This window comes from Polypterus senegalus, chromosome 2 (assembly GCF_016835505.1).
Source record: "Polypterus senegalus isolate Bchr_013 chromosome 2, ASM1683550v1, whole genome shotgun sequence".
NCBI classification, from domain to species: Eukaryota; Metazoa; Chordata; class Cladistia; order Polypteriformes; family Polypteridae; genus Polypterus; species Polypterus senegalus.
In genome coordinates this window covers 217,400,878-217,472,966 of record NC_053155.1, presented here as the reverse complement: position 1 = coordinate 217,472,966, position 72,089 = coordinate 217,400,878, and positions in this window count along the sequence as shown.

The following is a 72,089-nucleotide window of genomic DNA, read 5'->3' as shown; positions in this document are numbered from 1 at the left end:
TTGTTTTATTTATCACTTCATGTTTTGACTGAAAATCTATCCATCCATCATCCAACCCGCTATATCCAAACACAGGGTCATGGGGGTCTGCTGGAGCCAATCCCAGCCAACACAGGGTGCAAGGCAGGAACAAACCCCGGGCAGGGCGCAAGCCCACCGCAGGGCACACACACACACACCAAGCACACACTAGGGACAACTTAGAATGGCTAATGCACCTAACCTACATGTCTTTGGACTGTGGGAGGAAACCGGAGCACCCGGAGGAAACCCACGCAGACATTGGGAGAACATGCAAACTCCATGCTGGGAGGTCCGGCGAACCTGGGTCTCCTTACTGCAAGGCAGCATTGCTACCACTGCACCACTGTGCCGCCCATACTTCAAATCTTGTTTTGAGAAATTTTTAAGCTTAGATATATAATGTTCCATTTTGGCAGTCAGAACAAAAGATAAAAATAAACGGACTGCTTCAGTGCACTTGACTTTCTAATATTACTAACTTATTGGTGCCCAGAGCCTCTGTGTAGAAGAACAGCAGCAATGAGCACCTGTTGGGCTCGCAATCACCCCCTTCAGTGCTGCATGGTACTGCCTGCCTCACCTTGTGCCTTTTTACTGCAGTTTTATGTCCGATCAATGAGACTAAATGTCACACACATTCATTAAAGATATTAGCCAGACTGCGGAAAGTCAGAGCGTATAATAAATGGGTCTGTAGGAGCCAATCTTAGAAAGTTAAGTTGTTAAGTTAAATTCATATTAGTGTTTGCTTATTCATAGCCATAGACAATGGTATAGCCTTTTTTCCCCTGTAAGTTAGTATGAGATAGACACAATGTGTAAATTGAGTCAGTTGTTGTTTAGAATAGGTCCCAGTGCACAGGGACTTAAAAGACCCATTTTCAACATAGAAATAGGATAGACATACCGTTTTCTGACTGTTTTTAAATGGTTCAGAAACATTTAGAAGTCGATTACAAATGAAACCAGATTTATAAGCCTTGAACAGAATTTTTCTTAACAAGAACTATTATCTTTTTTTGCTATATCAATTTTCTATTTTTTGTGTGAACTGTTTTACCTTAAATTTTTACTAAAGCTTTTAAAAATAGGATATTAATAATTAATAATAGATATTTTGTCTGTGGAATCATTTTGATGTGTCAAGCTTTTGCTGAATCCCATTTAAAAGCTGGAGCTGCTGAATTTTGGTAATTTTGGGTAAATGCAGCTACACTTTTTTGTGCAAACATTATATTGGCAACATACAGAGAGTCAGCAACAGGCCCACGCCAATTGCATGCATCAACCTAGTGTGTGAGGGACAGTGCAGTCTGAGGTGAGGTAAGACTCGTCGCTGCCGCACCTCACGTTTCTCACCTGTATTTGAACAGGAAATGCGCCAAAGCAGCGAATTTGACTATAAAAATGACCAAAATTATTGGAATCGTACAGAAAACAAATTTATAGCCCAGACCAGTGGACAAATTTATTTTAAGTTATCATTATTAGTTTTTTTTACTTTTCATGATGACAGGGTGGTTCTGCCTCACCTGTCTCCCCTGACCGCACGTCCCTGACATATATTACATATGTCACATTACATACATTACATACTAGAATATTACTAAAAATATGTTTTGCAGGAATACTGTATATTAACTTTACTTATTTTGGCACACACAGTCATACTTGAAAGTTTGTAAACCGTTCAGTGGGGTCATTTTTTTGCATATTATAAAGATACAGTATATTCAGAAAGTATTCAGACAACTTCACTTCCTACACAGTTTGTGTTGTATATTTAATTTAAAATGGATAAATTTGCCATTTTTCCCCTCCAACCTACACTCCGTAATCCACAATGACAAAGTCAAACATGTTTTTAGAAGGATTGTAAATTTATTAACAATCAAAAACTGATATCTCAGTATTAAGACCATTTTTGTGGCACTCCAAATTGTGTTCAGGTGCAGCCTGTTTGATTTAATTACCCTTGAGATATATCTAGAATTTGATTGGGGTCCACATTGTGGCAAATTTCAATCATTGGACATTGTTTACAAAGGCACACACCTGTTTAGCTGAGGTCCCATTATTCATACAGCATATCAGGACAAAGACCAAGTGATGAAGACCAAAAAACTCTTTCTGGACCTCTGCAATCAAACTGTGGTGAGGTATAGATCAGATGAAGGATTTAATGCCATTTCTAAAGCTTTAAGTGTTCCCAGGAGAACAGCTGCCTCAATAATTGTGAAATGGAAGAAGTGGAACCACCAGGATTCTTCCAGGTTCACCCATCCAGCCAAATTAGGTAACTGGGCAAAAAGAGCCTTGGACAAGAAGGTGTCCAAAAACCCAACAGATCTTCAGGAGTCCTCTGCTGAAATGGGAGAACCTGTCAGAAGGAGGACTATGTCAGCAGCACTCTATCAATCAGGTGTTTATGGCAGCATCCACTCTAGTAAATGGCATATGACAGCCCACTTTGAATTTGCCAAACAACATTCTGTTCTGAGAAGACAAAAATGTATCTTCTTTGGCAGTATTCTAAGCATTATGTCTGATGAAGACCAGACACTTCTCATCACCGGTATAATACCATCTCTACAGTGAAGCATGGTGGAGGCAGATTAGCCAGAACTGAGGGAAGGATGAGTACAGCCAAATACAAATTGGTCCCAGAAGAAAACCAGTACCAGAATGCACATGACTGCAGACAGTTCACCTTTCAACATGACAATGGCTCAAAGCACATAGCCAATACATTATTGGAAAGGTTTTGGCACAAGTTTCTAACTGTCTTTCAGTGGGCTAGCCAATGGCCAGTCTTAAACCCTATAAACATCTTTGTGGAGAGACCTGAAGATGTCAGTTTACAAACACTCCCCATCCAATCTAAAAGAGCTTGAGAGGATCTTCAAGTAAGAATGGGACAAACTGGCCAAATCTAGGTGTAGAAAGCTTATAAAGACTTGCAATTTGAAGTCTTCTTGTATAATCGCTGTCAAGGAGGCTTCTATAAAGTACTCATTTAAGAGTCTTAATATGGATGAGAGATTTCAGTTTTTGATTTCTAGTTTGATTTCTAATAACATTAAAAACCTTTCTAAAATCATGTTTTCACATTATCATTATATATAGATGTATAAAAATATAAAATAAATACATAAATAGATAGATAAGGAAGTAAGTAAATAAATACACACACACACTTTGGCCAGAACATGCACTGGAGGGACTATAAAGCAAGAAAATTCAAAAGAAAGAAACGTTATGACTTGGCTGTCACAGTCACAGGGAGGCATTATACAAACATATTGGTGTTGGTATAAAGGAGTGCCAGTAGCGTATCTTGACACACTTCTGCTAAATAATTAGTTGGATGAAAGTCCTCCGTGTTAGTGTGTCAGAGAGAGGATGTGCAGCATTGTTCACAATGGCACTCAGTTTAGTTTTAATTCTGTCCTTTGTTATTACTTCTAAGGGATCAAGAGTATGTCATATAACTGAGCCTACCCTTTTAGTTAGCTTGTTTATTTGGTGGGCCTCTTTTGAACTGATGCTACCAGCCCAGGACACCACAGCATAGAAAACTACACTGGCTATCACAGAGTTATAGAAGATGTGAAGTATGTCACTTCCTATGTTAAAGGAACGCAGTCTCCTAAGAAAAAAGAGCCTGCTGTGCCCTTTCTCATATAGTTCCTCAGTGTTTCAAGACCAGTCCAAGCTGTCATTAATGTGGACCCCGAAGTACGTGTTGAAATGGACCATCCCTACATCTACTCTTTCAGTAGTGACTAGACACAGAGACACTGCAGTGAAAATCAATAACCAGTTTTTCTGATCTTAAGACCCTGTCTCATCCCCTATATCAACACACCCCATAAGCACAGAATGATCGGACAATTTCTGCAAGTGACATGAGATGGTGATATATTTATAGTCTCTGGTGTACCAAGTAAAGAGAAAAGGAGACAGGACTGCTCCTTGTGGGGCTCCAGTGTTGCTCACATCCATATGAGAAACACAGTCCTTGAGTCTCACAAACTGCAGTCTGCCTGAAAGATAGTCTATTATCCAGGATACCTTAGGCCAGCGTTTCTCAGCCTTTATGTATTTGCAACCCAAGTTTTCATAAAAGTTTTAATGGCGCCCCCTAAAGTTTTTTGAAAGGAAACCACTAATACCAATTTGTTCTTTTTTAATTAATGATATATCATAGATGCATATTTTAATATACCTACTTAACTGAGTGAGTTTGTTTCCTATTTTAGCTTTGTAAGCTTCCTTTCCTTCACTCAGCTTTTTCTTTAGCACACGCTGTACATCCTTCAGAGCTTCTTTGTCACAGGATTTGAATGCTGTCTTTTTCTCATTCAGAAGACCTTTTAGCTCCTCAATAATCCAGGGCTTGTTGTTTAGAAGGCAATGTATTGTCTTTGTGGATACCACTGTCTCGACGCAGAAGTTAATATAGTCAGTGATACAGTGACAGATTCCCTCAATATTGTCCCAATTTGACTCTGTCATCATTTCTTAATCTGTCATTTGAAAGCAGTCATTCAAAGCCATTTCAATCTCCAGGCTCCACTTCCTCACTGTTCTGGTGTTAACAGGTTGCTGTCTAATAACAGGCTTGTAGCTAAGAATAAGATGAATCAGGTTGTGGTCAGATTTGCCCAAAGGAGCAAGTCAATTACACTTAAAGGCATCTTAAACATTTAAATACAGCAGGTCCAGCTTGTTATATCCTCAATTGAAACCAATCAAAAACTAGTAGAAAATTGTCATTGTTCCTTCCAAAGTCACATGGTCGAAGTCACCACATATTATAACTGCAGAGTTGGAAAAAATCATCATGAGGTGTTGGTGACAGAATAAATCATGTCTGTTGTTGAGTCCCCATTTGAGGAGGAAGAAATACAAACATTAATGAGGATGATGTAATTTATCTCCCTGGGCATTAACATGGACACATTTCAACAGACAGTATTTCAATGTCTGAAATACAAACTAGTTTTAATTGTAATAGGTTCCCTTTTTCATCCTCCTTAATGAAACAGATGACCAGTCCTACTCCTGTCTTTTTTCCACACCACACTGGGTCTTTGTCTGCTTGAATAAGATGAAATCCACCCAGCATTAAAAAAAGTGTCAGGTATATCAGGTTTAAGCCAGCTCTCTGTAAAGGACAAAATAACACTCTACTTGTATGCTCTATAGCAACCTATAAGTGCAGACAGTTCATCCATCGTATTTGACAGCAATTGAACATTTCTCATTACAATGGATGGTAGACCAGGTCTTAACCTTTTTGCTTTGCTTTAACTGTTAGACTGGCAAGCCACCCTCACCGTTTGTGGCCAAAGAGCTCCTGAGGTGAAGTGTAACTGAGCTGCTTAGATGCTCACGATCACAGTGCAAGTAGCTGAGTATTTAACACACCCAGCTTTCATTTTCTCATTGTATCTTACTGTCTCAGGTATTGCAGACATACTGTAAGCCAGCCTTTGGGTCCTCTTTGTGACTCCATTCAGGTTTGCAGCCCATTTGAACTGCAGTCAAAACAAGCCAGCACCTAGGTTTATGTGCATTGCAGTTCATCAGTAAATTTTAAATCATTTTAAAATCCGTTTATCCAATTTCTAGTAGTCACTATCAATGACAAGCCAGAAGCCAGAACAAGTCTAATTTTAAATAAGACTAATAACTAGTAAATAAGTTAAAAAAAAAGAGAAAAACAGTGAGAAATACAGAGCTTCTGTAAAAAGACTGCAAGCAGCGACTGGAAGTAAAAAAAGTTATTGAGTGTGGCCACAAGGGCAAAAATGCCATTTATCTATTTTAAATAAAATTCTACAACATAATAAGGTGATCAGAAAGTGACATAGTCTGAATGCTTTCTAAATGCAATTAATATAATCCTGAACTCTTAATTAATTTTTATAGAAAACCCTAAATAAAGGTTTGCCACAAAAAGAAATTTGAACTCACAGATTATTAGGCTGTGCTATTTAACATATTGTCATATATTCTTTTGTGCTAAACTAAATTAAAACTGTTTTGTCCATAACCTGTGGTACCTTCTTTAGCAGTGATAACTTCATTCAGAATAACTGATCTTGCCAAAAGGATTTTTTCCACTGCTCTTTCCAAAACTTCACAAGCACTATAGCACGGGTGTCAAACTCCGGTCCTGGAGGGCCGCAGTGGCTGCAGGTTTTCATTGTAACCATCTTCTTCATTAGTGACTAGTTTTTGCTGTTAATTAACTTCTTTTGCCTTGATTTTAATTAACTTGACTCGGTCCCCTTTGTTGTGTCTTTTTCCTTAATTATCAGCCAAACAATAATGAGAAACAAAACAAGCGGCCACATGACCAGCTCACCTGTGCCCATGGCAGAATATCTGAAAATAAAGAAAGGTGAATCAACAGCGTCAGTAAGGCTAATCTCTCAGGTCACCAAAGCATTTTTACGGTGCTATGGCAGAATAAGAGCAGGAACAAGCCATGGAATTAAATAAAGAGTGTAATTAACAGCAAGAATCGGTTTCTCGTTAAGAAAGTGATTGGAGTGAAACTGGTCGGAGTTTGCAGCCTCAATTTAGCTGGTCATCTGTTGCCTTGTTTCATGTCTCATGTCTGTTTGGCTGTCATTTAATGAAGAAAAGAATCAATTGAGAGAACTGAATCCTTAAAAACAGAGCTATTACAATGAAGGGAAAAATAAGTTAATTAGCAGTGAAAACTGGTCACTGATTAGGAAAAGGGTTAGAATGAAAACCTGCAGCCACTGCGGCCCTCCAGGCCTGGAGTTCGACACCCCTGCTCTATAGGATTTGGAAAATATTTTGCAGAAACAGCCTTCTTTAGGTCCTGCTGCAGCATTTCAATAGGTTTAAGGTTAGGGCATTTTTTGTCTATTCCTGAACACTAAACTTTTTCTTCCTAAGCATTTAGAGAACTGGCTTGAATATTTAGTATTGTTGTCTTGATGAAATGTCCATTTTGTGCTCAACTGGTGGCCTGACTTTCTTCTCAACTATTTCTTGATATTTCTCTGAATTTATGATTCCATCTATGATATCATGCTGATCTGAGCCAGAGTAAGAAATATAGCACCATGCACAAATATTCCCACATCCTTGCTTGAGAGTAGAGAACAGATTTCCAGAAGCCTCCAGGCCCTGCCCTGATGGCAAACTTCAGAGAAGTAGCTGTGATCTTTTTTTTCTTTTCAGTATTCTTATTTTGATCAATGCATCACTACTCCATAGGCACCAAAGAAGTAGAACTGTAGATTTCTGGATTTTTGAACCTGCACAATTTGTATGTAATTTGTATATGTTGCTGTATGGACATTTTCATTGAAATACTTAAACTGGTAAATAATTATACATGGCTATTCAAAAAGAATTTCCTTATAGTGTTTTCCACCCACATAATAGACAATACTACCAGATTTAACCGCATAACTGACAATACTACCAGAATTCATTTAATTTAGAATAAGGACATTTTTTTTAATAATCATGTACTTTACATAAACTAGGAAGAAACAAATTCAAATTAAATATTATATGTTTAAAAGTACATGCAAAGGGTTCACAAACTTTCAATTACGAGTTTAATGAAGTGTACTGTAAAGATGTAAAAAAACAAAATGCAGTAAAAGAAGAGACAGTACAGGTTAATGGCATGTGCACTAAGTTTAAAACATATTTGATAAAAATAAAACCTTTGATATTAAATTTTTACCAAAAAAGTCTGTTTTCATTTCAAATGATCTATGTATTATTCATATTACTGTTACTTCAATATTTGTTTATATTACAAATAAAGTAGATGCAAATGATGTCCATGGCAGACATAAACATATATTTCCATGCCATTATTTACAGCAATTGAAAATAATTTCTCATTTTGAAACTTAACTATTAGGTCCATTTAAAAAGTTTTTCCTTGGGTGTGTTATCTTTGGAAAGCTCACCAGGAAATACATTCTAGTAAATCCCAATATCTGGGAGGGTGCTGAGGTTGCAAACATATATTGTGTAGTGATGAAGCTGCTATGCTTGTAAAATGAGGGATGGATGGAATCAGACAAACACCTAAGCCTTACAATATTTTCCACCACAGCACCAGGATATTAACAATATACACCTTAAAAATGTGTGTAAATGTGTAAAAATTAAAAAACAAATTTTTATAAGCAACATATATACGAGGTGTGGCAGAAAAGTAATGAGACTGGCAACACTGCAAGCGATCTGGCAACGCTGCGCTGTTGTCCTTGATAGAGCACGTGTATCAGTTCCCTCCCATAGCTCAGTGCGAGTTTCAACTCCTTCCGTTAACTACGTGATTTTTGTGACTGCTATTAGCGAAGTTGTGTTTTTGGTTGTGCATCATGCAAAATGGAACAGCGGAATTTGGAGCAACGTTGTGCCATTAAACGGCAAGAGTGACGTTTGAAAAGTTAAAACAGGCCTATGGGGAACATTCTTTATCCCGAGCTCAAGTTTTTCGCTGGCACAAATCATTTTTGGAAGGCAGAAAACACGTTGAAGATGAACACCGTTCAGGGAGGACTTCAACTTCGAAAACCAATGAAAACATCGAACGTGTGAACACTCTTGTGAGATCAGACCGTCGTTTAACATTAAGAATGATGAGTGAACAATTAAATTTGAACAGACTTACCGTTCATCAAATTTTGACTGAACATTTGCACATGCAATATAGGATTGGGAGAAAAAGTACTGACCGCCGTCCCTGTATCTAATGGCCATTTAAAATCCTACTCTGCTGTGAACATCCAGTTCATCCAGTGCTGTCAGTGAAGAATTTAATGGAAATTGGACAGGTCAAAAGTACCGCTACATCCTTTTCTTCCAGTTTTGTATATTCAGTGCCAACAAATGCAGACTACAAATCCCATAACCACCTCTGCATTCATGCAAACCTGTTTAAAGACATAAACCCAATATTTACAAACTAGTTATCTGAGCTACCAGTGTTACTAACATTTAACAATCACCATACAGAATATATTACATACTAGCAAAATACCCACGCTTCGCAGCGGAGAAGTAGTGTGTTAAAGAAGCAATGAAAAGAAAAGGAAACATTTTGAAAATAACGTAACCTGATTGTCAATGTAATTGTTTTGTCACTGTTGTGAGTGATGAGTGTTGTTGTCATATATATATATATATATATATATATATATATATATATATATATATATATATATATATATATATATATATATATATATATTTACACACACACACATAAACATATATATATATACAGTGGTGTGAAAAACTATTTGCCCCCTTCCTGATTTCTTATTCTTTTGCATGTTTGTCACACAAAATGTTTCTGATCATCAAACACATTTAACCATTAGTCAAATATAACACAAGTAAACACAAAATGCAGTTTTTAAATGATGGTTTTATTATTTAGGGAGAAAAAATCCAAACCTACATGGCCCTGTGTGAAAAAGTAATTGCCCCCTGAACCTAATAACTGGTTGAGCCACCCTTAGCAGCAATACCTGCAATCAAGCGTTTGCAATAACTTGCAATGAGTCTTTACAGCGCTCTGGGGGAATTTTGGCCCACTCATCTTTGCAGAATTGTTGTAATTCAGCTTTATTTGAGGGTTTTCTAGCATGAACCACCTTTTTAAGGTCATGCCATAGCATCTCAATTGGATTCAGGTCAGGACTTTGACTAGGCCACTCCAAAGTCTTCATTTTGTTTTTCTTTAGCCATTCAGAGGTGGATTTGCTGGTGTGTTTTGGGTCATTGTCCTGTTGCAGCACCCAAGATCGCTTCAGCTTGAGTTGACGAACAGATGGCCGGACATTCTCCTTCAGGATTTTTTGGTAGACAGTAGAATTCATGGTTCCATCTATCATAGCAAACCTTCCAGGTCCTGAAGCAGCAAAACAACCCCAGACCATCACACTACCACCACCATGTTTTACTGTTGGTATGATGTTCTTTTTCTGAAATGCTGTGTTCCTTTTACGCCAGATGTAACGGGACATTTGCCTTCCAAAAGTTCAACTTTTGTCTCATCAGTCCACAAGGTATTATCCCAAAAGTCTTGGCAATCATTGAGATGTTTCTTAGCCAAATTGAGACGAATCCTAATGTTCTTTTTGCTTAACAATGGTTTTGCGTCTTGGAAATCTGCCATGCAGGCCGTTTTTGCCCAGTCTCTTTCTTATGGTGGAGTCGTGAACACTGACCTTAATTGAGGCAAGTGAGGCCTGCAGTTCTTTAGACGTTGTCCTGGGGTCTTTTGTGACCTCTCGGATGAGTCGTCGCTGCGCTCTTGGGGTAATTTTGGTCGGCTGGCCACTCCTGGGAAGGTTCACCACTGTTCCATGTTTTTGCCATTTGTGGATAATGGCTCTCACTGTGGTTCGCTGGAGTCCCAAAGCTTTAGAAATGGCTTTATAACCTTTACCAGACTGATAGATCTCAATTACTTCTGTTCTCATTTGTTCCTGAATTTCTTTGGATCTTGGCATGATGTCTACCTTTTGAGGTGCTTTTGGTCTACTTCTCTGTGTCAGGCAGCTCCTATTTAAGTGATTTCTTGATTGAAACAGGTGTGGCAGTAATCAGGCCTGGGGGTGGCTACGGAAATTGAACTCAGGTGTGATACACCACAGTTAAGTTATTTTTGAACTAGGGGGCAATTACTTTTTCACACAGGGCCATGTAGGTTTGGATTTTTTTTCTCCCTAAATAATAAAAAACATCATTTAAAAACTGCATTTTGCGTTTACTTGTGTTATATTTGACTAATGGTTAAATGTGTTTGATGATCAGAAACATTTCGTGTGATAAACATTTAAAAGAATAAGAAATCAGGAAGGGGGCAAATAGTTTTTCACACCACTGTACATATCTATACATATACACATATATACATACATATATATCTACATATATACACACACATATATACACACACATATATACACACACATACATACATACACACACATATATACACACAAATACATATATATATATATACATACATACACACACACATATATAAGCATATATATACATATACATACATATCTACATATATACACACACAGCTATTTCGTATCAGTGCAATACGCTGTTTGTTAAAACGGTTGACTCCCGCTCTTACGTGCAATAACAAATCAAATCATTCAGTTGTCTTTGCTCATATGTCATTTTACAGCTGGACGCCTGGCATCTTTTTTTGGCCACAAGTTCGTTTCTGTTTGGTGTGAGGTTCTGTGTTGTGGAGATTCTCAGGATGGATTGCAGGTGCTCATCAGTGAGGCGACTCCTGTGTGCTGTTTTGTTAGTCTTTATCACTGAGAAGAGCTTCTCACACAGATATGTGCTACCAAACATGCACAAGGTTCGAGCCGCAGGTAGACGGACTTTTTTTGTTCTTCAAAGTCACCAAAGCGCCGTGCAAACTCAGTGCGCAATAACTCTAGCTTCGCAATAACTTGCAGCATCATAAAGTAGACTTGATTAACGCGGTAAGTGTTCGGCAAGGCAGCTGAAGCGCTGCATTATGGGATCTGTAGTTTATTGTGTTACCAGCGCTTCATATACCCAGGCCATTAATAACAATAATACAGTATATAAAATGATCTCGCGCGGATATAATTACGCCGGGCCGGATGTGGCCCGCCCTTGAGTTTGACAAATATGGACTAAATAGAACTTGAAAAGATATATTTTTTCAAATGTGATCGCGCAATTCAGATAGAGTTCACGCAAGACTACAGCCTGCATGCCTCAATGAGTCATCCTCCCTCGCTCTTACTTTTTACCGCTCATCTAATGAATACACTGAGTATGGCTTTACCAAAACAATCATTGATGGCGAATAAAGTATCCATTATTCGAGTATGTAGAGCGGGATATATATATATACATATATATATACATATATATATACCCGCGTATCGCAGCGGAGAAGTAGTGTGTTAAAAAAGGTAGAAAAAGAAAAGGGAACATTTTAAAAATAACGTAACATGACTGTCAATATACAGTATTTGTTTTGTGAGTGTTACTGAGTGTTGCTGTCATCAAGGATTTGATTATCATTATTTCTTTCAATCAGGTTCGTATTTGTAGGATGTGTTGTGTTCAAGTTACATTCCGTGTTTGTCAATCGTTGTAAAGATGACAGGTTTCATTCATCGATTCGTTTCTTACTGCATCAATAAACAGCTCGTCTTCTTCTTTATCTGAGACCTGACACACTGCATGCACGGGTTTTTTTTACACTGTCTTCCTTTAGCGGAACATTGACTTTTTCCACCGTGTGCTTTGTTTCCGCAGTAGCTGGATTTATGAATATGCTTATCAGACGCTTCATATTTTTTGCTGCCTTTTCAATTGTGTAATTCGGTTTTGTTCAGCTCTTTGGAACTGTTGCTTTTATCTGTGCACTGCGCCAGTTCACGTGAGCCACTCGGTGTACATGCATCGAAGGTTCCCAGCTGTGCTGGTGCCATCTCGTGCTATGTCCATAGCTTTATTTAATGTTACCTTAGTCCTGGCACTTAAAACTTTCTCTCGCAGTTTCGCTGAGTTTGTGTCAAACACCACCCTGACCATCTCATCTTCCTCTCCATAAGCACAGTCCTTCACCCGTGAATATTTACCCGTGGCAGTTTGCTATTGGATTGCCGCTGACGGACGGCCTTATATGGGCAGGCACTAAATTACAAACGCCAGCGGCAGCCTGTCTATGAACTTAATTTAAAGTGTAGGTTTACATCGTGCTTTGTTTCCGAAGTAGCAGAACTCATGAATATGGTTGTATAATGTCACTCGCTCGCTTCTTATTGTTTCGCTGCCTTCTCAATTATATAATGCATGTTTTCTTCAGCGCTTTTTTGAGGTCTTCCTGGTTTTCTATGTACTGCGTGATTACGTGGGAGGCGTGATGATGTCACACGAAACTCCGCCCACGGCGTTGAAGCTCATCTCCATTACAGTAAATGGAGAAAAACTGCTTCCAGTTATGACCATTACGCGTAGAATTTCGATATAAAACCTGCCCAACTTTTGTAAGGAAGCTGTAAGGAATGAACCTGCCAAATTTCAGCCTTCCACCCACACGGGAAGTTGGAGAATTAGTGATGAGTCAGTGAGTGAGTGAGTGAGTGAGTGAGTGAGGGCTTTGCCTTTTATTAGTATAGATAAATGAAAACCCCCTATGTGGCAACACTAAAACATTACTTGTCATCCCAGGCATAACCACAATAATATTTTACAATCTCAAAGAGTCAAAAACTTAAGGAAGATTTTTTTTTCACTGTTACCAGAATCACAGGACACATTTTTTTGTTTTATCTTTTTCTTATATTTAAGTAGAGATGGAGAAGTTTAATTTGACACATTAATTTTCCAAGTTAAATAAAAACAGTCCTATAAGTACAAGTTTACATGACATTTTAGTAGTCATAGGTATACTGAGCACAAGGCTCTAGGCTCAAGGCTTTAGTGGCACAGCAGGGCTGTTAAGACTGCAGAATAACAGGGATGCAGACATCCAGCTGCACCTTCCCCCACTTACATTCCAAAGTAAGGGACTGAACTCTTCATATCAGGACAAGTCTGTACTTTATGTGATAAAAAAGTGTAAATCAGACTTGCACTGACATCATTGTATAGGCCTCTTTCCAGAGACTCTTTCAGCTAGAAGGCACGAAGCAGACATCCAAGGACAAAGAGCTCTAAATCAACGCAATGACAACTTTCCTGGACAAAATAATGCATGTGATTTTGTAACTAGAAGTGACTTTAATCCATTCACAAGAGATTATATTTCCTTCTTAAAAACTAGCTGCAATTACCTTCATATAAGTCTAGCGGCCAGAGACCCACTTCCTACAACAGAGAAAGGAAAGAGAAATAAATAATTTCATTAATTGTGGACCACAAGGGGCATACCCTCCCCCAAACCCCGACACAGACAGGCTGAGAAACAAGTTCAACACAGCACATGTTTTATTCTTCAGTGGGGAAGCATTTCTGTTGCTCCCCTCTTCACAGCGTAGTATAGAGCAGTACGAAAACAACAAATAATATGACACACAGTCCTTTCTTCTTTTTATCTCTTCTTCGCCTCCACTCCTCCTTGCAGGCTTTGTCCTCTACCTCCTGACTCTGCCTTGTCACTGTGAGGCTGGCAAGTCCTTCTATAGTAGCGAACCCATAAGTGCTTCTGTTCTTCTGCCCACGTGGTCTGTAAGCACTTCCAGGTTAGGCGGAAACCCCATGCCATATGGCGCCACCCACAGTTCCCAACAGGGCTGAGCTAAAGAATTCCAAATCCCATAGTGGGAATCCGGGGCACCGCTGCAATGCAGGGTATCTGCCATCTAGTGTTCTGGGGGAAGCACTACCCTAAGGAGACTGCACCTTTTTATATATGCACCTTGTTATATATTATGTGTCTTTATGTTATGTGTTGTAGATTCTTTGTTGTCCTGTGTTCTATGTAGCATCATGGTCCTGGACAAACGTTGTTTCATTTCACTGTATGCTGTACTACTGTATATGGATGAAATGACAATAAATACTCTTGAATCTTGAATCTAGAATCTTCCCCCATCCTTCCATTTCTTGGGCGTCCTGGTCGGGTTGTGCTGCCAGCTGTCTCTTAATGACACAAATCTTTTTTTTTTTGCAAAATTTGCAGCTTCAGTTTTTGTGGTGGCAGTTCACAATGTTTTTATATTGTTGTGCAGTGTGATCAAATGCATATTAATTCATTGCAAAGAGCTTTATTAGCATAAAAAGTTAACTTTATCACAAAAACACATTTTCTTTTATTTTGGCACTGGCACAAAATGAATTCCAGAGGCGTCAGCTACAGAATTGTGCTGCCACCAGTGCAGAGCTTGCTCGGTATCGGCAGCAATGGGTAAGAGTGCATCTGTACACACAGTGAGGCGAAGACGTTTGGACAACAGCCTTGTGTCAAGAAGGGCAGTGACGAAGGCACTACTTTCCAAGAAAAACATCAAGGACAGACTGAAATTCTGTAGGAGGTATAAGGATTGGACAGCAGAAGACTGGTACACAAGTTATTTTTTCGGATGAATCCTCCTTCCAACTGTTTGGGACATCTGCAAAATCGATTGTCCAGAGAAGGAAAAGGTGAACACTACCATGAGTCCTGTGTCATACCAATACTGAAGCATCCTGAGACAATCCATGTGTGGGGTTGCTTCTCATCCAAGGGAGTTGGCCCACAGTCCTGCCTAAGAACACTGCCATAAATAAAGAATGGTATCAAAACATCTTCCAAGAACAACTTCTACCAAAAATCCATGCTCAATTTGGTGATGATCTGTGTATTTTCCAGCATGATGAGGCACCATGTAACAAGACAAAGTGATAATGAATTGGCTTAGATATCATAATGTTGAAAGTTTGGACCCATGGCCAGGAAACACCCCAGATCTTAATCCTATTGCGAATCTGTGGTCATTTCACAAGAAGCAACAAGCAGAAGTCCACAAATTGTGATCAATTAAAAGCACTAAAAAGGCAAGAATGGATCACCATCAGTCAGGATTTGGCCCCGAAGCTGATATCCAGCATGCCAGAGTGAATTGCAGAAGATATGAAGAAGAAGGGTCAGCTTTGTAAATATTGACTCTACATAAATTTGATGTATTTGCCAATAAAAGCCTTTGAAACTTATCAAAAGTTTATAATTGTTCTTCGTATAGAAACATGTAAAAAATAAACAGAAAATTCTAAAGCAACAAATTTATATATATATATATATGTATATATATATATATATACATATTGTCACAAACATGCGCTTGGGAGGCAGCTAAAGGGCACCTTAGTGGGTAACTCCATGCCAGCCCGGGGGGTGATAGAGTGAACTGACCCTTTCTCTCTTTCTTCTGCAGACCAACTATGGGAAATTCCACCTGGGTCTGATGATGTCACTTCCGGTTCTGGGCCTAATGGCATTACTTCCTCTATCCAGCTTTAAAAATGCCATTTTGTTTGTTGAGGACTCAGCTCTGTAAAGAGATACTGTTGATTTTATTTCTTTGATTTCAACCAAGTATTCAAGTATACAAGTATATATACGGTATATATATGGAAGAGTCCATCATATACAGTATATATACATATATATATATACACAAAACTTATATTTGACATTTTCAAAAAAGGTATTGCCAATAACAATAATTGCTATAAATGTCTGTGACAGAATGCAGAGATTTTAATCAACAAACAAATATGGGGGAAAAAAACCTCTTTTCTTCACTGCCTATATTTATGCAAATATATATGCAGTTCCTGTTGTAGAATGTATTCAGTTCATACCATCATTTTAGGCCAGTCAACAAGAATCCTTCCAAGTAGACAGATGACAATGCATTTATGACCCGCATTGACATTCAGAAGCCCAACATCAATGAAAACATTCAGATCATCAACTCTAAAGGCCTATTCAAAAAAAAAAAGTCAAGATCTCTGGTAAAATTAAATCCACAATAATACTAACAATATCACTTTTTTAATGTGTTGGTTTCTACAGTGTGCTCTCCAACACTCTATTGTTCTTTATTACATAACATACATACACACACATACACACTATAATAAATGATCTTGCACAAAAAAAAGACTTCTACAAAACAGAAAAAGGTTTGGGGACTGTCCCCATATATTGTCATCCAGACAATAATAACGAAACTGATTCAAATGACTTTTTAGTACATTGAATGTTTTACTGTGAACAAAATGATGTTTAAATAACAGAGGGAATGATGGGACAGGAAATTGTTGGCAGGAAGTGACGATTGGAGACAGGAAGACAGAACCAACTTCATCAGGAGTTGACAGGAAGCATTGGATTGTGGGACCGGAAGTGATGTCGTCGTGACGAATCGGAAGGGATGTTGTTTTGGCCATTTTTAACCCAGAAGTGGAGCTTCTTAGTTTTCGTCACGTTTTCTGTAGACAAAAAGAGATTCAAGTAAGCACTACGTGATGACCCTTTGTCTCGCAATATTTCACTCACCTTTAGGCTCTTTGACTGCCTCCAACTCGCACATTTGTGACAACACACACATTGCATACAGCATGTACGCTCACAAACACAATTATACATAGTATATATCTGAAAATATGAAATGCTGTGCAGTTCAAGACAGTCATAATCATGTAAGACTACAGAGCATAAGAGATTTTTTATAAGACCGAAAGAATGAATACAAATTATAAAATGTACTGAAATGTATCTATCTCTCTGGATATTTAATCATCATATACTTAGTTTAACTTCATGCACAGTGTCCCCAAAATGGTATAATTTTTATGAGTTTTGAGATGCACTGCGATGCCCATAATTCTCTCGGGAAAACACTTTGCTGTAGCCAACACTGAAGACACTTCATAGTTATCCACTACTAAGCTGAATTTTCACCAAGCTCCAGCAATGCCCCTGCTATATAATAAGCAGCAGGAAAAGCTGTTTCCCTTGTGCACTTAGCACTGCAGACATTCATGCAAATTATGTCTAGAGTATATTAAGTTGTTGTGACTGAAGCTTGTATTACCTTGGTTTAGTGCAACACAATATTTTTGTTTATTTAAGTTTTTAGTCTTTCATTATATGGTGCCACAGTAAAGAATCACTTCTAGAATGTCAAAGATAAATATTTTATCACTTCATTTATTTACTATTAACCTTGTGGTTATTTTTATATAAATTAGTATGTGGTCTTCTCATAATTTGACTTGGCTAAGAAATATTTTTATTTCTTTTATTTCAGGAAGGGTTCCTTTCAGTCCTTTTGCCATCTTAGAACATTCTCCAATCTAAAAAGTCTAAATGGACTATCAAGAAGTATAAAGAACCAAACATGTAACATATTACATGGATGTGATATATGTAAAAAACATTGAATTTATTTCTGCAGGAAAGTGACTTACTGAGAGATTTTCAGTTTGTGTGTACTTGTTATACAAGAAACTGAAAAGTCCTATTAATTTAGGCTGAATATATGCAATGTTAGGCAGGAGTCAACAGCACCACCTTCAAGTAGAAACTAACTGGAGTACAAGAGATGAGCAAAACTGTGGGAGAGTACTTGTGCTGCCTCCCTTCCGTTTCCTTCAGCGTATGTGTGAATCAACCACATGCTGAAGTAAAATAATAATTGGATGTTTACCTGCTGTTTGGCCTAATTTATGAATGTGTATTACAGCTGCCACGTGGGCAGCAAGTTGTCAAAAAAGAAATAAATAACTGATAGTTATAGGTCATCAAAGAACCTGGATAACGCTGAACCATTTTCAGTTACCATTTTAAACTATCTAAAAGTCATTTTAACTTGGTTTACAGATTGTTTTTAATTTAATCTATTTAACAGACACTTTTATACAAAGTCAATGAAAGCCTTAATATTGTAAATTGAATACATAATTCTAAATCGTCTGAGCACTTTTAGTTTAAGTGACTTTTTTGATGAGTGGGGCCTGAAGCTTTAGATCCTAGTGTGTTAGCTGTAAGAGTACAGTATCGGCTGAAGCACACTAGTTGGCATAGCTTCTAATTAACAGCAGAATAACTAATGAATGTCCAAATTTATTTATTTTTATTAAGTCTGAACAAAGTCTGCCTTTTATCATTTGTATGGCATCAACATGTTCATTTGATGAATTATAACAGGATGTTAAAATGTTGCTTGAAACAGATTTACCAATTAGTGAATGAATACCTAAATTCTCTTCATTTATTACTTTAAAGACTGCGCACAAAATTATATAAAAGTTTATTGTAAAATGACATGAATTTTTAAACTTTGGGTATTAAATTTATGACAATTAGTATTAAAGTGTTGTTTTTATGGTTTAATTCAATTTGGAATGTTTATTTAACTACTAGAAAGCACAGGCATTTCCAGAATTCCAAGTTAAACTGGAAGAAAGTCCCCGAAACTTCCAGGGGCCTCATGTATAAATGGTGCGTACGCACAGAAATGTTGCGTAAGAACATTTCTACGTTCAAATCGCGATGTATAAAACCTAAACTTGGCATAAAGCCACACACATTTCCACGGTACCTCATACATTGTTGTACACAAGTTCTCCGCTCGGTTTTGCAGACTGGCGGCATCCAGCATCAAAGCAGTGCTACTGTTCCTGTGTGGTTATCCTTTCTTTTCCTGACGCGGCTTTATAAATACGCTGAAATTAACCACATATTGTTTATTAGTTTAATGCATCTGATTGTAAATAACCAGTAACAATATAATGGTCCACGGAATGGTCAAACTATTCCAAATACCATAACTGCTTTAGCGTTGTTACTCTCACTGCAACTTATTTTACTTCTTTCAGCTGCTCCCGTTAGGGGTTGCCACAGAAGATCATCTTTTTCCATATTACTCTCACTGCACCACTCAGAGCAGCTGACCGGAAAGAGAATTATCAGTATACAGCATCAAGCACATGCTGCCTCAGCCATGCTTCCTATTTGAACTGTTTCTCACACAGCAAACGCTTCAAACCTTTCCTGTATGGATGTCGCGGGTCAGAAAGAGTTTCATCACAAGAGCTCTAAACGCACTTAATCAAGTACTCCTTGTAGAACTATCTGTACTTATAAGTACAATTACCTCACTCTAAACTTGCACTACAGTTATAATATTGCACAACCTGAGCCACTTTATAAAGCGCATATTTACATATAATGACAAAATAATTTTTAAGATGAAATGCAGCAAAATATGTTTATTATATTATACAGATAAAACTTTAACTTCATTTAAATAATCTATATTGTTAATAATTAAAGGTTGTTCCTGCCTCGTACTGTATGCTTCACTAGGATTGGCATGAAAGATAGAATAATTAAACATGTACTATGAAGATATTTCAATTTTCCTTAAACGTTTTGAAGAATCGGCGCTCTAAGCTTACAGATGGCTTAACGTCTATTACTGAGCTGATTGTGTGGTGATCGGTTACTTGGAGAAAAAAAAACAAGGACAGGAATTGGAGGTTAGTATGTTTGAAAGAGACAGTACTGCAGTGGCGGGCACGCCAATATATATTGAATATAAAACAGAAAGAGAAAATAACGACACAGCTAAAAACACAGCGGCAAATTTTGACAAAAGTTAAACGCTTGTGTCATGAGCACGAGGCGGCTATGCAGTGTCCGCAACGGACGTGGCCATCCGCCATGCATAAGATACCATATTGACATTGGTGGGTGAAGGGGCCACCAATTCTTTCTCTGCCCAGGGCCGCCACGAGCCTAGTGGCGTCCATGACTATTGCTGCAATAAATAATTTCATCGAAGGTCGTGCACAATCACTGCACCGTGAAACCCATGTTTAATAACGTGCTTTAACTCTTATCATCGTGAAAATTATATCACGTATACATCTCAGTATTTTAGTTATTCAGAGAGCTGTAATATCACAAATGTAATGGATTCTTTGTCCAGTTGGAGAAAGAGAGCCGGTTTAAGAAGCAAGTAGTGATTCATGCACATAGAGCACATAGAAAATCACATACAAAACAAAGCATTTAACGTGCTACTTTAATTACGATGTGATTTGAGAAACTGGTTAATTAAACGATTTTAAGATGAAGTTCATGATGTTCCAATTTAATGACAAAATAAACTACATGATTAAAGTGGAAACTTTGAGATTGAAGTTGACATTTCGTGCTTTTTCCCACTGTGTGCCTTTTTTTTGTGCCTTTTTTTTTCTCTGTACCCTAATAAGCTTTCATATGACACTCAGATAATAAGCTACGACTCGCCTTTTCATGGCGACTTTGATATCTGACAGCTTCTTTTTTATTTCCGACACTGTGCGTCTTTGTGAACTTGAGCTTACAAGTTTCTCAAACATGCTATGTCACTCGATTTACTTCCTTTTGTTGATTATACCACGGTTTAAATCAACAAATAGTATGTTTTTCCTTTGCCTCCACTTGATATTCGCTGAAATTATTATATTTGCCCCTGTGCTTTTCCCATTGTCTTTTCACAGAAGGCTGAGCTTAAGGGCCATTTATATTGATTTGCATATTCAAAGAACCGTAATTCTGGGAGGAGTTGGGGCGGGAGAGCACGTGCGTGCACCAGCGATACTTTTCACACTGACCGGGATTTATGTAGCGGACGAACGCAGAAGTTGGCGAACACACAGATTCCTGCATCTGGATTTTACTGTGCGTTAGCACATTTCGGCTTTTGTGCTTACATCATGTTATAGTGTGAGTTCTACGCACGCCATTATGCATGAGGCCCCAGGTCTTTAAGTGGAAGCTACACAGATGAGGATCACAAAAATAGCTTGCAAATTAACTAGGATTTTGTTAGTCACTGATTTGATAATAACAATAAGTACAGAATTTTTGTGAATTGCACAAGCTGTTAAGCTTTTCCTAAAACAAGTGGGAAAGAAAAAATTATGACCAATAAAACATATGAAAGTGAATGCTAACATTGTAAGGATAATGGAAATTGATACAATAATATATAGATATTGACAAACAAGAGGAGACCATTTAGTTCCTCAAGCCTGTTTGTTTTGCTAATAGCTAAGCTGTCCCAATAACTCATTCAGGTTTTTCTTAAAGGTTGTCAAGGTTTCTGCTTCAACTGTATGTTTCAGTAGTTTGTTCCAGAGTCTTTGCGTAAAGAAGTGTTTCGTGGCTTCAGTCTAAAATGCTCTGCTCCTTAATTTCCATTGATTTCTGCAAGTATGTGATTCACCTTTAACTTGAATGAATCTTGTTGGATCTTCATTAAGTATGTCCTGAGTTCTACATCTCATTCAAGCTATGAGCAGTATAATCTACTTCATCAATGCCTTTGAGGATTTTAAATACCTGAATTAGGTCCCCACACAGTCTCGTCTGCCTAAGACTAAACTTAGTAACCTGTCATGATTCAGTGGGGTGGATAAAAAAGAAACACAAAAATATATAAACTTGTTTAGTTATTATTATTACTACTGCATATATCTGGTTAACACCTTATGCTGATGCAGTTTACATGGCCAGTTATTTCACATATGTGTTTTTTATGTTACAATTGAAACACAAATAGCTTAAGTAAATTCTGTCTGGTAACAAAGTCAGTGAAAGGCAAGGACTTAACGGGACCCTTGTGGTTTTAAGTTTGGTGCATGAGTCAGTATAATACACTGACTGCCTAATATGCTAGTGACAAAAATGTTTGAGTACTAGACAGAATAAATGTCACAATTCAAAAATGAATTCATTATCATAAAATCCGTTATAATGAAATCTTATTTAAAGCAGACAACCAAAATACATAACTGGGCCAAGAAGCGTTGGAATCGAGAAAGACACAAAATCAGGGCTCTTGAAAAGGGAACTAAAAAAACTAGAAACTAAAAATTTAATCAGGGAACACTCAAAAACAAGAATTCAGCATTTTTATGCGATGCCCTAAATGACTAATAGGCATATAGAAAGGACACATAAGGCAGCTGACATCTAAACGGGAAGGTGGATTATACCGACAAAATGAAATGGTGCAGCTGTCAATAGGTGGAAATCAGAAAAAGACAAAATGTTGATTTGCCGGCCAGATAGACAAAATAAGGCAATGCAACTTCTATTTGTTTGCATGTTGGCAGACTGCAAAGACTTAAGAAAGGGAAAAAAGATTATGTCAAGCTGTAGATCCCACCCAAATAAACACAGACACGAAAATGAAAACATACCCGGCAAGTGAATAAAAAGAAAAAAAGAAAACTTTCGGCTCCTCTCTGTAAAGGATACTACCCCAAAACAGCACATGCACCCCAAAAGAAAGTAGACTGCCACTGCTCTAGTAGGTGCAAAAAAAAAAAAACTCAGAAAACACAAGACACAGATTGCTTGCAGCATGGCCATCCCAACTGGATGAAAAACCAGTGAATAGACAAGAAGATGGAACAGTGTGCGCCACTGGCTTGTTGTTTTCAACTTACCCATAAATAGATAAACCAAAATACAAAAGGCCATTTTCCCAAAAAGAAAACAATGATTCTCCCTGTGCCTGTAACACTGATCATTTCAATCAAAGTAACAAATTTTGATCTTTTTCTTAACATTTTTGCAGAACTGTCCATTTACAGCAAATGGCATACTCAAAGTCAAAAAGCGTTTCACTCAATGACTGATGAGGCAACTTCATGTTTCACAGTTCATGCATTTGACCACTGTCTAACATTTCTTGTATAAAAAACTGACAATGCACATTCTGTTCTTCATTACATATACTGTGCAGTGCCTTTAAAAAATTTTCACCCCTCAGGGTTTTTACATTTTATTGTTATACAACATTGAATCACTGTGGATTTAATTTGATTAACAAAAAAAGACTCTTTAATGTCAATGTGAAAACAGATCTCTGCAAAGTAGTCTAAATCAATTACAAATAAGAAACACAAAATAATTGGGCAAATAAGTGTTCAACCCCTAAAAATGATACACGTAAATTTGATATCGTCACATTACTGTATGAGGCTGCACTATCACAAAATCCTACCTTCTGTAAGCACAGAAATTAAAGAAACCAAAGAAATATGCAAAGTGTAATACCATGATAATACCTTGGATAGTTAATTTTTCTACGATCACATTTAAGGTATCATTGTATCCTTTGACTCTTTTACCAATTTCACAAAGCTGGTGAAATATGATGCCTATAAATGTACTCCCCTTGGAAGATTTCACATTTTATTGTTACACATCACTAAATCACAGTGGATTCAAGTTGGATTTTTTGTTATTGATAAAGTACTAGACTTCTAAAACCAATTGGTTGTGTCTGTGATGATTTAGTTGTGTCATATAATTGTCTATAAAATTAAGAATTTAATATTTTACATTTGTAATTAATTTAGATCTCAGAGATCTCTATTTACTTAACTATATAGTGGCTATACATAGATATGCATATCAGGGCTCTATTAACACCTGCCTTAATTAAAGGATGCGCCTGTGTGTCTCTCCAGATGCTATATCACAAACATTTGTAGTAATAAAATGCATTACATTTGTCATTCTGACAGGTGATGCATCACAAACATTACCACTGCTTTTACAAATCTCACACCAAATGGTATATTACAGAGACATATATATTGGATTTGTCATTCCAACAGATGGTGCATTGCAAACATTAACACTGCTTTTACAAATTGCATACCAAATGGAATTTTACAAAGATGTATGCATCGGATTTTTCACTCCAACAGATGACACACCAAAAAAGATTTGTAGTAATGCATTTTATTACTACAAATGTTTGTGATGTGCCATCTGTTGGAATGACAAATGCAATGCATTTTATTACTACCTGTATATGCATTACAAAATACACTACAGTAGACGTTACACTGCAAACAATAACCCTGAGGTCTACACTGATTACTTACATTTCAACCTGTCTTAGATGAGTAGCACAACTAGCACTCTTGAATTCCATTGAATATTAAGAAAATTTGAAATGTATTTTTTGTTTACATATAAAAATGATCAAATACTGAAATATTAGTTGTAAAATGGAGGAAAAACTATTATTATAATTATTAAATATATATTTAGTAATGTTTGAGAAAAATGTTCTTGGTTAAATTGTTTCTCAATTTGCTTTCCCATTTAAAGGTACTTTTAAATATGACATTTTAAAATACACTAGCCTTAATTTCCTTCTAATTACCATCAATACTAAATGATTTGTCAAATTTACCTTAATTTCTGACTTCACACACTGCTAATAAAGATAATATTTATATATAGATCATAATGAAAGCTCCATTTCACCATTAATAATCACTCTTGCATAAGATCAGAGCTCTTTTTAATGAAGGTGGTCAATCAGTTTCCAACAATATCATCTGATCTCTTAGTTTATAGGCTGTATGTTCATTTTTTTGGTACAAATTAACAAACTTCATTGTATGAAAACAAGATTATTATGGAAAGATTTATAACACCTGGTTGGACTATCTGTTTCAACAGGAAACAATAAGAATCAGCAGAAAACAGAGTTAAATACAATAGATGGAACTATATTTGTTAATGAAATGAGTACATTCTACTGCCAGTTTGGTGATATAAGTCTAAAAATTGACTATGACTTAATTAAGGATTTGCAATTACAACTCCCGGGAAGCAGTGGCCCAGTTCCTTTTACTGAAAGGGAGGTGAGAGAAGACCTGAGGAAGGTGAAGGCTTACAAAGCTCCAGGAAGTGATCTAATTAAGGGAAGGGTCCTTAAAGAATGCTGAGGAGAGCTCTCAATAATCTTGTGTCAGTTTTTCAATGGGTCTATTAAACAGCACAGAGTGCCAGAGCATTAGAAAAGTTCTTCTGAAATGTGGCCAATTCCAAAAACAGCTATCCAATTAAATTAAATGATAATTGTCCCTACATCACTCTTGGCAAAATGTCTGAAATAGCTAGGTCTTCTTCACCTTTCTTTACAGGTCAGTGCCTCTTTAGATCCATTGCAGTTTGCAAACAGGCAGAACCATTCAATGGAGTATGTGGTCATGGCTGTTCCTCATACCAGTTTTGGAGAACCCACGTTCCATTGTGAAAATGCTGTTTATTGATTTTACTTCAGCCTTTAACTGCATTAAGCTTGGTACACTTTACAATAAATTACAGGAGTTTCAGGTGGACCCTTATCTCACCCTTTGGACAATGGACTTGCTTCTTCTTTTATTTTATTTTTTTTTGAAGTTTTATTAATTTTATTGCAATCCATACGAATCAATCACTTTTTTACAAAAATAAAAATTGAGTTAAGAACAAATCGATCCCCACCCCTGAGAGAAACATCAAGGCAAACGACGTGAAATTTAAGGCTTGTAAACATACCAAAATTAATAAATTTGATAAGCCAACAGAGATGAATGCAGAAGACAAAGAAATACGGAAATAATTGCTTCCTCTGTGCTTTAAGATCTTATTTTAAAATGTTACTGATTAGATCCTGCCATGTTTTGAAAAACGTTTGTACAGATCCTCTAACTGAGTATTTGATTTTTTCCAATTTCAAATAGTATAACACATCGGCTTCCCACTGACTTAAAAGAGGAGAGTTTTGGTTCTTCCAGTTTAGCAGAATAAGTCTGCGTGCCAAAAGTGTAGTGAATGCAATCACAATTTGTTTGTCTTTCTCCACTTTAAACCCATCTGGAAGAACCCCAAACACAGCTGTTAATGGGTTAGGAGGGATTGTGAGACCAAGGCTGTCTGAAAGATAATTAAAAATTTTTGTCCAGAATAATGTTAATTTGGTGCAAGCCCAAAACATGTGACCCAGTGAGGCTGGGACTTGCAGCGTTCACAGGTTGGATCATGCCCTGGAAACATTTTGGAGAGTTTTAGACGAGACAGATGTGCTTGATATATAATTTTAAGTTGTATAATTGTATGCTTTGCGCATATGGAGCTCGAGTGAATTCTCTGCATTGCTACTTTCCACTCCTTTTCTGATATATTAATTGAGAGATCTTTTTCCCAGTGTCCTCTTGGATCTTTGAAAGGGAGGGACTGTAAAATGATTTTATATATTGTAGAGATGGTGTCTGAGTCCTTGAGATTGAGCAATATTTTTTCCAGCATGGATGAGGGTGCAAGATGAGGAAAATCGGAAAGGTTCTGTTTAACAAAGTTCCTGATTTGAAGATAGTGAAAGAAATGTGTAGCTGGAATGTTAAATTTGGAATGTAATTGTTCATAGGATGCAAAGACGTTGTCTATATAAAGATCTCTAAGCAAGTTAATTCCAAATTTTTCCAGATATTAAAACTGCATATGTTTGTGAAGGTTGAAAGAGGTGGTTCTCTTGCAGAGGTGCCACAGATAGAAGCTTCTCCGTCTTAAAATGCTTTCTACATTGGTTCCATATTCTAAGTGAGTGAAGCACAATTGGGTTATTAGTATATTGCCAATAACGTGTGCTTATTGGAGCACAGAGCCGAGAATACATAGTACTGCAGGATTTTACTTCTATTGCGGACCAAGCCTGTGTATGTTCTTCTATTTGTGTCCAGGTTTTTATCGCTTGTATATTTGCTGCCCAGTAATAAAACTGGAAGTTAGGTAGAGCCATGCCGCCTTCTGCCTTTTGTCTTTGTAGGGTCGCTCTTTAGATGCGTGGATGTTTTGAGTTCCAAATAAATGAGGTTATTGTTGAATCTAATTGCTTAAAGAATGATTTATTAATGTATATTGGAATGTTTTGAAATAAAAAAGGAGCTTAGGAAGAATATTCATCTTAACAGTGTTAATTCTTCCAGCTAGTGTGAGATGAAGGGTTGACCATCTATGCAAGTCTTGCTTAATTTTTTCCATGCAGACGGCAAAATTTTGTTGATAAAGAGCTTTATGTTTACTTGTGATGTTTACCCCTAGGTATTTAAACTGTTCTGCAATGATAAAAGGTAGGGTGTCTAATCTAATATTATATGCTTGAGAATTCACTGGAAAGAGTACACTTTTATTCAGATTAATTCTGAGACCAGAGATCTTTTGAAATTCTGTGAGTGCTGTTAAGACTGCAGGCACAGAATTTACTGGGTCTGATATATACAGTACCATATCATCTGCATATAATGAAATTTTCTGTTCCAGTCCTTCTCTGATAATCCCCTTTATCTGATCAGTATTTCGACAATGTATTGCCAGTGGTTCAATGGCAATTGCAAACAGTAGCGGTGACAAGGGCATCCTTGTCTAGTACCACGTTCTAGTTTAAAGTAGTCTGAACAAATGTTGTTGATACAAACTGAAGCTTCTGGGTTAGTATACAGTAATTTGATCCATGCACAAATGTTCAGGCCAAACCCAAACTTCTCCAATGTAGTAAAAAGGTATTTCCATTCAATCATGTCAAATATTTTTTCTGCATCCAATGATAATAATATTTCTGGGGTGTTTGATTTAGTTGGTGAGAATATTACATTAAATAGGCATCGGAGATTTGAAGATAAGTGTCGGTCCCTGATAAATCCAGTTTGATCTTGTGATATTATAGAGGGGAGCACTTTCTCCATCCTTCTAGCTATGATTTTAGAGAGTATTTTAACATCATTATTCAGAAGTGAAATTGGTCTGTATGATGCACATTGTAATTATGGAGGAATATTTCGGACAAAATGAAATAAATAAATAAATGCGTAAATAAATAAAAGTACTGTGAAATGTGAGCATAAATAAATAAATGTGTCATGAAATGAGAGCCTTAATAAATAAATATGTCATGAAATGAGAGCATAAATAAATAAATGTGTCACGAAATATGTTTTTCGTTGCTTATTTATTTATTTCATTTTGTCCGTAATATTCCTGCAAACCGTCATGAAATACGGCTTGAAATAAAACTGTCACTTTCATTCGTCAAAGTTGAGAGGGTGGGCTCTAACACGCCCTCTAGTTACTGATTGGTGAATCGATAGCAGACGGACTAATTAGAAATATGCTTACTACTGCCGATGAAATGGATTCTGCCGAAGATATTACGTATTTCAGAGAGAGAATTGAAGATTTATCGGAAGAAATTACAATGTTGGCGGCCCTTTTAGATTCCGATATAGATGAAACTGTTTTTGAAATTATCGAAGAACAGGTGGAACGAACTCTACTACACTACAGTTCAGGTGATGCAGTACCCTGCTCTGGACGTCCATCCTTTGACATTCCAGCTGAGTCAATAGAACACCTTCTGTTATGCGGTTTAAAAGTACGACAGATTGCAGATCTATATGGTGTATCGGAGAAGACGATCACAAGGCGAATGAGCCAGTTTGATATACAGTAAGCTGCAACGGCTGTATTAGTTTAGGTACTTTGACATGGAATGCCCAAAGCAGCTCCACCTAATATTTTGAACTGAACAACTTTACCACTGATCAGAGCTGTACAGTTGTTTGAAAAAGTAGCTGCGAATATGCAACTGACTTTATACTCGTAAAACAAGGGTCAAATACTCAGTTCTAAAAGGGCCGCCACCATTGTAATTTCTTCCGATAAATCTTCAATTCTCTCTCTGAAATACGTAATATCTTCGCCAGAATCCATTTCATCGGTAGTAGTAACCATTTTTCTAATGAATTCTTGTGCTATCGATTCACCAATCAGTAACTAGAGGGCGTGTTAGAGCCCACCCTCTCAACTTTGACGAGTGAAAGTGACAGTTTTATTTCAAGCCGTATTTCATGACGGTTTGCAGGAATGTTATGGACAAAATGAAATAAATAAATAAGCAACGAAAAACCTATTTCGTGACACATTTATTTATTTATGCTCTCATTTCATGACATATTTATTTATTAAGGCTCTCATTTCATGACACATTTATTTATTTATGCTCACATTTCGCAGTACTTTTATTTATTTACGCATTTATTTATTTATTTCATTTTGTCCGAAATATTCCTCCATATGTAATAAGACCTCACTTTGTTTTGGAAAAACGGTGATTAGTGCTTGGCAAAAGTTTTGAGGAAGAGTTTGGTAATCTCTGGCTTCTGTAAATGTTGCTAATAGTAGGGGAGCTAGCTGAGCGGAGAATTTCTTGTAAAATTCTGCAGGGTAGCCATCAGGGCCTGCTGCTTTCCCACCTTGAAGTTACTTTATAGCATCTAGTAATTCTGATAACGCCAGAGGTTTATCAAGTTCCTCTGCACTAAAAGTGTCTATTTGTGGTATTTATAATGTATCCAGAAATGCATTAGACTGTGTGTTATCTTCTTTAAACTGAGTAGTATATAGGGATTTATAGTAATCTCTGAAAGTGTGCATTATATTTTTGTGGTCAATGATTTTATCTCCGTTCACGTTGGTGATTACTGAGATTGCATTGCGCACTTCTTGCTTGTAAATTTGTTGAGCTAAAAGCTTATTAGCTTTCTCTCCATGTTCATAGTAATGATGTCTGGATTTATAGATTAGTTGTTCAGTTTCTTTAGTTGTGAAGAGGTTTAGTTCTGAATGCAGAGCCTGTCTTTTCCTATGTAGAGTCTTGCTTGGTAGTCTGGCATGTTCTTCATCTGTTCTAGTAATTTTGCTTTTTATCTCTGCTACTTTCTTGGTTTTGACTTGCTTCTTAACAGGGAACAGTTTAAGATTGCAAATTATATCCCTACAGTTATTTATACATGAATAGGAGCTCTAAAATGCACAGCGATCTCCCCTATACTCTTCTCTACCTATACTAATAGCTTGAGAGGATCCAACAGCAATTACTTGGCTGTCAAGTTTGCAGATGATAACACATTGACTGACACTTCAAAGAATATGGCACATTTTGAGGAAGAGGCCAAGGGGATGCAGAGCTGGTGTCAGGAGCAAAACCACTAATTAAAAAAGGTTGCCAGACTAAATCTAATGGTCCTCACCTCAAGGGAGAACAAATTGAGAGAGTTAGTAGCTTTAAGTACCTGGGTACCCTGTTGGATAATGGCTTGAACTTTAATGAAAACACAAAAATATTTACAAAAAATGTCAACAGCACTGGCTGAGGAAAGCAAACATTTCAACGAGCATCCTACAGAACTGCTATACATGTCATGTTGAGATAGTACTGACTTTTGCATTCCTCGCTTGGTTTGGAGGACTGTCTGCGACTAATAGAAAATAATCCATTTGGGATCTTCTCTTTTTTGATAATCACAAGTAGGGTTTCAAGAATCGTATAACAGAAAAGTAAAATTGATTTGAACCATCGGTAATTAACTTTTTAAATAGTCCAAATTCAATTTTGATGAAACAACTATTCTAGAATTCTGTCCAAAGACATGCAGGTTAGGTACATTGGCGATTCTAAATTGTCCTTAGTGTGTGCTTGGTGTGTGGGTGTGTGTGCGTGTGCGTGTGCCCTGTGGCGGGCTGGCACCCTGCCCAGGGTTTGCTTCCTGCCTTGTGCCCTGTGCTGGCTGGGATTGGCTTCAGCAGACCCCCGTGACCCTGTAGTTAGGATATGGCGGGTTGGATAATGGATGAATGGATGTTTTTATGTATATCAATACAATGTGTCACTAATTTGTATTTTATTGCCTGTCTTGTATATTGGAATGTGCTCTTGTATATTGCTAACTGAATCAAAGCAAATTTCCACTTGTGGACAGTAAAGGCAAACTAAATTAAACTTAACTAGCTAGATGCAAAGAATCTTAAAAGATGTACATGAGAAATTTTTAAATTCAGTAATTTATATGTCAAAATGTTTACCAGTGGTATCAAGTAAATTCATACATTTTTAATGAGTTGCTTGCTCTTGTACAAAGTGAAAGGTAAACCAGGAATTAACATACATTTAAAAATCTAACTTAAATTAGAATAAGTAATTAGACATAAGTACTCTAGCAGAAGCTGTTAAATGAATAAAAAAGAAGAATCATGAAAACAACCTGTAACCTCACTTCAGAGATTTGACAAGACATTCAAAAGCATATACTTGTGTTATAAATATATTATAACATCTCTTATAATGTTATACATTATTAAAGTCAGTCCTACCAGTCTTTTAGTTTCACATTGTCTTGCAGACAAACATAATTCCTATTAACATATTTTTAGATCTTTTCATTAAGTTAAAAGTCACTGATGAAAAAATGTAGCAGCAGGAAACACAAATTTTGTTTCAGTAAAACAGTTTTTATTGCCTCTACTAATAAAGGCTGATCTCTGCTTTATTTTTATTTTAATTGTGCATAGATTAAAGGATGTTAGCTTGCAGCAACAAAGTTCCTTTGATTGAGTTACAGTATATCCCATGATGCATGTAAACAGAAGGAGCTGTCATTAATTTCTAATGCATTCAGCATATAATAAACAGTGCAGTAGGCAACAGACAGATCAATAATAGAGATTTGATGGCTATATCATTCCAGTCTCTTCTTTCACCTGTTCTCAACTAGACCATCTTAGTGTTATCCTTTTCATTACCTGTCAGTTCTTCCTTTATTTGTTCCTTTTATTTCCCTTGTAGAGATTTGCTATGCATATAAGTTTCACCAATGTGGCATGTTGATGTAGAGGTTAGTACTGCTGCCTCATACCTGCAGAGTCTTGGGTTCAAATGCCAGATGAGGTAATGTCTATATAAAGTTCGAACATTAAAGTAACTCATACATCATATTCAGTGCAAAAAATTCTTCTCTGAAACACACATAGGCATACATTCTGTTTTGATGCAGGACAAATGTCATAGAGAAATTTAAACTTCCCATTGCTGTTTGAAACAATTATAATTTTTTCCAATATTATTTTACACTAATGTATATGAGGAACGTTAATCACATGTATTCAAACTTTCTTAGATATTGTTGTCTGCTTGGGCAGTCAGATCACATGTCACAATTCAAATGTAATTCAAATGTATTTAAAGAAATTCTTATTCAAAGGCTGATTTTTAATTGTAAAAGAGTAACTTTATTATATTCTCCTTCTTTTGGCTCCTCCTGTTAGGGATTGCCACAGCTGATCATCTTTTTCCACCTCAAACTAATATAGGCATCGTGTTAATTCAGGCATGTTACAATACTGCCATGTTTTGATCTGTTCTGTTTGATCAATTCCACGGTCAGCCTTTTCTTAAGTTTGAGTTGTTAAAATAAAATGGAGAAATTTTTCTACCCTTCTTCTCTTCTTTTTCATCAATGGGTGTATTAAGTACAGATTTTGAACACTTTATATCACATAAAATTAACAGTTCTGCCACGATTCTATTTCTTAAAAGATTCGTAATCTGCTGTTGTGTTATGCTAAAACAATTAAGCATCCATCGCAGCAAACAAAATCTGGTTTCCTTTCTCCTTAATCATAATGGGAAATAACTGTCATATTTCTGATTTTCTTCCTATTATTATTACAGTTGTTTTAAAATTGCCATTTAAAGAGCATTTTCTGTCTCAGCAAAGTACATTCAACTAATTCAACCAACACACATCTTTAGTAGGATGTTTGCTTGACAAATAATGACACAAAATGTACACAATATCCTAAATATTAAGTCAAGTTAGTTTATTGCCATACCATCCATACACAGTATTACTGCATACAGTGGCACAAATTAATGTTCCCTAGGACCGCGGTGCAACATATTCATAAACACAGGACAAACGCAGGGCAGAAAAAGAACTCTATTACAACTAGATAAAAAAATAATAAATAACAGGTATGTGAATAGGTAGTGGGAATTTGAAATAAATAATAATAGTTAAATAAGTAGCAACTAATAATAAAAAAAACAACAGTAGCAACATGTGTAACAAATGTACTACATATAAAATAAACTCAAGGAGTAGTAGATCTGAGGGCAGGGGGGCAGTACAGCGTCGGTAGAAGCTGTTGCAGAATCTGTCGGAACTTGTACCAATACTACAGTACCTTCTGCCAGATAGAAATTGGACAAACAGATCATGGGAGGGGTAAGAACAGTCCTTCACAATGCTATAGACTTTGCGGATGCAACACTTAATAAGGACATCTTTAATGGATGCCAGAGAGGTCCCATTGATCTTTTCATGCTGTGTGTCCTATCAATTGTAGGACCTTACAGTCAGAGACACTGCAGCTCCCAAACCAGACAGTGATGCAGCCGGTCAGAATGCTTTTGATGGTGCCCCTGTAGACTGCAGAATGTGATGAGAATGGCAAAACAAAATAATAATGAAAAATAAGACATTAAGGTTACCTGTATTACATTCTGCTGAATCTTTAAAGGGGGAAGGACACTGTTTATTTTAATCCTGACCATTGGTTGTTATCCATGGCATCTACTTTCCATTAGCTGTGATTTTTTAAACTATAGCCAATGCTTCTTGTAATTTGTTTTAAAATGTTGCAATGTATTAGTTAGTAGTAAAATATTTAAGTTGCAGCAAATAAAAGCATCTTCTAAGTACAAAATATAATGAAGAAGAAATATAATTTTATAGTAACCGTTAATAGATGTGGTTATTTCATTTGTGAAATATGAAAAGACTCATAGTGCCTCAATGTATATAAAAGGAAAATCTGCAGTGAATTAACAACCAAAAAGCCACATAGCAGTGAGAAAAATAAAACAATGAGTGAATTTAATGCGTTTCAATATTAATTCCTGTATGCATTATAGACATGTTAAGTGTCCTTGTCCACTTTTCACTTAGATCACTTTCTATTCAGAAAAAAATCTGTTTTTGTGAAGAGTTCTGTTTTCAACTATGGTTTTCATTTGAAGTCTGATCTGTGCATCATTCAGAAGAACCTAATGTTGTAGGCAGAAAAAAACAAAAACACTAATAATAATAAGATGTAAAAAGGCACAAAAATACCACATTAAAATTTTTAAATGTTTTAATGTTTAGATACCAATAAAAAAACAAATTCTCACTTGAAGAGATAATGACCTCAACTTGGCCCATAACCAAGCCAAGTAAAGCAGCAGGGTGCAATTCTATTGAACAAAAAGGGCTCTAAAATCGGTGTGACAGAGAACTAATCCTTCATCAATGTAAAGAAAAATGCACAATGAAAAGTTAAGCAGAAGAACTTCCACTATTGATAAAAAGTGAGGAGAAAACTTTGAGGCCATGTTTTATATATTGTATTGTAGCAGTGTTTGAGAGAGAGACTAAAGCCTCAAGAGGGAGTTCTGTGTAATGATAAGGGCAAAGCTCAGAAAGGTCACAGATTATAGGTCATATATCATTCCAAAACATCACAGATTATTCTCTGTAGTTTGGCTTGATAAATATCTGGAAGAGGGGTTGAGCAATTGCCAGTAAGGGGTTCATGAACAACGATATCTAGCCTGTCTAAAAGATGGCTTGAATAATTGGTCTAGCCCGCATAGTGTGATTGAAGATAAGCTCCATAATCGTACGTGGGCTAAAGAGTGTGGCCTGGCTCTGTAACTGCATTTGGGAATTTGGGGTGTAATTCAAGAATTAACCTCTGAATAGGAATATAGAATGACAGCACCTGCCAAAATTCATTAAGCTATAAATCAGGATGATGAAAGGAAGCTGCTGATAGGAAGATTGCAAAGCTTTGATGACAAATGATACTGAGAATACATTTGAGTATGAGTGACAGAACAAGTTACCATCCATCCAGGTTACAGCTAAAGTTATTATCTGTTATAAATGAATAAAGTCATAGCTTCCCATTACAAATAATTTCCAGAAAATTTAGTGTTGCTGAATTTCTTTTTGTATATCACTCTTCACTGAGTACAGTCTCTGAGAGCTTAAACATATTTACAACCATAATGCAATAACAGTAAATTATGAAATCATGGAATAGTTATATACAAATACACAAACAATGTAAAAAGAAGTAGATATAAATGGATAACTATAATAAATTATACGAGTAAATATTCCAATTTACCTCACAACTGAGATGTGGCTCAGAGGAGAGGGTAACTAGAACTCCAGTTGACAGCATTCCTGGAGAAAACACATCTTTGGGGAGTCTGTGGTCAGTTTTAACATGTAAGTCACAGCTCTGGTGACCAAGGCAAACTGGCTACCCAAAACATTCAGTATTATAAGCACACGCAAGAAAAATATTAACTTCCATCCAACATACTGGCTATCAATGATGTCATGTTCCATGAACTGATACAGTATCTTGGATAAGGAGCAGTGCCACAGCAGGATACCAAGAACAGAAACAGAAAAGGACAGTCAGTAACAATACATAACGATTGCCCACATTTTAAGTAAATAGCTAAGTTCCAATACAATACAGCCTCTTTAATCAATGGATATAAACAAAATATTATACATCAAAGTAGTAACACTTTAGCTTTTATTTAAATGTTAAAACCAAAAAGCCATCTATTACACATGGGGGCATATCATTCCACAGCTTTGAAACACTAGCAAAATGCTTTAATTTAACATTGGAAATTTAAAAAAAATAATTGTCTATTTCAGTCCTGCCGGCACACTGTAGATGCTGGTATTCATCCCAGCCAGCTTGTTCTTTGTATTGGACTTATAAATAAGCTGTGTCTTCCAAGTGTGTGTGTTTTGGTGTTAATCCAAAAATTATAAAACTGAGTTTGCTAAATTAGCATTTATACATGTTTCATGTTTTTTAAGGTTTTTGTTATAATCATTGCAAGTATCCTTCTGCTTTTTCAGGTGTTCTGGTTATTAAATATTTTACTCATTATGATCACACTAGAAAGTATAATGCTGAAGTAGTGAAGTAGTTGCAGCCATTCAGTATTCGGTTGTGTACTCAGCTCCTCATGAACTATTATTATTACAATACAATAAGTGGCAGACTCTGCAGATAAAGTTTATTAATAGGAAAATACTAATATTTCAAATTTTTGTATAAATGTAAATCTCACATTGATGCATATTTCTAAATGTAGAATAAATGGAGAAACAGAATAGATAATTAAAAGGTGAAATCAGGTAGAGGTAACAACCACACATGCAACCACAAAGTTCCTCCCAGGACTGAACTTAAGAACTGCTGCTATAGACAATCAGTATCTTGACATTATGATGTATGCTCTGATATGGCAGCATTAATAAGTTCTGTTAAGCGCACAGTGCCAAAGACATTTAAGGCTTTATGTAAGAAGCATTTGTTTGTTTCTACCCAGTAGCATTTTCTTTGTTGTACATTTCAGACTGACAAAGTTTCCTCATGATTAATTTGAACAATTTGGGCATTGTTCAATAGATAAAACATTAATTACTCTGATTTTTGCTGTTTTGAAATCTTCAAGGTTTGCAGTCCAATATACAGCCATCTTATGTTACACATTAACCATCTGAGAATTATTGAATTTGTGAGGAGTATAAATATTTACTTCACTCTTGTCTTTTAAAATCTTACTAATATCACACCAATGGCTTGCACTTTACTAAAACATCTGTGCTGTACTAGTATAACTACTGTTATGTCAAAGAGTATTGGGAGCACCTGAGCTGACCAGGAGATCATAGAAAAATCATAGTCATAAAGTGAAAGCTTGTAGGTCAGAGCCAGAAGAACTGTCAGGAAGGCAACTAGAATCAACGGGCAAAACAAGGAGCAAAGTCAAAAACGAAAAGCATAAGCCTACTTTGAAGAGGAACTTAACACTAAGAAGCTGATTTCTTTATTCAACCAAAGGATAAATAAAAATGCAAATGCCCTCATATTTACACTCCAATTTACAAAACCAATGACTTCAGTTATGTGATGCAATACTATTAATGGAAGGCTTTATGTGAAAAGTTAGTACAATTCGAGCCACATATTTATAGATTTATAGTTCCTCCAAGGGTGCATCTTCTTCAGACCCAGAGTGTGGTAGTTATGTCTCTTGACTGGAATTGGAGCATCTGGAAAGGAGCAGTTGTAAAACTTGCTGAGCATAGATCTGTCCGTCTTACCTCACCACAACAATCAGAGTAAAATAAAAGGAATGAACATAATATGTGTAATTATGTATCTGTTTTAAGAAAAATGTCTATTTGAAGGCAGTATTGTTTGTACACATGTAAACTGTAGCCTAAATTTTAGTTTCTTGTAAAATACACCTGTATAAATAAATATACATATATACTTATATGCTGTTAACAGATGATTTACAAATAGATTCTAAAAAATTGGTTCATTAAATGGTTAGAGATTTAGAGAGATGATTATCCAAAACAAAATATATTTTTTAAGTGATCTTAATTTCATGGGTACATACAGTATATCGGCACTTTTCATGAGGTTTACAGTTTCCTTCATAGTATAGCTTTGCTCAAGAAAAGAATAACTATCCTGCTTGTTACTTAGCTGTAAGCAGAGAGTAGAGCAGACAATGTGAGTTAAGAATGAACATTTGAAAGAAGGTTTAACATCTGCAGTTATTGATAATTCTGTTTTTATGATGGCAGAGCTCAACATATTTTGCAAGTAATATTGCAAACTGCTGATTTATTGAAGAGAGTAGAGTAGGTATACATCTACATACACTTGCAAAGGAAAATATGTAAATTAATTATATATTAAAATAAAAGACAGATAGAATTAAAGCACATTCTTTAATAACATGCGAATAAGAAAAATATGCAATATTTTAACACAAAGAGGCACTGAACGTTGTTCTTTTATAAGATGTCAAGGAGTGTGACTTCTAAGATGTAGGTCACATGATCACTTTAAATATTGCAAAGGAAAATTCAGGAAATTCAAATGGGCTTGACTGGGTTTTCTCCTATGTGAATTTATGAAAATGCAGTACAGTAGAGCCATTCTGTCTCAGATAATATATGTTGTCGATGGAGTCAAAGGCCCAATTCATTATTAAATAATATCAGTATTTAAATAATATATACTATAGCTTACATGGCTCAAAATCTGCTGCTGGATTGCCCTTGCTTTAGTACCAGACTGACTCACATATAAACCTATATGTGATGAAAAAAATATTTGACGCCTACTTGTAGAGCACACATGTGCTTACTTTCCTTACCTGACCATTGTGAGTGCCTGTCTAGCCAACCTATCTCCTTTTATGTTTTGGTATCTGTCTCTATATTTTTGTAATGTAATACTGTTTTTGTTGGAGGTTCTATATTTATTCTAAGGTTTGGAACATGTATATTCCAAGCATGACTGTACATTCCCATAATAAAAGTGATTTGAATGTTAATGTATTTTACCTTCTTTTTGTTTTGTTAATTACATTGTCTTTTTGGACATCACTATTTTGAACATATTTCTAAATTTCCAGTTGACAGTTATCATCATGGTTAGTTGTATCATTATACCTTTATGTGATCACCTCCAAGCCATTTTCTTTGGGCTCAAAATAATTTCAAGGCTTTCCTATACTACCCTTAACACTAAAATGTCAAGTAGTGCCATAATGTTGAAAATAAAACACATAAGAATAGTTCAGGTCTACTTAAGAAACCAAAAGGGTCACGGGGGTCTGCTGGAAATAATCCCAGCCAGCACAGGGTGCAAGGCAGGAACAAATCCTGGGCAGGGTGCCAGCCCACCGCAGGGCACACACACACCAACCACACACTAGGGACAATTTAGGATCACCAGTGCACCTAAGCTGCATGTCTTTTGACTGTGGAAGGAAACTGGAGCACCTGGAGGAAACCCATGCAGACACAGGGAGAACATGCAAGCTCCACCCAGGGAGGACCCAGGAAGCGAACCCGGGTCTCCGAACTGCAAGGCAGCCGCGCTACCCACTGCGCCACCGTGCTGCCCCTGAAAGGCCCTTGTTAACGTTAAATTAAAAATAATTTTCTTTTTAAGACGGTCCATTGGTAACAAACTCGTTTCATAAATAATTCTTACCCTACCCTAAACTGATTGTTTGCTTTTTAGAAATCACTTTTATGTAACAGAGTATTTGAAATTCAGAGTTATTACAATTATACGTTTTTCATATTTACTCTCCAGTTCAGTGCAGTATTCACAGTACTATCATCAATTTCAGATCTAAAAATGTGGTACCTGGAATACAACTGTTTCCTGTTTAAAGAAGTTAATACCACTTTTAATACCATGCTTCATAGCAGGTTTGCCAAGCTTCCAGGCCTCCTTTTATTAGGTAAAATGGCTGCTAAGCTTTCACACATCAATGATGTTGTGGCAATCCCCAATGCTGCTGTTGTTGTCAAATTCATTTTGAGATTGTCAGTTAGACAGAATAATATTAAATACAAACAAAAAAGACAATAGACAGGCATGTAAATTAATAAAACCATCTGACATGTCTGACAGCATACATCTTAGTGCAAAAGGGAAAATATGCATTTAAACAATTATACATAGCCTTGTTGAAACCTGTAGTAATTTGGTGGAATTTATATGACCCTTAATGTGCTATGAAGGAGCAACAGTTAAACCAATGTGACAAGAAAGAGGACACATTTGAAGAAAGCTAAGATTTTTTATTATGTATGCTAGACTGAAAATAAGGTGCTCTTCTACTCTTAAAGAAAGTGTTAACAATTTTAAGCATTAAGCAGAAATCCCTTAACAACAGTTATACTGGTAGTTTCTTCCAATTATATTTAATTATACAAATGATACTGTTAGCAGATTCCATCTTATGGCTAAACTGACAATTGGGCACCTTTTTATATACTCTACCATTATAGAATAGCCACTTTAGATCAAAAAGGTTCCTGTAAATGATCACAAAGAGAAGGGTATCATGCATAACACATGAGATTTGTCAGCACAGTACTTGATCATAAAAGTTGTTTTAATTGCTAACAGTGGCAATGGACAGACACAGAATTTCAAACATAATAAAACATTAACAAAAAATCCCAGTATGGTACATATTTTTTGTAAACTATAATAAATACCTCCCCTATTTAAAATATGAATATACAAGCACATCTTCTCCAAGCACACACTGGTAGCAATCTTAATGATTTTTATCAAATGCAGATTCTGTTTAGCTGTAAGGCAGTTTGCAATGCAAAACTATGAAACCACTATCTTAGATTTTTTATCAAATTAAGAAAATATTTAATTTAGTTTTAACTCATTTATATGAGTTGCTTCTAATTCTAAAGAGTACTCGTACATCAAACACATTAACTAAACTGTTATACTTCTTTAAAAAGCTTATCATTATTATGACTGGAAAATCTGATTCTGTGTTCAGGAATATGAATGAATTTTAAACATTTATGAATTATCTTTACTATTATTAAATCATGCTTGTTATTTTTTATTTTTTTAAATACATATGCCTGAGTAAACCCATTCTTATCCCCTTCTTTACTCCTGAAAAATTTTGCCTTTGGTGTTGCCCACTTATACTTACACATGATAATTCATTCCTCAGACTTCTCTTTCGTGGTTCTTCAGTTTTTGTTATTTTGAGAAAAACGGAGCTGTTCATGTTTTAAACAGTAATTTCTCATCTGGGCTATAGGGTAGCAAACCAGTTTGATCTCTTGTGTCATGGATCCAGTACCCCGATTTCCAATCCCACTTTTACATAGTCTTTCTTTGTCTGCATAGACGTTTTTCCCACAACCTCAGAAGCATGCACGTTAGGTTGACTGTCAATTATAATTGTCCCTGAGTCAATATAGGTATGCTTCTGACATTTTGTGTATGCTATGCCAGTCTTGGATTCATTTCTTTTTCTGTAGGCCTGTCACCAACTATGTTTTTCAGATGCTGCTGGACTGTTGAGGAGTTTATGCTTATAATTGAATTTCTCTCAGAAAGGTTTAATGATTTTGGGAGGGACTGCCACCTCTGAATATGCTAGCTGTTCTATGAAAATTCTCCTCTGATTCAATTTGCCACTATATTAGCCTTTGTTGATTTTACTCCAAAGTACAAAAGCACTGTAAGTGCTAAATCAGTGATTGAAAAAAATGACCAAGAGCAAGCAGAGAGTCTTTTGCACACATCTATATGCTGAAATTACTATATCCAAATTGTCAATCCCACTGTTAATTTCATTGGTGTTTCAGAATAAGAACCACTTTTATTTGCCAGTACTTAATATACAAGAAATTAGCTTGGCACAAATAACATACATAAGTTAAACATCATACATTATGAACAGTTGCATAATAGTGCAATTAAAAAGGAGATGTGGAAATGATGTGCAAGTGAAAATCTATATACAGTGCTGTATATGACAGAACATATGAATAAGAAAGGAGGACAGGCTAAGTTATTGGTTTGTGAGGGCTATAGTTCTGGAAAAGAAACTGTTTAGGTGTATTGTATTAGTCTTTATTGATCTAAAGCATTTACCAGAGAGGTGTTTTTGGAACAAGTGATGACCTGGGTGAGATGAGTCAGTGTTGATGCTTTTGACATGGTTTATAACACTAGATTGAAGCTGGTCAGAACCCCTTTTTGCTCCCAACGGAATTCTTATGTATTGTCCTCAACAGGAGGACATTTTTGTGTTTTCTGGGATAGAAGTACATAAGCGCCATGGTGTCGGTGAGAGCAAATGTGAATGATGTCACTGTCGGCTTTCCTGTCCTTTATCTCAACAAGCAGTTTTGGAAGCTTTTTGTTATTAGTGTTTACATGATTATGGACATTCTTTTCAGTTAGTTCCTCTCTTGAAGTGTAGTGTGTGAAAAAGTCATTATAAGTGGCATTATAACCACATTGTCCAACACTGACATCCAAAGCCACCCTCATGCAATAGTTTTTCTCAGTTGTGCCATCCGGAGTTTTTCCTGTATTGGAATTTTCCAAGAACTGCTGGATTTTTATCACACACTTATCTTACTTTTGCACTGTATTTTGCAGACTCGTTGGGCATGTACCATCAAGAAGAGCTTTTTCCTATGAAAGGTATCAGAAATTTGTCAATAGTGTAGACCATGGACAATAGGGTAATTTCTAAACCCATTTACCTGAGCCAAAAAGTTAACCAAACGTTGTAGTCAAAACTCAGAAATAGATTTTGTAATATAAACACAAAGAAAATAATGCTTGTTTTTTTAGGTCACATCCACTGTCATACGTGTGTAAATAGGAAGCAGCTAAAGGGCTTGAATAACAACAATTCCATGCCAGCCCAGGGGGTGGCAAGGTGCACTGACTGTTTCAATCCTCTGCAGACCATTCACGGGAAATTCGTCAGGGTTCCAGTGCCTACAATGACATCATTTCTGGTTATGGAGCCTACAATGATGTAATTTCCGGCTCCGATGCCTACAATTACATTACGTCTGATCACGCTGATGTCAATTTTGGTTCCAGCATTTAAAGCCGCCATCTTTATGCACTCAAATCAGTTCTGTTTTGGACTTGAACCTGAACACTACTCATCTAAACAAACCCATTTTGTAGCTAGGGCATAATATATGGGTTATAATATATGGGTTGCTGCCCCAAACCTTTTTGATGTCTCCTGTCTATTCTTTTGACACCACAAACGTGAACAACCAGACAGTGTATGCTGCTGACCTTTACACCATCACATTAATGACATTGCATATCGCACACTCCTATTCAACCTGCCCTCAACATATGTTTTCAAACCTCAAAATGACGGCGCCCACACAGAAACAAAATGTTTTTGTGTGAGAACATAAATAATTTTTAATGTAAATAAAAATACACACATTTACACACACACTAAGTTCCCATTGGATTGTTTGGGTTCTAAAACACTTCACAAAGATGTATAAAGTATTTTTAGAGAGTCAAGGAGCAGAAAAAAATAATAAAAGTCAGATCACAGCAAAACAAGGATCATATGTTTTCTCCATATAAAAGCCTCCCATCTGAAGTGTGTTATCTCAGGAGTCATGTTCTCTATAGAGAGTGAGATGCAGCTCAAAAGATGCTTATATGTCTTTGTTATGTTCTGTACCATATATAGGGACTGCCTGTAGCCCATCTGATTGTATTTGGAGCACTAAATCTGCCATATCTTTCATGGGTCAAAAGAGAAATTGTATTATTCCCATGGGGTTCAACTCTAGGTAGCTCAGCAATACATTTTTCTTGGGGCAGGAAGACTTTAGGAGGGCCATCCTCTAGGGAACTACTCTTATAAGAGGAGGATTTGTCATAATCAAGGTTATCCATAGTGTAATCAGTGTTGAACACATTATTTTCAATTTTATTGTCACTAATGCACATTTCCAGAACCTTTGTAGCAGTAAATCTCTGTCTGGAATACATTTTCAAAACCAAAGCAAAAACACAGAATGAAAGAAAATGTTACAGGAGAAACAGAAATGAATCAGAATGTTCTGTTCTCCCCATAAGTCATTATCATGTTTTGCAGGCTTCAATTAGGTGGTAGAGTGGGTGAGAAAGAGAGAAACATTGTGCAAGATGTACATTTGCCACAGTTTCTTGTAGTCCATCATATGCACCCCACAAGAACCTTTTTGCTAAAAGTAATGATTGTTGCAACTTGTGGTATTTCTGTGTGTATGAAATAGCAAGAAAGAGAGAAAACATGCATGCACGTGTTTGTGTGTGTGTACAAATTTATTTAGAAGCCAACCCTACCCATAGTGCCAACCAAAAAAATTAAGGCACATGAAAATCTGTTGCATTTAATCATGTTTATAGTTTAGGTTTTAACAGAAGTTATTGGTATTTTCAATTAAAATTTCTACCCTGCTTGTCTATTTCTTTTAGCATGCATTTGCAACTCATGAAATACTAAATGTAATAAATTTCTGTATTACATTATATACGTTTGAACTGAAAACCATTAAAATTTTTTTTACATATGTTAAAAATAAATAAAATACCAGGAAAACGGTGTCTTGGTAGATTTAATCATACTGTACAAAAGTGTATTTTGATTGGGTATAGGTTACCCAAGTTATAGATTATCCAAGTCGCAATATTGTAGTAGATGTCCAGATTGCTTCACCTCTATATAAAATGTCTGAAAAGATGGACCCATTTGAGTGAATAAAAATGATGAAGCAGCATAAAATAATAGGAATAGTAAATATTGCCTTACATGGAATTGCCTTGATTGAGAAAAGCTGAAACCAGAAATGAAAGCATTTGATAAGGGAAAAAAATGCAGCACCTGTGTTTTTTGCGAAGAATAAGGTGGATAAGGGTACTAGAATTTAGGCCCCACTAGAAATTGAAGGTTTAGGTTGCACACGTGTACACATGTATCTAGAACACCACATGGTCAGTAAGGCCAGTCCCATCATCCAGAAATAGGCAGCTGCATCTCCACGATCTTCAGCAATCGGGTGGAACCTTGCCCTGAGACATCATTCTTTACATATGCATTCAACATGTACACATTGTGCCAACAAAATATGTTGCACTTTAACTGTTCTTTTTAAGTTAAACATACAAGTAAAGTTCGGCCATGAAAATAATCATTTGATTTTTTAGATAAGAAGTGACACAAGACAGCATATTTAATGCCCCATATTATGTAACAGAATCACAGCTCTGGATTTTATCATGTGAGTACAGCAGAAACTAACCTTAGACAGAATACTGGTCTACCACAGTCACCATCACGTACTCATCTATACTTGGCCAGTTTATTCTCAGCAAAAAGTTATCCTGCATTCTTTAGAGTATGTGTTGTGAAATTGGAGAACCTAGAGAAGCTCTCGTAAACATACTTAGGTCATGTAAACGTTATAGACCATGTGGTCTCTGATTATAGGAAGTGGGAATGCTATCCAATCTTGCACAATGCTGCTGGCTATTGTAATTCCACCAGTCATTTTTAGACTTGCTTAATTCAGTTCAAAGTCATGGGTAGCCAGAGGCTATTTTAGTAGCAAGACACAAAGCAGCATCCTGTTTGTCTGTAGCACCGCCCCTCCCCCACCTGCTCAGTGCACACACGCATCGTGTAGTTGACCAATCCCGTGTAGCTTGAAAAAAAAATAGAGAAAGAAAAAAAAGCCGCTTTGACTGCTCCGATCGTTCACTTCAAAGAGCCATTTCGTTTGCGACCGACACATCACTACTTCCAACAATAGACAATGCAACATTGGTTACTTAATACGGGGGTCTTCCCAGACTGTCTTAAGACTGCTGTAGTTACACCCCTACTCAAGAAAAATAATCTTGACCCCTCTGCTTTTAAAAATTTTAGACCCATCTCTAACCTGCCCTTCTTAAGGAAAATTCTAGAGAAGGCAGTCATTATGTAGTTAAATGACCACCTCAATAAACATGCTATTCTTGATAAATTTCAGTCGGGTTTTAGAACAAATCACAGCACAGAAACTGCACTTGTTAAAGTAGTAAATGACCTGCGTGTTAATGCAGACAGAGGCCATTTATCTTTTCTCATCCTCCTCGATCTGAGTGCCGCATTTGACACAATTGATCACAGTTTTCTTAGAAACTGCCTTAGTCAATGGGTGGGCCTCTCTGGCAAGGTCCTAAATTGGTTTGAATCCTACCTGGCAGGGAGAAAATTCTTTGTTAGTTGTGGGATTTACAACTCAAAGACACATGATATCCAATATGGTGTTCCACAAGGCTCTATCCTGGGTCTGCTGCTCTTCTCAATCTACATACTTCCGTTAGGTCAGATTATCTCGGGGCACAACGTGAGTTACCACAGCTATGCTGATGACACACAGCTGTACTTATCAATAGCACCTGATGACACCGACTCTCTCGATTTACTAACACAATGTCTTACTTGTATTTCTGAATGGATGAATAGTAATTTTTTCAAGCTAATAAAGAGAAAACTGAAATTTTAGTGGTTGGCAATAATGGATTCAATGAGGTTATCAGAAATAAACTTGATGCATTAGGATTTAAAGTCAAGACAGAAGTAAAAAACAAGGGTAACTGTTGACTGTAATCTGAATTTTAAATCGCATATTCATCAGACCACTAGGACAGCATTTTTTCACTTAAGAAACATAGCAAAAGTTAGACCTCTTATATCATTGAAAGATACTTAGAAATTAATTCACGATTTTGGTTTCAGTCGCTTAGATTACTGTAACGCACTCCTCTCAGGACTACCCAAAAAAGGCATAAATCGTTTGCAACAAGTGCAGAATGCAGCTGCTAGAATCCTAACTAGGAAAAGAAAATTTGAACACATTTCTCCAGTTCTGATGTCACTACACTGGTTACCTGTGTCATTCAGAATTGACTTTAAAATACTGCTTATAGTTTATAAAGCCTTAAATAATCTCAGAATATATCGGAATGTCTGACATCTTATATTCCAAATCGTAACCTTAGATCCTCAAATGAGTGTCTCCTTAGAATTCCAAAAGCAAAACTTAAAAGAAGTGATGAGGCGGCCTTCTGCTGTTATGCACCTAAAATCTGGAATAGCCTGCCAATAGGAATTTGCCAGGCTAATACAGTGGAGCACTTGAAAACACTGCTGAAAACACATTACTTTAACATGGCCTTCCCATAAATTCACTTTTATTTAATCCTGATACTCTGTATGTTCAATTCATTATAATAACTATTCAAGGTGGCTGTAAAATCCGTACTAATCCCTACTCTCTCTTCTGTTTCTTTTTCTGGTTTCTTTGTGGTGGTGTGCTATATAAATAAATGTTGTTGTTGTTAATTCCTTGCCTTAAAATATTTAACTCTGTGATGCTTAACGTTTATCAATGAATCATATCTCATTTCATTCTGTAGTCAAGAATAACATAGTTCTGTCCACCAAAATGAGCTTTTTATTTCTATCAACTGATCATAGTTCTTCATTCTGTGAAATAATCTCATCACTTGATGGTTCGGTTAATTGGCATTTTCAATATATATTTATGCATCACATACTGTATCTTTGCCCTCTATACAGTATGTAATGCAAAACTATAATCACTGGCATCTGAGGTACACATCTTACAGCTCAAGTCATTTGAGAGAGACTGCTTTGTTGGTCTCAGCAGCTGCTTGTACAATTTAGTTTATCATCAGGCAACAGGCTTTACATGAGAGAATATTGAGAGATTATGAGCTTCAGCCACAGTATACAGTATAAGGCAATTTGCTTAGTAAAATACTACAAAGAGTGCTATGGGGTGGGGATATCCCAGGCCCAAAGAGAAAGCACAACCTTTAGAAATTGGGTACCTACATTCAATATCTTGCTGCACTTTAAATATGAGTTCCCAATTTCATTAATGAATGATTTTTGTAAAACCTTTACTGTTCTATAAAAAGGTTCTGCTTAGCTAGTGATTTACATCAAATGTGTGCATCCCTTATTTACTGTCAGAAAAAGGGTATAATACTTTGTTTCTCCTAATAATACAATAATATGATTATTTTCAAGTAATCAGTTAAACAAGATTTTTACATGCTCCTTCCAAAGGTTTGATAATTAAATTTCAGTCCTTCAAATGTGTGACATGTGTTCAAGAATCTGCATTTTTTGCCTGTGAACAAAAAGAAGTGTTTTATGTGTGGTTCACCTATTTTGCACCGTGTACTTGCAATGTTCAATTATCCAAATAAGTAAAGCTTTTTTTTGTATGAGAGTAGCAACCTTTTAATTCTTCTCACTAATAGCATATCTGAAGACTTTCTGCTTTGCATTTTGTACAGTATTAGTGGAGCTTTGATTTAAATGACTAACCTGCACCTTGGAGACAAGGGTTTAATACCTGACTGTTTTTTTCCTGCTAAAAGTCTCTTTCACAAGTGGCATAAAAACAAGCACATGATTCTTCTGTGCCACAGTGTTTAAGTAATACTATGCAAGGGTTCCTGAATTATATATGTTCAAGGTGTAAAGCTTCACAGCCAGCAAAATACTAGCTTGGAATAATACAATGCTAACTTGGAATAATAATGGATGTTTGCTTCCCATTATAAGTAAGCAGTATTAATGAAATGGGCTATGTTTTCAAAGAAGTTGGAACAGGATTAAAAGAAGGTCCAAGATTTGATCCCTTTTTGAAGGTAGGAGCTGTTTATTAAAAAAACTAAAATAAAATAAAAACAGTTTTAAAACGACCTCTATCTTTATCCTACGAATGGACATTTGAGAATCCAATCAATGCTGACACCAAGAGAGTAATGAAAAATGAACCATATATTAAAAAGTTAGTTGGTCATAAACATTCTTACATAAATATAAGTAATGCAGCAAATATATTATCACAAAATAGTTGAGGAAAGAAAAAACACAGGAGCGGCTATCTATGATGACATCATGCTTTTGGCAGTGCACATATTAAAATTGAGTGAGTGTTGATGAAATTGTCCGTCACAGTGCGTGATGGGAATTGTAGTGTTCACATTATATGTTGTCAATCAAGCTTCAAAGGCCAGAGGTGTGCATGTTTTTGTGTGAGAGATGGAAAACCCTGACAATTTTATATTTATGGATAGCAAATTATTAGATAGGGTAGCTGGAACAGATGTATGCCATTTGTCAGTCACAGTATTTGTAAAATATCACTGAAAGCATTTTACAACATGGCAGTAACATAACACAAGTAATTTCTGGGTCTGTAGTAAGGATCTAAGGTGACAAATGTATGCATTGTAAATTAAAATTATCCAGCACCACCAGCCCTAACATGAACTGCCATTGATGTGAAATTGTATACCCTGCAAAGACATCACTGTAAATCAGGGGCAAACAGTCTGAATGGTCTACTACTACTTCTATTACTAGTTTCTTTGCATTAGTAATTTTATTGTTGGTTTTAATGGCTTGGACCCAGGGTCATACTGTTAGCGGTAAACAAGCTGTTCTTCTTTTTGACGTCTTCATCTAAACAAGGAATGAAACTCTTAAAGATTTTTTGGTTTTGCTCTTGCTAACATTTCTGGGTTGAACAAGAAAATAAATAAATAAGCAGTAAAACCTAGAGGATACTGCATATATGTATCAGACAATCTAGTCGCCGGATGTGGTGTGTATTTCTGGCTCACATACTAAGTGATAATTGCGGCACAAATCAAACACTGCACCTTGAGCAGAGTTTGATGCTCCACTGTAAATTATGATGGTGGTGGTAGTATCCCTCTTTAGCAAACTTGTAGTCTGTCATGTCACTATTGACTGAAAGATTTCTTAGAAAAAAGCTGAGAAATAATGAATAAAAACCTGCACAACTCTGTCAAAAACATACTGAAATCGAGGAAATAACTTTGTGTTTCAACACAACAATAATCCAAAGCACACCGTCAGAGCAAACTACACAGCCTAAAATTCAGAAAATAAGATGTGCTTGATTGGTTTCCTCAGAATCCTTATGTTATTTCTATTGAAGGTGTCTTGCAAAATGTTGACATATTGTTCATAAATTAATCTGACATATCAGGAGCAGTTCTGTACAAAGGTAGTAGAGATGTATTCCCCCAAAAATACAGGCTGGTTTAGCTGTCAAAAAATCTTAAAAAGCTATGTCAATTAGCTGCATAGAATTTTATGAAAACGAGATTATATGATTTTCCTATAAAAATGACGTATCATCAGTTGAGGCCCCAGAAAATTATATTTTAGGGCATTCTGCATGTTGACCTTCTAGTTCTTTATACAGTTTTGTTTGCATTGGTGGTTTACATCATTTATATTTCATTTTACAAAGCTGTATGGACATCCACTTTTTAAATGCAGCTTCATTTAGGGCATTAAATATGTGTAGAATATGAATGCAAGTATAAAACTGTTTTGCATTAATACATATTTTGATGTTGTTTTGAATGACTGTTTCTCACATCTGTATGTTGTTTCTCTTATTTTCATAAGTTTTTTTTTTAAAATACTGTACTGTCCCTTGAACTATAGTTCTGTTCTCTGTTCTTTCTGGGTGAAGGGGCCACCCTGACATCACCACTTCTATGTTCTACCTCAAGCTAGTTAGGAGCCCATTACCAGGCTTATTCCTGAGTTAGAATGTTGCTCGTCAACCATGCTCCTTGGGTCAACCGCCAAGCCCACTCAGCTTTGTCAGAATCATCCTCAAGTGATGCATAGCATGCTCCCCTTACATCCAGATGCAACAAGCGTCAACTGATATGGTTTGGAGGATGTAATCATTACAAAATCTGTCCACCCACTATTTAAACTGAGTTCATCAGCCTACCAGAGGGGATCATTTGTGTTTTGTGTAGTTATTGTAAGCACTGCTGTTTTTTGGGGTTGTATATTATGGTTCTTCAATTATTTTTTGCTTTCTGCTAAGGATTATCTTTACTGGACTGTGAGTTGGACCTTGATTGCTGTGAATTGCCTTTTAGGAAATTCCTTTGTATTTTGCTTTGCTCTTTGAAGCCTTCCATTGTATTTTTGAGATGTATTTTGAATAATGAATTTATTTATAAAGATTTTTCATTGGCCCTCTTTTTACAAGCTGCCTCCTTATGGGGCATTCATCTTAGATTTTGAAATTTCTCTAGTTGTTTTGCCAGCTCTACAATGTTGGGCCCATTCCAGCTAAAGCCAGCAGGTTACCTTGAGGCCTGGCTGATGTTGAGGTTGCCTCTAAAGGACAGACCAGGGGCTTCATGCATAACGCCGTACGTAGAATTTGCACTATAACATGACGTCAGCACAAAAGCCGAAATGTGCTTACGCACTGAAAAATCCAGATGCAGGAATCTGTGCGTTCGCCAACTTCCACAATTTTCCGCTACATAAAACCCGGTCAGTGTGAAAAGTAACACGTGCACGCGCGTGCTGTTCCGCCCCAACTCCTCCCAGAATTACGCCTCTTTGAATATGCAGATCAATATAAAATAGCCCTTAAACTCAGCCTTCTGTGAAATGACAAGGGGAAAAGCACGAGGATAAATATAAGAATTTCAGCGAATATCAAGTGGAGGCAAAGGAAAAACATTATATTTGTTGATTTAAACAGTGGTATAATCAACAAAAGGAAGTTGATTGAGTGACGTACCGTGAGGGAGAAACTCAAAAGCTCAAGTTCACAAAGTCGCATAGTGCCAAAATAAAAAAGCAGTTTTCAGATATGAAAGTCGCCATCAAAAGGGACTTGTAGCCCACCGTCTGAGCTTATTAGTGTACAGACAAAAAAAATAGGCACACAGTGGGGAAAAAAGCACGAAATGTACACTTTAATCTCAAAATTTCCACTTTAATCACGTAGTTTATTTTGTTATTAAAGTAGAACATCTTAAAATCATTTAATTTACTAGTTTCTCAAATCCCATCATACCTAAAGTATCTAGTTAAAAGCATTGTTTTGCATTTGATCTTCAATATGCTCTATGTGTGTGAATCAGTACATGCTTCCGTTCTTTCTCTTTCTCTGACAGGACATAGAATCCATTACATTCGTGATATTACAGTTCTCTGAATAATTAAAATACTGAGATGTATACGTGATATCATTTTAATGATGATTGTAATGAATGCATGTTATTAAACATGAGAACACGATGGCGCAGTGATTGTTCATGTCTCGCACAAGATGCTACTGCACTATGCGCAACCTTCGTTAAAATAATTTATTGTAGCACTACTGTCTCTTTCAAACATACTAACCTCCAATTCCTGTCCTTACTTTTCTTTCCCCAAATACCCAATCACCACACAATCAGCTCTGTAATAGATGTTAAGCCATCTGTAAGCTTACAATGGCGATTCTTCCAAACTTTTAAGGAACATTGAAATATCTTCATAGTACAGTGGAACCTCGGTTCACGAACATCTCGGTACACGTACAAATCGATTTATGACCAAAAAGTTCGCCAAACTTTTGCCTCGGTTCACGACCACACACTCGGTATACGAACAAGCCAGTTTCCCTTTCGGTTTATACATGTTCAGTCTCTCCTTGTGCATTTCCTGTACAGCGAGCGAGCAATAGAGAGAGAGTGCGACACACACATACAGGCACACAAGAGAGAAAGACACACACACACACAGGCGAGCAAGAGACACACACAGGCGCACGAGAGAGACAAACTATTGCAGTGTTAGTTTTCTCTGTTGTTCAAGGTTTTCTTAGTGTTATTCAATGTTTTTACATTTAGTTTACTGCATTCTATGGTGTAATTAACTATATTTGTACTTAAAAACTAAAAAACTATATACTTACAGTACATACAGTTCGTACGGTCTGTAATGGATTAATTGTATTTACATACAATCCTATGGGGGAAATTGCTTCGGTTCACGAACAAATCGGTTTACGACCAGAGGTTTGGAATGAATTATCGTCGTGAACCGAGGTTCCACTGTACGTGTTTAATTATTCTATCCGTCTATCCTTGCAGTGTCGCGCCAGCCTCAGTAATTCTACAGCGCAAGGCAGGGACAATACGTGAACTTGCTAGCGCTGCGGCACCGTGTCCTCACATGTTTAATTATTAACAATACAGATTATTTAAATGAAGTTAAAGTTTTATCTGTATAATATAATCAACATATTTTGCTGCATTTCATCTTAAAAATGATATCGTCATCATATGTAAATACGCGCTTTATAAAGTGGCGCAGGTTGTGCAATATTATAACTGTGATGCAAGTTTACAGTGAGGTGATTGTACTTATAAGTACAAACAGTTCTACAAGGAGCAATTGATTGATTGAGTGTGTTTATAGTTCTTTGGAGGAAACTGTTTCCTCCGCGAGGTCCGTACAGGAACGGCTTTGAAACATTTTGCCGTGGCTGAGGCAGCGTGCGCTTGATGCTCTATACCGATAATTCTCTTTCAAATCAGCTGCTGCTGTGATTCCCCACTCAGATACAGTGGTATAAATACTCCGAGTGGTGCAGTGAGAGTAATATGGAAAAAGATGATCCGCTGTGGCAATCCTTAAAGGGAGCAACTGAAAGAAAAAAAAGAAGATGAAGAAGAAGGTGCAGTGAGATTAACAACTCTAAAGCAGTTATGGTATTTTGAATACTATGGCCATTCCCTGGGCCATTATATTGTTACAGGTTAATTACAATCAGATGCATTACACTAATAAACAATATGCGGTTAATTTCAGTGTATTTATAAAGCCGCGTCAGGAATGTGGTTCTAACAAATAAAGGGTAACCACAGAGGAACAGTAGCACTGCTTTGATGCTGGGTGCCGCCAGTCTGCAAAACCGAGCAAAGAACTTGCGTATGACAAGGTATGAGGTACGTGGCTTTACGCCAGGTGTACATTTTATACATCACGATTTGAACGTGGAAATGTTCTTACGCAACATTTCTGTGCGTACATACCGTTTATACATGAGGCCCCAGGTAGGTTTCTGGATTGCTTCCTAGCTTATTTTTAGAAACCTGACCATATTGTGCTCAGGAGGAAACTAAATCTCATGACAGAAACAAGCACTATTTTTTAATTAGCCACAGTATGTGATAGCAAGTAACCAAAGAAGCAGAATTAAATTAAGAAAATTTGATACCTGTATGCATGCAATGTTATTATAGTACATTTACTTCAAGTATGTCTAAACAGATAAAAGTATACCGTGGAAACAATATCCTTCCATATGATTAATGACATAGCGATTCTTAAATGGCACATGAAACTCAATTTTCCTTTTTAGGACAGCAGTTACTGTATATTTAAAACAAGAAAATAAGTAAAATTGTTATAAACTCATATATGAAAACATCAACACTAAAGACATGTTACATCAAGCAGGCTTATATTAAGACACAGGCAAAAGTCAGAATCAAAAAGATTGTACTAACCTGCAAAAAAAAACTTAAGGGTGCATCAAAAGAAAATTCAGGAACAGAAGGAAGTCAAAACCGAAATAAAACCTAGTGCTAGGCCTACTTAAAAAAATAAACTAACGGCACTAAAATGGTTTTCTGATAGAATTTTGCCACCCAGGGATGAAGCTATGGTGTCAAGCCACCCTATTTATAATGAAGCTTCCACATATCTCAATGAAGTGCCACTTCTAGTCACGTGACATGTAACTGTGTGCCACATAAACAAAAGATGGTAATGACAAAATAAAATTAAACTTTGTCCACATAATAAAAAAAACTTAAAATCCCACAAAAACAATTCTCTATAATAAAAAAAAAACTATCATCCCACACAATGAATAAAGTTAATTTATGACAGAAAGCTACGAGTCTAACAAAACTTAGTGAACTTACACCAAAGACACATATTCTCTATAGTTTGTGAACTTAGCTTCCCCTTTTGTTTTGTTGCATTTATATTTGAGCAAATGTAAGAACACTTATGTCTGAAATTTAACAGAAAAATAAAATGTCTTTCAGGCTGTGTAATGTATTTGTAATTTTCCCATGTTGTAAAGCTCTAGCATAAAATGGTCAATAAGAGATAATAAGCCACAAAATGACCAAAAAACGTGACCAAGACTTCACTAGTTGCCTCACCCAAGGCAGCCTGACCTCAAACTTCAAGCTTCAAGTCCCTGGCAGGGTAAGAAAGTCACTCAGGCCAAAAAGGTTTCAGAACTACTTGTAAATCAAACTACACAAAAATGCCCTTCAAGGGTAAGGATGTCAAGACAAAGGCAAATAAAGTCACTTTATAAATTAATAGTGTATATAAACAAATAGAAGTAGGAAATATGGGAAGGCAGATTAAAGGCAAAATAAGGTAAAAAGGTATGCCTAAAAAGACATCTAAAGGCAAACAAGTCTAATTCATTATCCAGTGATTAGTAATCCCAAAAACAGAAGCAAAATTATTCACAGAATCATAAAACCATAAAATCAGAACAATACAAATAAAGAAGTTCAAGTGTCAGCACTACACACTTCAGTGACATGGGCTGTAACATATCAGAATTTTTCAGCCCTACTGGATTTCACTAGAACCTGATGTATTCATTTTCGAACATTTTTTGAAATTTCAATAACAAGACACTGTTACAAAATATGTCTAATTCTTGCAAAGGTAATAATAATTACAAAAGTCGAGTTTGTCAGACAGAACCCTGCACGCAGCATGATGCAGGTGACCTCACTCCCGTTGGTGCTTCTAGCTTGAAAGACAGAGAGATTAATAAAACACTTACATAACAATATGCCCTACACAGATAATACTTTTGTGATTCCTGGCTTCATTATTTTGTAACAGTCTTGTTTATGAATTGACCTATGTCTTTGGAATATTTTCCTCTGAAGTCATGATACAGTATGTGTTTCTGTATTGGGCTCTGTTCAGTTTCTGCTCTCATGCTCAGGCCTCTCCCAAAAAGCCATCACAATCAGCAGCAGGCCCCATTGCCTGCATTTATATCCATGTGGACCTTGACAGCTGCACAGTATATTATTATATACTTGTAACTGCTGAAGCAGAGAATGTTGTAGCCTTTATGTGTCTTTCTTTATCATAAAACATCATTTGTTTTCAGACCACGATGTTGTGGCGATTATGTCCATATTATGGAAAAAGTTGGATTTAGAAAACATTGCAGTTTGAATGAAGCATTATTGTGTAAAGGAAACAGAAATTTGTGGGGATTAGTTGTTTATTTTTGTATTGACTTGGAGATACATTTTACTGGTTCTTTAATAAGTATCTAACATCATTGTCTCTTGTTTGACTTCATTGTTCTTCATATTTTGTCTGACTGCTTTAAATTATACTTTTATGTGATTTCTAAAGTGTACTGTAATGATGTGCATTGTTAAAGACTCCCTATAAAATAAAACATGTTTTGTTTTTTTTCCTCCACATATATTACATTTGTAAACTAACTATATTTATAGTCAAATTTGTAATTACTATGTAAAGACAGGGGCAAGTTTGATAAACTGGCTTAGTATTTATTTTAAATTTATTATTTTTTGCCTACTCTTGCCCAGATCCTGTCAGTGTAGATTTTACATGCTGTCCCCATATCTGTAGGGTGTTCTTTGTACATCCTAAAGACATCAATGTTAGGTTAGTTTGTGACTCTAAATTAATCCTCTGTGTATAGGTGAATTCACCTTGTGATTGTGCCCTAACCAGGGTTACGTTTAGAGGAACTCCATTCCCCATGACCCTGAATTGGAAACACAAGTTTGAAGAACTGTATTAAGCAACTGACTACAAGCATGTTGCTTTCAAATCTGCGGTCAACAACAAGATCCCTAGCAGGCGGGAGTTTTCCAGGAGCAGGGACATAATATACCCAAATATACCCATCTATTGAAGGACTGATTGGAGGCAGAGTGTGTGTTTGACAGAGATCATCTGAGAGTAGCTGATTCCATTCAGAAATGCAAAAATCTTCTGTGGGCCAAGATTAAACACTTTGAACAGTGCTGTCAGGTTCTGTTTTCTGGACCCAAATTAAAGAGATGATCCGGCTCAAATATGGACTGTCCCTGACCTGGAGGTCTTTCCAGCTACCAATGTGGTAGCTGATGAGACCGTTCGTTGGTAAGAATATTGTCAATTTTAGTGCCTTTCTCTTTGAAGCAACTTGATTTGAAATGTTTTGCAGTTGGACCAGAGAAATAATTTTTCAACTACTCCCTTGATGCCCCAACCAAAAGTCTGAATCCAAAATATACCAATCTTTTTAAGGATTGACTGTAGGTAGTGCATGTGAGGGAGTGGCTGGTGCCATTCAAAAGTGCCAAGATGATCTGTGGGCCTAAATGAAACACTTTGAAAAGGACTGTCAAGTTCAGGTCTGTGAGCCCAAATAAAAGGTGCTAAAAGATGGACTTTCTCTGACCTGGAAGCCTTACAGAGTTATAGGGAGAGTTAGTGAGGATCTGTTCCTGAATCTGTTTCCTCCATCAGAGTCATTCTATTATACCACATAAAACACCCAAAGTTCTTTGGAGGCAGCCAGGCACAAGCCTTGTCCTCTTCTTCCAGCACATACCTTGATAGTGATAGTTGCTGGCAAGTGTTAGAAATTTAGCGCTCCATCTGGGACAAGGAAACGTGGATGTGGCTGCAACATGCTGGCCATTATCTGAGAGCTATAGGGAGCACAGATTGTAGGATTTGTTTTAATTGATATGGAGGTAACTGAAGCAAAGGAGTGTGCAGAGACCGATTGATTGTACACCAACTGTCAGCAACAACAGTAGCCAAGTAAGTTGCAGGGTCAAGTAGCAAGTGAACATGTTTTGAATGGTTTGGAGCAAGGCAGAATCTTGCTTGATCTTGATTTGGAGGCATGCTGGCTAACCCACAGTAATAGGGAAACTGTAGAAAAAGTAAAGGAAAGAATCTTTACAGCAACTGTGGTTCTTGTTTGGCTTTATTATAAGCATTATCACAAAAAATATGAATACCTGGCACAGTGGGTAACATTTCAAGAAAATATAGGACTAAACAATGTTTATAGCATTATGACTTAACTTGTAGGCAATAATAATAACACAAAGAATAATATACTTTTTAAATTACAATTACAAAATAATATTTATAAATATCCTTCACAATGAGCAATAAGTCTATATGGCAGTTAAGACCATCTGTTCCTCAGAAAGCAAAAGGAAATGATTTCTTGATAAAAACTAAACTCACTGAACCCACCTTTGAGGGATAGGTGCTCCCTGTAAACACTGAGCCAATATCTCATGTATAATTTAAAGTTAAAATCAAAATTTATTCCCCTATAAAATGTTTGCAAATTATTTCATGTAAGAGTCATCCAAAAGTAAAATATTCAGCCAGGTACTACAGCAGGTTTACTGCAAGTCTTGCCTTCTAATTTATCAAAGTGCAATCCCTGAGGGCCAGACAGTTTACTAGACTGATGAGCCATGTCCTACAAGGCCCTGTGATTACATGGCTGCATACCAGGAAAACACAGTGATTTGCAGTAATAGACAGAAAAAAATATTCTAGACAAGATTTCGAAAAGAGGTGGTTATATCAAATCTGCCTCTAATAGGCTTTAAAATGTAATTAGTATTAGATAATACTTTTAAACATGCCATTCTCTTTAATCAGAGGAACATGTTATGAATAGCTGCAACATCTAGCCTGAATATGACATATACATTCACTATGATAAGTGCATTGTGAGTTTTACACTGAAAAAAGTCATGTTTTTAGACTGAACGCGCAGTTTCACCTGCAGTCTTGAATTACCACATTCTTGCTTATGATTTAGATCACTCTTTCTCTGAAACAGCTTGCAGTCAGTAATATATCAACATGACACCTTTACAGATTCTCTGGGAAATCCCAAAAGTCTGTGTAGTCATATCTAGACTCCAGCTCATTTAGGAGAAGCTACAGCTAAATAGGCCAGACATATTAAGTTAAAAACACTGCACAAAATTGTTCATATGAATTAAGTAGAGTACTTCTAAGTGACTATAGCTAGTATATGCATATATGATAAGCATAAAAGAAGTGGTGAGGAAGCCTTTTGCTGTTATGCACCAAAAAGTCTGGAAAATTGTACCAATAGAGATACACCAGGCTAACAACTTGGATCATTTTAAAATGATTCCTAAATCTCACATTTTTAATTTGACTTGATTGTAGCTATATTTTAGTTCTACCCTGAATAAACTAGGTATGCACAGAATTCATACTCTGCAAGCATTATTAATCTTTGCCTTTCTCTGTTTTCTTTTGCGGTTCTTCTGTGGTGGTTTTCTGTGCTGCTGCCACCACCTGATTAAACTCCTGTGCAGCCACCTGTGATGTGTGAATAAAAGTGGATACCCTCACTGCGTTGAATACTCTAAGATGAAGCCTAAAAAAACAATAAAGAACTACTTAAGAAAATTTATGTTAGGTAGAAATTTCAGTGGGAATGGGAGGTCTTTTGTCCTGGAGCCCACTCTAGAGGTTTGGTATTTTTTTCCAGTTTAACTAGAGTTTTTTTTTTTTTTTCTGTTTCTGTCCACCCTAGCCAACTAACCTTATCATCAGACTGTCATTTAGAGACTTAAAAACACAGTTCTATATTTAAGGACTGCACTTCCCTTAATTAAATATATCTATCTAATTTGTTTTTTCTTTGCATGTAATTATTTTTTTTGAGGTCCTATAAAGCTCTTTGAGCTACATTCTTTGTATAAAAGTGTTTTATAGGAGAAAAGGCAAAATTATCACAGTATGTCTTATTCTATTTTAAAATGTTTGTGTTTGTATTTGGATTTAATTTGAGGAAATTATGCCAAACCAACCAGGTAATACTACTGTGTCCTCTCTTTCCCATTCTAAAGACCTCCATGTGACCTTTATATATATATATATATATCTGCAATCTGCTCTTCTGTTTTCAACTTCACAATAATATGGACGTATTGTATTAAATAATGATATGTTAATAAAAGTACAAATACATCTTCCACCACAAAAAAGCTTTCAATTAAAAATATTGAGACTTTGCCAGTCTAAATTATTTAAAATAACCCACTTTAAGGGTAATACATGAGCACATTGGTCTTTTGTCAAGTTCAAAATACAGGAGTATCAGCACACAAATGCTCTTCTTTGTATCATTGTTGCTATTCCTAATTGTGTAGACTTGCTCATTGCAGTCCTGATAATGGACATGCTTACCTTGATGAGTTGTGCATCAAAACCTTCTCCTTTCCCTTCAGATTTCATGCTACCAATAAGTCATCTTGCTGAAGATAACATGAAAGGTGTTAATACAAATATATAATAGACCTGATATAATAAATATCAGACTATGCACTCCCATTCATTACAAGTAATTGATGCTAATTACCCCTGAAAGTTTTAAATGTAATACAGTGGAACCCCGGGTTACGAGTTTAATCCGTTCCAGAACCGAGCTCGTAACCCGATCTGCTCGTAATGTAGAAGGAAAATTTTTTATTAGCATAAGAGAATAGCAAATTAATATATAGAGGCATAAAGTAAGTAATTAAAAGCTTCTAACACATTAGATTAAGCATAAATTAGAATATTAAAGCAAATATGATAGGTCTAGCAAATAATTAACTAAAAAATCAGTTATATTGCATTATTTTTTAGGCTAACATTAAAATTTCCAAAGTAAGAAAAGAACAGCTAATTGATACACCAAGACCAGTTTTGGACAGGATAAGAGTTTGAGAACACCTGTGATTCAAGGCTAGGAAGAGATAAAAATGGCTCTGAAAGCAGCTGGGTTGATGAATCAGCAGAAAGGCAACAGAAGGCTTTTGCTATAAGCAGGGTCACGCTGACCTAATGCATGAAGAGAAAATCTTAGTAAATGCAGGCATTAGCAAAAATATTATAAGAATATATTAGCAATTAACTTTAGTGTAGAAATTAAGGCAAATCAAGCATGCCAAGCAATGATCAAATGAAAGCACATACTATACTCCTTTTTAATTAAAGCTTAAGCTTCAGGTCACTATTGTAAAAAGTTTGGAAGGCTTAAGAGAGGAAACGATGAGAGGAAAACCCATATATGGAATTGAAGCCTTGGCCAGTTAGAGAAAATGGGAACAGCATAGAAAGATTACAAATTCCATAAGGGGCCCAGTAATAGGAAAAGTAAGGAGATAATAAGGGTTCCCATGGAAACTCAAAGTCTGGTTAGACAGAAGTAAAAGGGAGTCAGAGGAGACGGGCAAAATAGCTCATTAGAGCAAGGTCAGAAATGATGGGAAATTACATAGGGTAGCCCAAAGATGGTAAAAGGAAGCCTTCCACCCAGTCTTAGACCAATCAAAATAAGCCAAACAGACACCAAGAGGAACAATGGACATTAAAACCAGGTGCAGAATGAGCTAATTGAATGAGCCAAAATGATAAGAAATTGTTATAAAAACTTCAATGGCTGTAATGATCGGGGCTCAATCTCATTCGGCCGAATTGGGTTGAGTCCGCGTGGTTGATTTATTGCAATAAAGCCTTAAAACTCTGTCTATCTATCTCGAGTCCTAATAGCCTTTATTTTTAGGAAAAAAAGCCTTCTGATGATGAATTTTTCACCACAACAGATTGGTGATCCCGACATGAGGAAATAACAGGTCACCTGCATGAATCCAGCGGCAGGGGCGAGGCTCTACGAAATGGGCACAGTTGGTGGCCACCTATAAGGTAAGCGATATTTTCGCTAAACTAATTTGTGTAAAGTTTCAGAGAGCATCCACCACTCCAACAGAGACAAGCAGCATTGGGCCTTTCTAAAACGAACAGGTAGGAATAAAGGATGGGCAGACAGACTTAATGGAATGTGTGGAGACTGTATAGCTTATATGAATGTGTGTGTATGAATGACAGTGCAGTAAAGTAATAAGAATTTGAGTTTTTGGTTATTGGTATTTGGTTATTAATAGAAAACGCCCTGATCCGGGGGACAGGGGACTGCACGGTGCAGAATATAGCTCCCTCCAATCCGGGGGACGGAGGCCTGCATTGTAACGGGTGGTGCTGAAATCCTATCAAATAAGAGGGTTGCCCTAGTAACGGCAAACCGAGAGTATACTAAAGTTACCGTAACAACGGCTTTCCGAGTATAGATAGGTGTGGAATTCCTGAGCTGGCATCTCTTGCTGTGGCTGTATGTTCTCCAGTAAGATGAGAGAGATATCGTAAAATTCCCGCTTGTCTCGAGAGGGAGCCAATCTTTGGGAAAAGCTGACAGCAATTCCTTCTGATTGTGCCGCAATAAGAAAGTCAGTTCAGGTGCGATTGGAGGCCTATTATTACCGCCCCGGAGTAGAGACGGTGGTCTGACATGGCAGGCGAAATTCCTGTTTGGGTACCGCTTCCAGCTTGCCAATAGGGAGAGCAAGGGGAAGGGCTGCTCGATGGAACAGGTGGAGTGAGTGTGCTAGTTTTAAGGGACAGATAAGGGAATAGAACTTTTTGTTTATTATTTTATCATTTTTATTTTACCTTTGGATAGGTTAGGGAGGCACACAAGTACTATGTACTCAAGTACTGTGTGAATGGAGCGCTTTTTTAGAAAAAAGCGGTGCGGCAGTTGTTGAAGCACATACAGGTGCGCAGAATGCTTGGAGCGCTTTAAAAAAGGCAACGCGGTGAGTGAAGCACACAGGTGCAGATTGGAGAAGAGTGTATGGTACAAGAGGTACAAAAACTACTTGAGGGCAAGAACAGGGCATTAGGGATTAGTACACTAGGTACTAAAAAGTGTGATTGAATATGAATGTGGGTTTTTAGGGTGTAACTTTTTATGTGTAAAATAAACTATATTGATTAAGAGAATATAGAAACCTAAGTGTATAAAAGTAGCTGTAAATAGATATCACAGAGTGAAAGGAGGAAGAGTAGAGCTAAGACACTCAGTAAGGAATAGAGAAAGAGGTCTTTTGTTTAGATATATAGTTTTGACCTTATATACCATTCGGAGACGTGTATGGAGAAAATATTGTTACGGGGGATATAAGTTATGGGGTAGATAGAATAAGATTGAATGTCTTTACAACTTGCATTTGAAGAAGAATAAAAGGAGTGAAAGTATGGTTAATGGGAGTCAGGATTTCGTCTAATCACCCATATACTGTATACAAGTTCAGTGGAATGAATTAGATCTTGCATTTGTAAGAAAGTAGGAAAAAGAGATAAAAAAATATATATATGTGTATGTATATATATATATATATATATATATATATATATATATATATATATATATATATATATATATATATATATATATATATATATATATATTTATATGTATATCGAAAACAGAGCTGGGTGAAGTGTAGACACACAAATATTTTAAATTACCCCAGCCTCTAATAAATGATTGTGTGAGTAATTACATGAGCTCCAAGTTCACCTAGTGGTAATAAAACAAGCCACAACAGCGAAGACAGGTGTGAGTGTGAACAAAACTCCGAACGCAAATAGTGAATAGACAAGAAACACAGTAAAGCACTAAGCTCATAAAGAGTGTAAGTGGGATTTTTTAAACAAGCATTGCTTCCATGCAAAAAGTGAATGAATATATACATGAGAGTGGAATAGAGATCAGAATATTACAAATTATTAAGGACAGAAGGGAGAAAATAGCAGAAATCACAGATCGAAAAACAGGAAGGGTCCTGTGTGAATACTGGCAGCTTGAGACTCAGGAGGAAAATAGAGTACAGATTTATTACCGAGGTTACAAGTTATGAGAGGGTTAAAAAGCAAATTTTATGGCACAAGAACACATTGCCGATAGGATCTTACAGATAACTCATGGTGTGCATACACACTATTGGAAAGAAACTTTTTATATAAACGCGTCAGGACACCCGTGCAAATTATCGGAGGGTGCAAAAGATTTTTTACTAAGAGCTATTACAGAAATATCAAATTTAGACGAAGTACAGGAAGAGTGGCCCTATATAGATTGGAGAACTGTGATTGAGAAAAATTGGACAGTAAGAAAGTTGAGTGCTACTTTGGAAGAACTAGTGGAGGCTGACAAACTTCCTTTCATTGTAATTCCTTTTGAGGAACATTTAGAACCATACTTACAGGAGGGAGTAAATTGTGGTTTTAAGAGAGGGCAAGGAAAGACAGGAAAAATACTGAGAAATCCTGGTGTTGAACTCAGTATAATAGCAAGAAGGGTAAATTGGTGTCTGAAAAACGCTGTTAGGAGATTTGTGCTGCCAGCAGTCACAGTAAGAGAGGTCCTGTGTAAAATCAAACCTAATTTAAATAGAAATTCAAAATTAAGCTTGGCAATAGGAAACCCACAGCTACAGGGGGTTAAAATGAGTGCCAGCGAGTTGCCTGTGGATGTATTGGGCGTAACGATCCCGTCCACAAAGAACTTATTGAAAAATTATCTTAAAAATGGCATACGAGAAAAAGTTTTTCAAAAACTGATGGCCCCGAAAAGGTTAATTTAATCTGGAACTGTGTGAAGAAATGATAAATCAACCTAAATAATTAAAAATAAATAAATAAATAAATAATAATAAATAAAAAATAAAAAGAGAGCAAGAGAAAAGCGGAACTAAACATAATGCAAGTGTCAATTGGGGAAGCAATAAAAAGAGGCACAACATTAGATAGAATGAATTGGTGCTTTACTGACAGAAAGGTAGAGAATAAAATCCCACTGGCACCACTGTCGGGTATATCACATGAGCTCCCAGTAACAGAAGAAAACACAGAATTTAAAATACAAATAATGTAATAATGCTCTATAGGGAATATTACAGTGGAGTGTGTGGTGGCGCAGTGGTTAGCACTTATGGTAAGATTCGAGTTTATTTGTGATTTGTGTTGAAGCTTACATGTTATTTGTTTTGAGTTAATATTCTCAATGACAGTTTAGTCTTTTTGCTGGGAGTGCCATCTTGCTGTGGTATCGAACCATGTGATTTCTCGATAGTTGGATTTGCCCTAATTGTCGCAGGAATGGATCGCCATGGAAGCAATTCCTTGTTGTCGTTGAGTCATTTCGCCAATGGAGTCTCCTTGATCTAGAAACCAGCGCCGTTTCGAGCTGAGTAGGATCGTGTTATGTTTCCTAGGGTTAACAGCAGCTAACGTCATGAGAGGCTGTTTTATATTCGTTTGTCCTGATTGGTAATGTTAAGTGAGAATGGAACTTTCTCTTCTTCAAATATAGTGTGTGACAATAAATAATAAGTAATAATAAGTACTAAAACTGGGGTAAGGTTGAGTGTGATACAATGGTTTGGGTGATTTTGTGTATTTTATATAGTGTTTTAAAGGGATCCCTATGTGTGTATGTTAAATAAGTTTCAGTGTGTTTAAAAGTATGTGTAAAAATATGTGGTGTTGTTTGCAAGGATGAAATAATTGCAATTAATGTGTGTGAGAATGTGAATGTAAATGTTGAAATTAAAAGAGCTCTTAATTCTAAATTAAAAAAGATATGAACAGGTGGTGTAAAAAGTCTCCAGATTAGGCATGATAATATATGAGCACCCCTTTCATTTGGGTACTGGCCAGACTCTGATGAAAGGGAGGATTTTAATTAAAATAAGAAAATTTCAATTGAAGGAGACATTCTTTAAAATAGTAAAATGAAGCTGAAGAAAAACAGTGGCTTCCAGTCCAGGTAGTGTTCCATGTTAAAATATGCTAAAAAAAAAAAAAGAGGGAAAAAGGGGGATTAATTAAGAGAAAAACAGACTGTGCTCTTTGGAGTTAACATTGTGAAAAACATGTAATGAACATCTGAAAGATAATAATGAAAGAATGTGCAAGATCAAATGACTTTAGTAGTAGGTTATGAGGAAATGAAATCAGTGTATGTAACTGAAGTAGATTTAAAGTATTTTCTTAGTTTGAGATTCTGGGATTTTACTTGATAAAGAAGTGGGTTCTTCATTCTAAATATGGGTAGGAATGTGCAAATTTCTTAGAGGGCCTCATAGTAAATAAATAAAGGCACATTTTGCATTATAGGGCATTCTGATATATTGGTTTCTTTCCTCATTTCCTTTGTGTGTAATATTGACATGTTTGTGTGAAATATAGTGGAATACTGGTATCACAACAAAACTAATGGAAGGTTCACTTTTATATTTTTGATGCATTAATGAAAAATTGAATGAGACATTTTAATAATAATAATAATTTTATTAAGATTCTAAAAAACTAAGATCAAAATGTATGTGGTATTTTAATTAAATAATTAGTAATAAAAAGAAAGAAAGAAATATTATTTGGGATACATGCATAGAAACCTTAAGCTTTTTATAAGGGGTTAGAGATGAAGTCCAAGATTATATTTTGCTGCTAAATAACCTTTGAAATAAACTGCTCAAAAAAATTAAAGGAACACTTTGAAAACACATCAGATCTCAATGGGAAAATGAAATCCTCCTGGATATCTATACTGATATAGACTGGGTAATGTGTTAGGAACGAAAGGATGCCACATCGTTTGATGGAAATGAAAATGATCAACCTACAGAGCCCTGAATTCAAAGACGCCCCAAAAATCAGAGTGAAAAAATTATGTGGCAGGCTAGTCCATTTTGACAAAATTTAATTGCAGCAACTCAAAATTGTACGCAGCACTTTGTATGGCCCCTGTGTTCTTGTATACATGCCTGACAACATCTGTGCATGCTTCTAATGAGATGACAGATGGTGTTGTGGGGGATCTCCTCCCAGATCTGGACCAGGGCATCACTGAGCTCCTGGACAGTCTGAGGTGCAACCTGGTGGCATTGGATGGACCAAAACATAATGTCCCAGAGGTGTTCTATTGGATTTAGGTCAATTCCTTCATCCTCCAGGAACTGCCTGCATACTCTCACCACATGAGGCCAGGAATTGTCGTGCACCAGGAGCCACTGTACCAGCATAGGGTCTGACAATGGGTCCAAGGATTTCATCCTGATACCTAATGGCAGCCAAGGTGCCTTTGTCAAGCCTGTAGCGGTCTGTGTGACCCTCCATGGATATGCCTCCCCAGACAATCATTAACCCACCACCAAACTGCTCATGCTGAATGATGTTACAGGCAGCATAATGTTCTCCATGGCTTCTCCAGACCCTTTCACTTCTGTCACGTGCTCAGGGTGAACCTGCTCTCATCTGTAAAAAGCACAGGGCACCAGTGGTGCATCTGCCAATTCTGGTATTCTATGGCGAATGCCAGTCGAGCTGCATGCTGCTGGGCAGTGAGCTCAGGGCCCATTAGAGGACATGGGGCCCTTGGGTCACCCTCATGAAGTCTTTCTGGTTGTTTGGTCAGAGACATTCACACCAGTGGCCTGCTAGAGGTCATTTTGTAGGGCTCTGGCAGTGCTCATCCTGTTCCTCCTTGCCCAAAGGAGCAGATACTGGTCCTGCTGATGGGTTATGGACCTTCTATGGCCCTCTCCAGCTCTCCTAGAGTAACTGCTTGTCTCCTAGAATCTCCTCCATGCCCTTGAGACTGTGCAGGGAGACACAGCAAACCTTCTGGCAATGACACGTATTGATGTGCCATCCTGGAGAAGTTGGACTACCTGTGCAACCTCTGTAGGGTCCAGGTATCGCCTCATGCTACCAGTAGTGACACTGACTGTAGCCAAATGCAAAACTAGTGATGAAACAGTCAGAAAAGATGAGGAGGGAAAAATGTCAGTGGCCTCCACCTGTTAAACCATTCCTGTTTTGGGGGTCATCTCATTGTTGCCCCTCTAGTGCATCTGTTGTTAATTTCATTAACACCACAGCAGCTGAAACTGATTAACAACCCCCTCTGCTACTTAACTGACCAGATTAATATCCCATAAGTTTCATTGACTTTATGCTATACTCTGATTAAAAAGTGTTCCTTTAATTCTTTTGAGCAGTATAATTTAAGGGCCTTTGAGTGGGAAGGGATAAAGTATTTTACTTCACTGACTGTTCTGATCTCACTATCACGTGGTAATAGATATTCAGGCAGCTAAACTCCTCCCTAGATCAATAAGACGACCCGGAGACTGACTTGACACGAGGTGTACAAATCTCCAGTTTTATTAATAAAGAGCAGGTGTGAAACTACAAGTAAAAAAAATATAATATTCAACACAAACATTTTGACAACAGATTTAAACTACACATAGCAGTACAGAACGGTAACATTTACAAATATAAACGTAGGACTAAACAGTCAGGATGAACTTCACTCTATGTGTCTGTGGCAGATACATTACCCACATAGAGAACGCCCCCCTCTAAGGCGGCTCAGGAAGGACAAACATTACAGAGCATGCATACCTGAACACAACAACCACCCACAAATGGAAATACTTAATAATTAGGCACTTTACCCTTCCCAACAAACATGACACTGACCTTGTTAATCTTAGATATGGTCCAAATATACTCAAAAATAAACACCTTGTGTAAAAAGAAAAATGTTTTTAGGACTTTGCACAATTGAACAATGTTTTGTGATTAGATGCATGGGAGAGGAAATGTGGAGCCTAACTATTTTTTGTTATATTTAATGTCACAAAGGAAAAATATTAAGAATTACCCGTCCAGATTGTGAATTTCTTTCTTGACTCTGCTTGTTATGCTAATTATGAGATGTTCTCTGGAATTTGCTGGTATACTTGACTATCATATAAGGGAGGGGTACAATGAACACTATGATAAATTTATTATAATTGACTGAAGTCTTCCTGGTTTTTACACCAACCTCCACGGAGCATGGCTCTTTAACTAATAAATACTCAACTTTCTCTTTGCTTCTGTTTGTTCTCTATCCCTGGACGTATTTGTTTTCCCAGTAAGGGAGCTATAAAATTTGCTTATTCAAAATTATATTAATGGGATCAGTTTTAGTTATCCTCTTGCTCCACATCTCTTCTACTTGTAAAAATGAAAAGAGCAATATTGACACAAGTGTCAATAAGGGGGGAAGGGTTGGTATAATAAGTATTGGTATAAGTATGTTTAATTTTGTTTAAATTTTAAATTTTGAAACCAGTTTAAATTTTGGAACTATTTTTTAATTATTATGGAACAAATGCAGATAATTTGAATATTATGTCAATATTATTGGGACCAATTTTTGTAATGATTTATTATTGAGTACATTTCCCTTTGTAATACATTGATTGACTTTTTTTTATAATGACTTGGGACATGTTTTTAATTGAGTGGAAATTGCAACCGCAGCCAAACTGAAAATAGCTATAAAGGAGGACTTGAACTTTGTTGCTTATCAATTAAAATTTTTACTCTGACTGTTTAAGCACAAATTGACTTAGACAAGCACAGACTGGATTGAAATGACCGTTTTTTTCACTGTTAGCAATATTTTTAATAGGGGTACCCCCAACGAAACAGATCTGACATCTTATGACATATTATTTTTTGGATCCATAAGTAGCTACCAATGAAGAATTAATATGCTGACTATTTAAATGAGCGTTTTTAAGTCTTTACATCTGCAGGTGAAAGCTGTTTTTTCCTAGTGCATTGTAGATGACAGCATTTGAAGTTGAACCAGAGATTGGGCTGTGATAAAGGTCTGCAGATAAACTAATTATCTGACTCCAAGGAGAACCCAACCATACCAGAAAGGGAATCAAGTCATGAATCAGGCCATCGATCAGCTACTACTGGACAATGCACCTTGATTCCAGTTCCAGGCATCATGGATACCTGCTGCCAAGAGCTCAACTGTGCTGGTGATGTTTGAGCCCAAAAGATCATCGTGGATTCCAAATCATAGATGACATCTGCCTACTTGGGTCCTTTTTACCTGGGATATTGGACCCCAACACCTGCTTTAATCCTTATCAGAGAAGAAAATTTGTCACACTTTTACTCTGCAGGGCTCAATGTTCTTGCTGGAGCCTACTTTGACTGTCCACTTGTTTGACAAATAGCAACATCTTTTAAATTAAAAATATTTGAACTATAAAGTTCTGAAAGCTATAGAAGGGAAAGCTAATTATTTGTAAGCAAAGCAGAATATAGGGACTCCTAAATATTATGTATTTAATGAATGTTTGCCTACATAATTATTATGAATTCATAGTGGTTAAGAATAGATATTTTTAGATAAATGTTTTGATATGCCTTCTGATATTTAGTATGAGATAATAAGTTACCTTTAAGGATCAATGATTTTGTTATTTGTAAAGTTAATCAGAATCGAATCTAATCTAACATAAGGGATCTATTAGAGATTGTTAAGTGATTGTCATTGCAGGGGCAATCCACTATTACTAGGTAGGGTCAGTCCATTTTAGATATTCTAGGTTATTGATTGTAGTATTTTAGCAAATAATACAGAGCTTTACATTTAGGTACATTTAATTAATTGAAAAGAATAATAGTAAGCATATGGGATGACACACATAACTAGTATTTTGGGGATAAGGGACACCTACTATAGGTCAGAACATCCATAACTTTTAGAATAGGATAAAACAGTTTAGGCTAGCATGTTGATGGTGATACAGGTCAAATGATTAACATCATCGCTTGATGAGTATATATGTTATGGAAATCAGTGAAATGAAGTAATAATTCGGCCCATAGGAGATGGAGTGTCTTATATATACAGTGGTAAATGTGTGGTCTGTGAATTAAAAAGCCCAGATGAAGTCTGAAGATCTCTGAAGATATGAATCCTTAATGAGAAGCTTGGGTATAACCCTTGAAATTGAAATTGAAATGAATGTGACCTTGGAGATAGCCCAGTGATTTGCATTTTGGAAAGTAGTGCTGACGTCTTCCGAAGGGAGGATTGACACCTAATGGCCACAAAATGGCTGTATTAATGTGGTAAAGGTGGCTCCAGATTGAGACCACAGCTGGGTGCATATTTGGGCAATTTTATGAATGAGTGTGTTAAGATGTGAGCATGGTGAGGTGTGTAAGGACTTTATCTCTGATTATCATTGTGCACAGCGGTGGCAACCTGAAACTAAATATTTATGCCATCTGTATCACCAACAATATTATTTATAGTTCTGATTGTAGATGGACACAAAAAATCCCCAAAAAATGGGAATTGGGACATACATTATGTGTTTAGTGTAAATCCATCTTAGAAAGGAAAGGTAAAACCAATATAATTAGTATTAGCTTTATTTGAACCTGGGAATCATGGGGGTTCATGTTAGTGAAGCAGAAATTACTCTCTTAATGGTATTGTTATATATTTGAATGGTATTTTGCTGCTTATTACCAGTTTTCTAATTAGTTATTACTAGAGTTGCTGTCAAACAAGTGTGCATCCAATTTCTTGAACCATTGATATCTTCAGTTACAGATTTTTATTCTTTTCTTGATGACAATGTGGATAATGAAATACCAAACCAGAAGAAACTCCTTGGGTGAAGTGCTAGTAACCGCTCCCCAGGGAGAGGACCCTCTACGGTGCGCAAAGTACCTGGGTTGAAGAAAAATTGTAATTTCACTGGAAATATATTTCTCCAAGTGAAGAAAAAGCACTTATTATGGACAATTGTTTTATTACTATTATTATTATTTTCTGCTTTATAATAACACTATTTTGTGACTTCCATGGATTGTATGATATTCCTATGATGTTTAAATTCATCTGCACCTGTGATTAATTATGCATATTTTTGACTGTTAGAGTAGGGCCAGGAAGTCTTTTACTCCTCTTAGTTGATTGATGGGGGAGATGTTTGGCTCCTGTGCCACCAGAGGAGGGGTATGGGTGTTGAAGATTGAGAAGAACTGTGAAAGGTCCGTATTGGGCTCCGAAGAAGAATTGAATCAACATCCCCTACCTTTCTTTTGGAATCAGGTTAGATGTTGAGGTTTGATTAAACCTCAAAAGGGAGGAATGTAGAAGGAAATTTTTTTATTAGCATAAGAGAATAGCAAATTAACATATAGAGCCATAAAAAGTAATTAAAAGCTTCTAAAACATTAGATTAATCATAAATTAGAATATTAAAGCAAATACGATAAGTCTAGCAAATAGTTAACTAAAAAATCAGTTATATTGCATTATTTTTTAGGCTTACATTAAAATTTCCAAAGTAATAAAAGAACAGCTAATTGATACATCAAGACCAGTTTTGAACAGGATAAGAGTTTAAGAACACCTGTGATTCAAGGCTAGGAAGAGATAAAGATGGCTCTGAAAGCAGCTGGGCTGATGAATCAGCAGAAAGGCAACAAAAGGCTTTTGCTATTAGCAGGGTCACGCTGACCTAATGCATGAAGAGAAAATCTTAGTAAATGCAGGCATTAGCAAAAATATTATAAGAATATATTAGCAATTAACTTTAGTGT